Source organism: Octopus sinensis, linkage group LG14, assembly GCF_006345805.1.
Source record: "Octopus sinensis linkage group LG14, ASM634580v1, whole genome shotgun sequence".
NCBI classification, from domain to species: Eukaryota; Metazoa; Mollusca; class Cephalopoda; order Octopoda; family Octopodidae; genus Octopus; species Octopus sinensis.
Window position 1 is genome coordinate 18,879,587 of NC_043010.1, and position 72,089 is coordinate 18,951,675.

At 39.8% G+C, this 72,089-nt stretch overlaps 1 protein-coding gene across 3 annotated transcripts; it reads right to left on the reverse strand.

The window, feature by feature from the left end:
* Positions 1 to 2,510: 2,510 nt before the first annotated feature.
* LOC115219256 (pantothenate kinase 3-like) lies at positions 2,511 to 38,881 on the reverse strand. Of its 3 annotated transcripts, none has more exons than XM_036508713.1 (8): positions 37,792 to 38,881; positions 21,963 to 22,698; positions 19,060 to 19,412; positions 18,275 to 18,522; positions 11,510 to 11,686; positions 10,372 to 10,495; positions 8,787 to 8,912; positions 2,511 to 2,880 (listed from the first exon to the last, which is right to left on the reverse strand). In XM_036508713.1, exons 2-8 carry the CDS (start codon positions 22,000 to 22,002, stop codon positions 2,869 to 2,871), a joined length of 1,080 nt encoding a protein of 359 aa, XP_036364606.1. In that variant the 5' UTR covers positions 22,003 to 22,698; positions 37,792 to 38,881; the 3' UTR covers positions 2,511 to 2,868. The 3 variants fall into 3 exon arrangements, with proteins under 3 accessions (XP_036364606.1, XP_029645267.1, XP_036364605.1); XM_029789407.2 differs by lacking the exon at positions 2,511 to 2,880 and adding an exon at positions 6,549 to 7,967 and having other exon boundaries at positions 37,792 to 38,874; XM_036508712.1 differs by lacking the exons at positions 2,511 to 2,880; positions 37,792 to 38,881 and adding exons at positions 6,549 to 7,967; positions 24,470 to 24,477 and having other exon boundaries at positions 21,963 to 22,100.
* Positions 38,882 to 72,089: the final 33,208 nt, after the last annotated feature.

Consider the following 72,089-nt stretch of genomic DNA (forward strand, 5'->3'; position numbering starts at 1 on the left):
TGCAACATGAGGACCAGAGGCTTCAAGTGTTTCAGGTTGAAAGACAGAGTGTCGTGATATGGTCGGGGAGAAATGTATTCGCATGGATGATGGCTCACTTGCAGTTTGTGATTCTGCAGAGAAGGAGGCTTGGAAGTGCCACTATGAAAGGCTGCTAAAAGTAGGGAGTGCATGGGAGGAGAGCCTGTCTAATGTGGATCCAAATGGGCAGGGCTGGCTATTTGAATCAACTGTAGCTTAGGAGATGAAGCAGTTAAGGATATGAAGACAGGGAAAACCTCCGGTCCATCAGGTATTACTGTTGAGATGGTTAATATATCTGGTGGCGTGGGATATCACTTGTTCACCTGCAGAGTTAAGCAGACTGTCCACAAAGGAGTCATATCCAATGATACACACACACATAAATGATACCCACTCACATAAACATATGTCTAAGTAAATGTTTTCATTTTTGTATTTGGTTTAGAAGATTCTTGATGTGAACTGCATGTTCAAACGCAAACACATTAAATAAAATGGAATCCACAGGGACCAGTGGCAGTCTGCAGTGATTCTTTCATTTCCCATCAACTTTTCCGCCCCCAAAATGACTGTTTTCTCATTGCAATCTTTCTGTCGATTTTTCTACCCATGTAACCTAGCCATACCTGGTTGATTGTAGATAAGGCACAACCATGCAGGAATGGTAACTTCAAATCAAAAATGTGGTTAGGCCTTTGAGTCAAAAATTAAGAATTTTGGTTCAATGCAGCAATGTACATATATGTGTGTGTGGGAGTATGTATATGCATGCACACACATATATATTCATTTATTCATCATCTAACGTCCGCTTTCCATGCTGGCATGGGTTGGATGGTTTGACTGAAAACTGGTCAGCCAGGGAGCTGCACCAGGTTCCGATCTGAATTTGACAAGATTTCAACAGGTGGACGCCCTTCGTAACACCAACCATTCCAAGAGTGTAGTAGGTACTTTTTATGTGCCACTGACCTGACACCAGCTTTGGTCATGACTACAATCTCACTTGGCTTGACCAGTCTTACACAAGCATTGTGTATTGCCAAAAGTCTCGGTCACTTGTCACTGCCTCTGTGAGGCCCAACGCTTGAACGGTGCTTTATACATGCCACCGGCACACACACACACATATGCAGGCACATGCACACACACATTGCTTTAAAAACATTAAACAACAATGCAATTTATGACTAACCGCACTTGTATGAAGTTTAAGATGTTTAAGGGTTTTCTCACAAGAGCCAGAAATGAAATGAAAACTTGTATCTCAAAGAACTGGAACCCATAGCATTTCAGTTATAATATATCAAAGAATACTCAACACTTATCTATTTGAGTTCTGTAATTAATTCTTTGACTGGGAATCAACAAAGATTTCTAGAGCTGCTGTGCTAAAAGTGGAGCCTTGTATAAAAGCAGATAAGTATAACTGAAGATGGATAAAAACCAATTTGACTTCTTTTGGCCAAAAACAATTCTGTTAAGTATTATAGGAAGTGTAGGTTGGAGAAAAATGGAAAACTTTATAAGAAAATTGGCATAGCAAGTTCATTTTCTTGAAAGCAGGGAGCCTGGATGTTATAAAGCTAAAAGAGTTGGCTTCAGAACATGCAAAAATCTACTGGGTAACAAAGAAATTGTAAGATTTAAAGACAATCTTTGAAACAACTTAAAAAGAACCAGGTTTCATAAGGCGCCAAACAGCTTTCATCAAAGTAAATTGAACGCCTGATATATCTACACAAATCTGAAGTTGCAGGACTCTCCAATAAACCAAAAAATTCAAATAGCAGAGAGGTCAGCACTTACATAAGGTTTTTATCAGATAATATTCATAAGAAATCTAAGAATGTGGCTTATAGCTCCATTAATCTCGAAACCAAGGATCTAGCAATAAAGCCAAAGACAGATGATAGGTTAGAATGTCTGGTGTCCCAGTTCCTTTTATGTAATCATTAAGGGCCACAAGATAAATTTGAGAATAACTACGTGCAGATTGATCAATGTAGCAAAGCTAAAATTAGGGATCGTTAAAATTAGTGATCTTTGGCTGAAATAAAATATTAGAAAAAGATAAGAATTCATAAATCACAAGAGAATGTGATATTTCACTTTTTGGGAACAGTGAATCTCAAAGCATATAAAAGCTATACATAATAGCATGTAAATCATCATCAACATCATTTAACATCCAATTTCCATGCTGGCATGGGTTGGACGCTTTAACTGGAGCTGGCCAGCTGCATCGGACTCCAGTCATGTTTTGACATGGTTTCTAGGGTTGGATGTCAAAACCTTTTGGACAGAAAAGGTCAAAGGCTGTCCATGGGATTTGAACCCACATCTCCTGTAAACATGACAGATGTTCTACCGTTGAACCAAAGAAATCCTTTGAATGTCTATCCATTTCAGAAACTTTATTCTTACCAATGAGAATGGTGTTGACATTCTATAACTTAAGCAAGGAACAACTCCACTTCCTTCAATTTATGATGTCATTTCCTTGGCAACACCCAATGCTTTTATTTATATTCCTATACAGCAAGTTATTTAGAGCAAAGAACAAAAGAAGGTGAAAGTAATCCTTCATAGCATCGTAAAAACAGTGCTGTCTCCCTTGATTGCTCATCCAGGCAAGAATGTTAGTTAACTCGCAACATAGCGAGTGATTGTCTCTGATGCTAAAAACACTTGTAAAAATCAAATTCTATCTTTTAATTTCACCAATCATTGCTTTAAGGGAGGAGATTCACAACAGCAGGCTCCATTCTGCAGCCCACAATAATTTTACAATGGATTCTTTATGACAAACGAAAGCATTTCACCGTAACAACACCACCTACATTACCAGCCAAACTAAAGACTAGAGATGGAAATAAAACAAACATGTAAATGAAATGATACAAAACAAAAGTAGAAAAAAAAAATAAAACCAAAAATCCAACAAATTTCTCCCAAAAATTTAATTGAAATAATTTTTTACATCCGAAGGGAGATGAGAGGAGGGGACAGAGTAGGGGTTAGATGGAGAAGATACACCGCCAGAAATACATACACATATATATATAAATGCAAATACACATGTGTATACATACACACATCTACATATAAACACATAAGTGTGTGTATATATATATATATATATATATATATTAACATACACACACTCACATAGATCTATGTAAATACACAAGTATCTATGATTATATGTATACATATATATATTTATGAATCTGTATATAAGATTAACAATGAAAGCTCTGTTAACAGCAACAAAACACACACCCACACAATATACCCTAGCCACTAACGAACAATAGTCACCAATTGATGAACTTTGGAGACAACAGTTCAAATTCTTTAATTTGGTGAAGAGGAATTTAACACTGCCATGCACTCGTGCACCTTGATGTCCACATTTGGCAAAAATATGGCAACAGAATCACAGTGACCAACCACTTCATTTGATGACCAAATGTTCATGCTACTACACCAAACATTAGGGTCTAATAAGGGAATATAGAAAATAATTCTTGAGAAAGAATTATTTTGAACAGTTGTGTCTCGTCTCCAATGGTTAACACTTTAACATTCAGATTACTCTGGCAACTGTAATCCTTATTTATCCACACCATTTGGAATTAATCCTGGATTATCTTGTAACTTTAAGATTTTGATGTGAGTAAGGTTGGTGTGAAAGGTCAGCCTTGGCCAGAATGAACATAAAACAGGTAGGATATTTTGACCGAATATGGCCCTTTTAAATGCTAAAGGGTTAAAAGTGAAGCTGTTCGCTACAGACACAAACATATACATATGAATGTCATATATGTATATGTGTGTGTGTGTATGCAGGAATAAACTAATTGATGATAGTGATAACTTATGTAAGAAGACTATATTGACACCAGTGTATGACTAGTACAATATTTTATTGGCCCCAGAAGAATGAGAAACTAAGTCATTCCTGGAAGGATTTGCCCACACGAAGGACACACCAAAGTACAATGTGGCACATTGACCATCTAACATCAACTTTGCCATTCTGACTTCCTATTGAGAATAACCAAGATAAGAATATTGATTTCTAAGATCGGCACAAAATAACAAATGTAGCAGAAGGATTTATACAATTAAACTGATGGAAGTCCCTGATTCATGCTTCATTTTAGTGAAGTCTAGAGGAAGGAAAAATTAGGATGGCCATGGTAGGATTTAAAATCAGAAGGAAAAGAATTCTAAATACAGCAAGGAATTTTCTTGAATAGTCTAACAATTCTGCCATTCTACTGCATTAACAATATTTATATACATACATATATATATATATACACATATATATGAATTTATATAAATAAGGATAATTTAAAATATTTTAAATTAACAATCTTATCCTTATTTATATAAATTTAAATTTATTTTGTCACTGTATTTACTGCAGTGATGTTTTAACCATATCACACATGGAATTAAACGGCAGGCATTTTGAACAAGTCATGATGCATATGTGCATATATATGTATGTATACGTTCGTATATGTAAGTATTCGTATGTTGCATTCATATATATATATATGTATTTATGTTTCTTTCTGTGTGTATTCCACTGACGAGGCAAGGCATTCCTAAATGCAAAGTCAGAAATATGGGATCTGGAATTATCCAGTCATTTTTTTACTAGTTTCATCTTGTCTCTTTGTTTTCTCTCCGTGTTGCTATATGGACACTTAAGGTGGTTTTAGAGTCAGATCTTGGCTGCTATTTTCAGCACGGTGGTATCTCGTAGATACCCTAATTTATAATTATATGTATATATATATATATACACACACACATAATTATGTATACATATACACACACACATAAACATATACATACATATATATATACATATGCATATATATATATATAATATATATATATATATATATATATATATATATATACACACATATACATATATGACAAGCATACATACACACATACAAGCCTCCATTCTAGCATTACAACAATCTTAATAAACCTAACTTTCATTTTGCTAACATTGATCGTATGGCTCTCAGGTTTGGGTGTGTGTGTGTGTGTGTGAGTGTAGAGGGAGTTGGAGGAATGTTTCCAGCATTTGGAAAGAAAATTTTGGTTGAATGTTTGTCAGCAAACAGTAAGTCTTTGCACTTGTCCAGTGAACACAGGTATTGATTATTTAACAAATTGCACTTTCTCCTCAATGCCACAAAACCTTCATATATATGTATGTATATAAATATACATACATACATCTCAGCCCCACACGCACACGTCAAAGTCACTAGCCCTCATCTACATACTCTCTTATACACACGCACGCGCACTTTCATTTTTGGATCACCACTACTTTATTATCTCCCCTTCTTCCTAGCTCTCCTGTGTGACCCCTCTGTCCGGCATTCGCCTTGATAGATCGCTAGCAACTACACATTCTTTATTTTCTCTCCTTGTTTCTTTCTGTGGAAGAGCGTAGGCTCAAAATGTTAAAGACTTTTTCACTTCCTGAGCATTAAACCAATACATCTGTTTGTTGTCTACACTACCCATTATCGTCTTTTGTTTTTTTGTGATTTCTCCCTATACACACACACACGTCCACATGAAATACATAGTTTACATCCTTGGTTTCAAAGGATGGTATAAGCAACAACCATACTTCTTTATGTTCAAAGTTAAAGTGAACCACTCTCCACTACTCTGTTCTTTTTGGAAGCTTAGAGAAGAAATGTATGAATACCTTGGAACATTTGTGATAGACAATTAACCTAGATTACGTAATCACAGGCTCTGCCACCCAGAGAAATTGCATATCCTGAATCAGTCAACCGTATTCCTTGACCAGAAATTCAGAGCGATTTCTGTCACAAACGGACATTTAATCCTAAATCCTTTTCAACAGTCAAATCCAGAAAATAATGCCAGGAAAATCTCCTGAAGTTAACTCCCTTGACAACTGTAATCTAATCTCAAACAATTTGCAGACTTTATATTCTGTTGCACGTTTATATTCCAGTGATTCTTACCAGAAGTCTGCAACAATTTTGATCATGTGATCTGGCTGATCTAATGAGAACGAAGCTCACCAACAACCTATAACGAGCTGCCTTACAAGCCTAAAGTGGTGACTGCTTCACTTACAGCAGACATCTAAACAATTAGACATAGAACTTTGATGGTTATGAAAAGCCAAACAATGGCTGTGTAACTCAATGAAACAGTGATGCCAACCTCTGGCAGCTGCAGCAGACATGCCTTAAGAAACTGGAAGCCAAAAGCATCCTTCTTGGCATACTATCTGCCATATATTTGGGGTAAGTTGCCCCTTTAGGTTAGCTAAAGGCATTATGAATGTGTTCAATTCCAACAAACAGAAACAGGTGTATATGTGTCTATATACATGTTAAATAATAACCTTATGAAACTTGGTGTCAAGTCAATCTATTGTAGAGTTAGTTACCTCTTTTAGATTCAATTTGGGAAAGGCAAAATTTTTTAGAAAATGGTAAAGAACGAATACGTGTATGTGTGTGTGTGAGTTATTTAGTGAGTGACAAGTTCAAAAGAAGCTATGTCCAGCCACTAAGAATAAAATATTGAAAGAGGAGTCTCAGGGTGAATATAATTGTTTATTTCAACAAAATACGTATTTTGTTTTGCCTATGACTCATCAGGGGCAATAAGCAAAATAGAATATATATTTTGTTGGAACCAACAATTATGGATTATATATATATATATATATTAGAGGAAAAAGTACAACAAAAGCTAAGGCAGGAAGAGTATTTCAAGTCATTTAGAATATATAATTAGGGTAACGTGAATTTGAAGTCCTTACAGCTGTTTCTGGGATAACCCAAGTGATAGGCTAGCATGTCTGTACACTGGGTATTCTGTCAGAGATAAGGTGAGAATGTATGAAAGTTCTAGACAGAAATTCACAGTTTATAAGTAATAAAATAGAAGAATAAAGAGTTGAAGTAGATACAAGAATACAGATAGGAGAATAAACTTCACAGCACATCTCCACATCTTCTGCAAAACTTTATTCTCCTGTCTGTATTCTTGTATCTGCTTTTACTCTTTATTCTTCTATTTTATTCCTTATAAACTGTGAATTTCCCTGTCTAGAACTTTCTGATGATAGAATACCCAGTGCACAGACATGCTAGCCTATCACTTGGGATATCCCAGAAACAGCTGTAAGGACATCAAATTCACGTTACCCTAATAAAACATTCTAAATGACATGAGATACTCTTCCTGCCTTAGCTTTTGTTATCCTTTTTCCTCTAATATTATATATACCTGCTAATTCAGAAGCCTGATATGGCTCCCTAGTTCCAGCCTCAGCTGTGAACTTGGAACCTAACAGATGACCAATTTTAGCACTAAGCATACCTGTTTGTTTAGACCTCCAGGGAACTAAACCCCACATATTCTTTATATGTGTATATGTATATATATATATATATATATATATATATATATATATACTGGTCTCCCTATGTGTGAGTGTGTGTGTGTGTGTGTTTCTAACCAACAGGCCTTCATATATGCACAAATACATACATTCTCTCACTCTCTCTTCCTCTCTCTCTCGCAGACTCTGACACACAGACAGCATAGGAAGACTGCTAAAAGTAAAAAGAAAAGATTTTTCAGCATTATTTCGAGGTGATTGGTAAGCAGTATTGAGAAATGTTACATTTACAGAAGACGGCAGGTGTGGGAGTGGGGTGTGGGGTGGGGGCAATCATGTGGGACTCGGACACGCGTTATATGTACATTTGCATATTTGTGTGTGTATGCAATTGAGTGAATGTGTTTGCCTGTAAGTATAGTTTGTGGCAATGTTATCTGATAGAATCTCCCATATTCATAAGTTCCAGCAGACATCCCATGGCACCGAAATAACCCTGCAAGTAGAGAAAGAGAGATAAACTGAATACAGGTGTAAACACAAACACGCAAACACACACTGTCACACACATGTGCATAGGTTTATACAGGAACACACACAAAATCGGCACTTTGTTGGTTACTACGCTAAGTTTTCCAGTTAATCTGATCAACGGAACAACCAGCGAGTGAAATTAACATACAAGTGGCTGAGTATTCCACAGATGCATACTCTTAACATAGTTCTCAGGGAGATTCACAGAATGTGACAGGGCTGGCCCTTTCAATTACAAGTACAACGTGTTTTTGCCAGTTGAGTGGACTGGAGCAATGTGAAATAAAGTGCCTTGCTCAAGGGTGCAATGTGTTGCCAGGTATCGAATTCCCGACCTTGCAGCCGTGAACCAAACACCCAAACCACTAAGCCATGTGTGCCTTCACACACACACATACAACATTCTCACTTGCAAACATATGGACACACACAAATACATATTGCCTCTCATACACACACACACACACGCCCAAATACAGATGCGCACACACAAATAGATACACAAGCACAAATACACACACACACAAATACAGACACACACATGCGCAAATACAGACACACACACATACACATATATAGACAGACACATACAACTACAAACACATACACACAAATACAGACACACACACAAACACACCCGAATACAAGTTCTGTTACATTCCTCTCACACATACACATACTTACAGATACGTGTGCTTATTTACAGGCACGTATGAGAGAGAGAGAGAGAAAGAGAGAGAAGGGGAGGGTAGTGTGAGAAGGAGTAGAAGCAAATAATTACCTCATGCTCTAGAAATAACGCCTTGAGGGAACCTCCAGACCAATACTCCATAGCATATGCCAGCAGTTTCATAGATATTGTGTTTACTCGGAGGAAGTTACCCACAAATACAACACGTTCCATTTTCTGAAATGCAACAGAGCAGACACATTGATAATATATATATATACACATATACATACATACACATAAATACATACATATATGTACACACACACACATATATGCATGTGTGTGTGTGAACTTTTGTGATCTTTTACCTTTTACTTGTTTCAGTCATTGGGTTGTGGCCATGCTGGGGCACCACCTTAACCACAGTACTTGTTTTCGTAAGCCTGGTACTTATTCTATTGGTCTCTTTCGACAATCTGCTAAGTTATAGGGACAAACCATCACCAATTGTCAAGAGGTGGTGGTGAGGGACAAACACATACACACGACAGGCTTCTTTCAGTTTCCATTTGTGATATCCACACACAAAAGTTTGTTGGTGTGAGGCTATAGTAGAAGACACTTGCCCAAGGTGTCACACAGTGGGACTGAACCTGGAACCATGTGGTTGAGAAGCAAACTTCTTACCACACAGCCACGCTTGTGCCTATATCCATATATATAATGGGAGGGATGAGGCTCAATTACGAATGGAGTCAGAGGAGTGTCGCAGTGAGAGATGCCATGTCTTGGGCATTTTTACAAAGGTGATGGAATGCAGCCCATCAAAGTCTTTATACAGATTATTTTTTCCAATGAGAGAGAGAGAGAGAGAGGAGAATAGGTGGGTGAGTGGGGTGAGAATAATCAATGATTATTCAACTGGTATTTTACTTCATCATCATCATCATCGTTTAACGTCCGCTTTCCATGCTAGCATGGGTTGGACGATTTGACTGAGGACTGGTGAACCAGATGGCTGCACCATGTTCCAATCTTGATTTGGCAGAGTTTCTACAGCTGGATGCCCTTCCTAATGCCAACCACTCTGAGAGTGTAGTGGGTGCTTTTACGTGCCAATGGTGATGTGGTGGAGAAAGAGTGAAGCCGTAAAAGTGAAGAGACAGGCTTGGAAAGACTGGAAGGAAAAGCAGGGCAGTAGAGAAGGATAAGGGGGTTGCTTGAAGGGAAGCTAAACCAAAATGAGAAGTGGAATGTGAAAGGTTTGTTAATGTTCTACGATGTAAGGATCAAAGATGTGAGATCGTTCTGGATTGTAAAGCAGTGCACACGAGAAGGTTGTGACATTGTGCGTGAGAAGTGTAGAGGGATGGATAATGGGAGAGTTGTAACCATGCATATATATCTCAGGTCGTTTCTCATTGAGCAGATCTGTAACCAGACATTCCAGTCATGACCATCTTGTCTTTCTGTACACCTACAACTACTTTATTCAATGTATGCTTCCTTTTTCAAGACAGCTGGATGGTATCTAAAGGAGATTTGGCTGCTATTTCTAGCAAATCAAGTGACAACATAGGAGCTGTTACTGCAGCTTGTATGTTCTTGAGATAGCTATACAGAAAACCTCGTGATTCCAACATTTTAATAATTAAGAAAATAAAGTATAGTGGAACATATTTAAAAGGCTTACCTCTGTAACTGCACACATCCTTGCTATGGACCCAATGTTGTTGGTGATGGTCACTAAGGTTGCTTTGGCTAAGTCATGCCGTGAAGCAATGTCGCGCCGCTCCTTCAGGTTCATATGACCAAAACTTGAAGAAAGAGAAAGAAAACAGAGAAGTTGGTGGAGAGGGGGAGGTGACACAGGTTCACACACACACAACTAGATATATTTCTTTACTGCCCACAAGGGGCTACGCACAGAGGGGACAAACAAAGACTGGCAAACGGATTAAGTCGATTATATTGACCCCAGTGCTTAACTGGTACTTATTTAATCGACCCCGAAAGGATGAAAGGCAAAGTCGACCTGGGTGGAATTTGAACTCAGAACGTAACGGCAGACGAAATACAACTACGCATTTTGCCCGGCGTGCTAACGTTTCTGCCAGCTCGCCATCCATCCATTTGCACTGCTCTTTATTCCTGGGAGGGGTGTGGGGGTATCAGGTCCTCAGTCCCCTCCTCCTCTTTAGGGTCCTATCAGAAGCAATCATCATTAAACTGATTGATTCCTAAGCATAACCAATACAAACAATATTGGCTTCAAATTTTGGCACAAGGCCAGCAATTTCGGGGGAGGTGGAGGATGCAGTCAATTACATCGACCCCCAGTGCTCAACTGGTACTTCTGTTATTGACCCTGAAATGAGAAAAAAGCAGAGTCAACCTTGGCGGAATTTGAACTTAGAGTGTAAAGACGGATGAAATACTGCTGAGCATTTCTGCCCAGCATGCGACCGATTCTGCCGGCTGACTGCCTTTCTGAGACTATGGATATCATTCAACCATTTTGCTCTTTGTCTACCCTAGGGCTCTCCTGTTAACTGGCAGCCATCATAAACTAAATTCTTGATTTACAAACTATTGAAATATAGGTACCAGCAGGTCACATCTCTGACGGGCCAAAATGCAATATATCCACCCATCCAAAACATCACAACTATTTTATCACTCCTGTCAGCATCTTGAATTACTCCAACAACACCTCATCTCCAAACTGGCAGGACCATAGCTCACCTCTCCACCACACACACAACTCACCACTCCATCTTCACCACCAACGCCATCATGCCTCCCCCCCATTCATTCTACCTTCTACTCACCTGCTGGCCACTGCATCTCCAGACAGACAAAACTTGGTGTAATCACCACCATAAATGTCTTTTACCAGTCTGTCTACCTTGGTGCTGTCTCCTTGTGAGGCCATCTGTATTGCTTCTTCAAATGTTTCGCAGCCTGTTAGTAAACAGCAAAGACCCAGGAAGGTACCGCCACCTAAACTGTACGAGGGCACAGCAGACAAAAGAAGACAAGTTGTAAAAACAAAAAAAACATAATGGGACAACAAATGGTACATTAGTTTATATTGCTCAACACCTCAGTTTACCTTGAAAGATCAGACTCATTATCAAAAGCCTTCCAGTCATGACCATCCCATCTTTTTGCATATAAAGAACAACATTGTCCAGTATAGCCTTTTTAACCCTATAGAATTCAGATTATTCTGTTAAATATAATCCTTATATATTCACGTTGTTTTGAATTAATTGGGTATTATCTCTTAGTTTTGAGATGATGCGACTGTTTATTTTTAGAATGACATTGCAGGCTAAGTGTGAGAGACCTGATCTAGTCAGTTTGAACACAAAACAGGCAGAATATACCTAGGCTGGATATAGCCAGTTTGAATGCTAAAGGGTTAAGCTGGTAATGTGATATTTAAGGAAAATTTGGCTGCTATTTCTAACAGTACAAGGGTCAATTTGCTCGACTTGAAGTCAAGGCAGTGCCCCAGCATGGCCACAGTTTAATGATGGATACAAGTAAAAGAATAAGAGAAAAACCATTTAAGAATCTTCAGAAACAAAAAAAAAAAATGCCAAATGAAGGACAGTAAAACTGTTTGTTTGGAAAACTTAGTCTGATTAGAAAATGAAAGAAACCTTCCCTTGAGAGACACACAGACACTGGTCAGGGGCCGTGTTTAGTGATTAGGGTTCCCAACAAACACAGGTACATCTGTGAAGTTGTTTGACAATTAAATACCTCACTTAACACTGAGTGGGTTACTAGGTCACTGAGTTGCTGCATTCAAAAGGATCCCATCTTCAACTAGAACAGTACTTTCCAACCCCATTTTGAAGAGGGGCCTTAGACTCCTTCCATTCTGATTTTACTCTACTAGACCTCCAGCTGTGGAGGTCTGAGTAGAGTAAAATATTATATATTCTTTTAATTTTTTTACTTGTTTCAGTCATTTGACTGCGGCCATGCTGCAGCACCACCTTTAGTTGAACAAATTGACCCCAGGACTTATTCTTTGTAAGCTTTGTACTTATTCTAATGGTCTCTTTTGCTGAACTGCTAAATTACAGGAACGTAAACACATCAACATCAGTTGTCAAGCAATGATGGGACACACACAAACACACATTATAAATATATATATATATAATGTGTTTGTGTGTGATCACATGTCTTCCCTTCATTTGGACTTTCCTCTATTACTGAAGAAGAGCTTTACTCGAAACGTTAAATCCTCTTTTCTTTCCTGAGCGTCTGATAATACATTACTTATACCACATCCTTGTGTTGCTGTTTTTCCATGTTAAATATATATATATATATATATACACACACACACACATACATACATGTAAAAAGCACTATCCAAATGTGATCCATGCTAGGCCCACCTAACTGGCTCCTGTGCTGGTGGTATATAAAAAGCACCCACTACACTCTCGGAGTGGTTAGCGTTAAGAAGGGCATCCAGCTGTAGAAACACTCCCAGACCAGATTGGAACCTGGTGCAGCCACTGGCTTTCCAGACCTCAGTCAAACTGTCCAACCCATGCCAGCATGGAAAATGGACGTTTAACGATGATGATGATGATGACATATACATGACAGGCTTCTTTCAGTTTCCATCAACCAAATCCACTCACAAGGCTTGGTCAAGCTGAGGCTATAGTAGAAGACACATGCCCAAGGTGCCACACAGAAGGACTGATCCTGGAACCATGTGGTTGGTAAGCAAGCTTCTTACCACACAGCCACTCCTGTATTTCTATAATTAAATATTATGAGGAATTGTATTAAAAAAATTAAATTATTTTGTGTATTATAAAAAGTATAACCAGTTTATTGTACGTAAATTTTAACAACAAAATTTTATATGGACCCCGGTTGAGAACCATTGGTCTAGAATGTTCAAACGGTCCATCAAACGGACAGACAACAAACTCTCTTTGCTAGAAACTGTAGGAAAAGTTCAGGGTGTGTGTGGGGACTTCATAAATGTTGGTGGAATCAGGTGAGGCAAAGGGTGTAAACTTGGAAAGGGTCTCAAACATTTTGCTTCAGGAATTTTATTCCTCTTCACTGCAAAAATCCTACCATGACCACTACCAGTCTAAAGTAAATGTAAATGCAAAGAGAGAAAATACTCAGGGATATGCTCTGCATTAAAACCAAACAGTAAAATCAGCATTAACACAATATAGTGGAACAAGAAACATTAAGTAAATTAAATTAGATTTTTACTGGTGAAGGGTGAAATAATCATTTGCTTAACGAACAATTCTGGTTAAGAAAGGCAGAGGAAACAACTCCTGGATTTAATTCGTTAAAATTTATTGAATCACTTCTCCAAGAATGCTAAAAATGAGCTTAGTGTAGAAGAGGCAGAAATACAAAGAGAGAGAGGGGGAGAGGGGAGAGAGAGAGTGTATTAAAAACAATGTTGCAAATGAGGAGTTCAAATTCAGTGCAAAGCTGGAGAAGGTAAAAGGCCATTACGGTTCATCTTGCCAAGACCAGGTTTCCTTATTACGTCCCAGGTTTTGTGATTATATCCATCATGGACATTGAAATCACCAAGGAGGAGGATCTTACCTGCGTTTAGAACCAAAGTTATGACCGAGCTAAGAACTCAATAGAAAACTACTAGAAATTCACTGTTGCAATAAAGAAAGGGAGCAAAAACAGAAAGGACAGTTCCAAAATGGTTGCATGATAAAGGCACTGAAAAGTGCACGAGTCCCTAAAAAAAACCATGAGTTTGCTCTAGTAGGTTGCTTAACCCAACACAAACACACACACTGTCATCTCACCCAGGTTTCTGACAGTGCAACAATGTCAATATTATATTAAGCAAACCCTTTCACTCTTTTGCCAGTTCATTTTCCATGGTAACACTTGACACTTCCTAATCAACAAGTCTCCTGACATTCCAGGTTGCCACCTTTAATCTGTATTTCATGCCTGTTTCTTCTGCTGTTGTGAACAGGTCATCTGCAGCTTGCTAACCAGCTTGATGGTCAAATGAGCATTTGTTTAGGTCATCTTTTCCATGTCAGGTCACTCTCGAAAGCTACTGGTAACATGTAACCCAGTACAACCTATTGCATGGTCGGGTCATCAGTGTTAAACCAGCAAACTGAACAAGCCCTTGCTTAGGGGAGAGGATGATGTGACACGGTTTTCATCTGCTACTAATATATTTCTGTGATTTTTAACACTGTATACTCTATAAGGATGATTATCACGGTTAGGTCTCCAATGATGTATCTGCTTTAAGTATGATATACAGACTGCCATTTTAATCTAATACTGTTTCTGTTGCACATAATGAATTTTTATTCACCTTGCCAACTAATTGCAACATCAGTGACTTTTCAATTATTGTTTTACTGTATCAGTAACAGTAGATTTTGTTGCATAACATGCAGTTGTCAGAGAATCCTTGCTTCTGAGGAAACCCAAAGAGACAAAAATGGAGAACTTAGCAATGCCACTCCCATTGTCGGATGATTTTCATCTGCTTCTGATACATTTTTGTGTTTTTTAACACTGTATGGTTATAGAGATGCTATCTCAAGACAAATAATAATCATCATCATCGTTTAACGTCCGTTTTCCATGCTAGCATGGGTTGGACGGTTCAACTGGGGTCTGGGAAGCCAGGAGGTTGCACCAGGCTCCACTCTGATCTGGCAGTGTTTCTACAGCTGGATGCCCTTCCTAACGCCAACTACTCCTTGAGTGTAGTGGGTGCTTTTTACGTGTCGCCAGCAGAGGTGCCAGGGGAGGCTGGCAGTGGCCACAATCAGTTGGTGCTTTTTATGGGCCACCTGCATGGAAGCCAGTCAAGGCGGCGCTGGCATCGGTCACGTTTAGATGGTGCTTTTTACGTGAAACCGGCACAGGTATCACAACTACAATTTCCATTTGATTTTTATTTTGATGTTGGTGTTCTAAATTAAGCTTACAATGACGTGTCCACTTTAAGTATGATAAATTGCTATATGTACATATAATGTTAGTCAGATAAATGTGATTGAACAAAAGAGTTAAAATGGGCTGAGACAAAAAGAAAAAAAAGATATATGGATCATCAGATGCATTAACTTGGACAAGTAATGTGTATTGTTGACAAAGAAGTGTCAGGAGATCTGTGTGAACAGACACTTTGGAAGAGGAAGACCAAAGAAGTTATGGGCAGAAGTGTCGAAAGCCAAACTCAGGAGGTTTGCTAAATCTCCCAAAAGAAATGAGAAAGGAATGTAAGAAATGTTAAGAGGCTGTGTTGGAGAGGATTCATCTAACCCATGATAGCATGGAAAAGTGGGTGGGAAAAGGATGATGAAAAACTACACCCCCACACACATACATATATACATACGGGTATAATGTGTATACTTAAGATTTTATGATAAGAAACTATGCGTGACTCTAGAGCCATTTGTGTGGAATCTGGTCTGACCACTTAGATAAATGACAAGACACAAGACATTGATTTGATGTTTATAGTGACAAAAATATCAACACACACACACACAAATATTTGCCATAACTCTTTTAGCATTTTATTTAGGTTTTTTAAGAAAATCATTTTTACTTCATGACAAATTTCAATTAGTTAAATGAATGTCTGTTGGAGAGAGAGAGAGAGAGAGAGAGAGAGAGAGAGGGGGAGGAGAGAGGGGGGTGAGAGAGAGAGAGGAGGGGGAGGAGAGAGGGGGAGGGGGAGGAGAGAGGGGGGTGAGAGAGAGAGAGAGGGGATGTGCAAGTGTGTGTACATGTGTGTGTTGGCATAAAACTTGTATTAAGTAGCAGTTCTATGCCAAAACCGAGAATGGTCTAATCAGGGTTAGTTGAACCATTAAAGTGGTTCCATTAAAATATTGATTTAATTTAAATAAAACAACAGAAACGAAATCAAATATTCCGTCTTATTCTTTGAGAGCAACCTATCTGATAGTCTTCTGGTCTCAAGTAGGTTGGTATCATCATAAAACCAGAGAGGGGTGGGTGGCCTCAGGCGGACTTGGTATGCAGAAACCTTATATAGGTCTGTCAGCAGAAACCATTTACCCCGTTCTTGGGTGGTAGCCATATTTCGTTGACTAGTTCCACTTCCCTCTCTCAACTTAGGTCTTTATCTTGCAAGTTACTTGGCGACCCAGCTGGTGCTGGTGCCACATAAAAAGCAGCTGTACTGGCACCACATAAAAACATCCAGGTGAAAAAACATTGCCAAAACAGATGGCTGGAGCCAGCTCCTGTCAAACCATTGGTAGGGATATCATCATCATCATCATTGTTCGACCGTGATCGAGACAATGGAATTTACTATGTTATGCCAGACTTCACGGTCCATCATAGCATTACGGAGGTCCTGTTGCTGGATGCCTGTATCCCTGGAGATTACATCAGGGTAGGAGAGTGTGTGCCCTCTGGTATCGCGAGCAGATTGCTTCCAGAGGAGAATAGTAGAAATTACCTCGTTTTCAGCTCTACAACAATGTCCAACGAACTGGACTTTTCTACCATGCAAACCATGCATCTCCTGTTTGTCTTCATTTCTGATCTCTCTCTCTCTCACTCTCTTTCCCTGGCTGGGTAACCATGTACCTCCTCTACAACAAGACACCTGTTTATATCTCTCTGTCTCACTATAACCTTTCATCATCTGACACAATGCCCTCCAATACCTCCTCCCCTTTCAAAAGATTTTTTTTGCCTTGCAAGGTATTTGGTGACCCTGTCAGTGCAGGTGCCACTTAAAAAGCAACCAGTCCACATTGTAAAGTGGTTGGCATTTGGAAGGGCATCCAGTTGTAAAAACCTTGCCAAAACTGACTTCACCTATCTTTGTGCCACGTAAAAAGCACAAAGTCCACTCTGCTGAGTGGTTGGTGTTAGGAAGGGTATCCAGCTGTAAAAATCCTGCCAAAATAGTCACAGAAGTCTGGCACAGGCTTCTGCTTGGCCAGCTCCTGTCAAACCATTCCACCCATGCCAGCATGGAAGGCGGACGTTAAACGAGGATGATGAAACAATCATAACAAAGCAGGTTCTATGTAGTTGCTTGAACTTGTCAAAACAGTAACCAAATCCTTCTCCAGTCAGACCCTATTATCTAAAACAGTGGTTCTCAACCAGGGCCCGCATGGGCCTTTGGGGTCCATATGATATTTTGCTAAAATTCATCTGCAATAAATTAGTTATGCTTCTGAATTACATAAAATGTCTTAACAACCATTTTATACAATTTCTAATAATATTCAATTATAAGAATACCAGAGGAGGTTTTAGAACATCAAATGGCTATAGGGGTCCACTCAAGTAAAATAGAAATAGAGAGGGTCCATGGGTAAAAAAAAATGATTGAGAGTCACTGATCTAAAAAAAAGAATATTACATAAAGAAGAATAAAGAGGGTGTGGTTGGAATGCTTTCAATCATAGGTCTACTTACTGGATCAGGGATGACCCTGGGTTAAACAACAACCTTATCGCCCTACTCAAAAAGGAAGTAAAAAAAATGTAGAAATCTATCTCGAGTGAAAGAAGAGTACATACCTGGTCCCACTGACACGCTTGTAGTCATCAGGTGAACGAACAGCCAAAATGCTGACCCCAGATCCAATGTTTACGACCAAATATGGATATGGATCCCTAAAATCAAATGTGACCTTTTCACATTTCTCACAGTTGTCTGGATTTTTCCAGTAGTAGCATTCCGATTTGTTGTTGTTGCGGTCAATGTAATTAATACCCTTAATGAGGCAGTCGAGTTCGTCAAATTTGTGAAGTTTCAATTGAACATGCTGTGAGAAGAGAGAGAGACACGATGCGGTTACTGGATGTGTGTGTAGGCATATTCTTTTATTCTTTTACCTGTTTCAGTCATTTGACTGCGGCCATGCTGGAGCACCGCCTTTACTCGAGCAAATCGACCCCAGGACATATTCTTTGGAAGCCTAGTAGTTATTCAAGGCTTTGGTCGGCCCAAGGCTATAGTAGAAGACACTTGCCCAAGGTGTCACGCAGTAGAACTGAACCCGGAACCATGTAGTTGGTAAGCAAGCTTCTTACCACACAGCCACTCCTGCGCCTATGTATAATTTGTATATATGTCCAACCCATGCCAGCATGGACAACGGACATTAAAAGATGATGGCGTAAACATCCACACCCACATGAACCAACATCCTTCCCACATGCATGCAATCATAGTAACACATTGAAAGTTGTTGCAAATGATGATGATAATGAGGATGATGATGATGATGATGACACAAAAAAAAAGAGAATAAAAGACAAAACAAGACAACAAAGAACAAGAGAAGAATTTGAAACCTTACCTCTTTGAAATCTGACTCAAATTTAAAAGCGCCACCTCCAGTCGCACAAATTGCCTTTGCTAGTTTGGAGAAATTCTTAGAACGAGCCAGTTCAATGAACCGCATCATGTCATTGGTCGGGAATCGGATAAAATGGAGGCTGCCCCTTTTACCTCCAATGTGTTGGTCAGGCATCTCCAGGTGGACATCTCGAATGCCCGTCTGGCCATATGCAACATTGCCAGTCAAATATTTCCGTATTGTGCGCAGGGTCTCCAGCTGTTCCGTGTCACCTTGGTCCGACACATCTTTTGGCTCAAAGTAGACCAGCTTTGTTAGTGTCCCTCCAATATCCATGCCAAACCAAGGCATCGCTGTGAGACAGATGGAGAGAAGAGATAGACAGATGACAGGAAAAATAAAAAGGGACATATACATATAAAATTCTAACCAGCATGGAGAGGAAAAGATGGAGTGAAATCGAATATACTTCAGCACTGATGAAACAAGCCATCAGATGAACTTGGGAGATTTCAGGAAGCATGGAAGTTTCGAAGAATGTTGTGTCTCGACAGCTGACAACTGATGCGGGTAGTTTATTCCATGCTTCAGCAATTCTGAGAGTGAAAAATAGTTTCTGAAAGTCATGGGTGCTGTGTTGTTTTTTGAAAACATGTACACGAGTGTTTGTCATATGGAATTCAAAAAGGGGCCTAAGATTGTTGTTGGAAACATGGTGAATAATTTTGTTTATAATAAACTTTATTTTACATTTCTTGCCCACAATAGATTATGTCTGATCTTTAGCATACTGCTGTATGTCTTCTCAAATCCTGATCACAGGAAAAGTTGTTGATAAGAATTATCAACAACAACAAAACAGATGAATATGTACAGGTGTTGCAAAATAAGTTTTATAACCAATAAACATCAGTTTGGATGGCACTTTACTCAACCGAGTAAAATGTGTAAAATACGGCCTTGACTGTGATTACCAGCATGAACATCAGACTTCAAATAATAGTCAACCATTTAATGGTTTTAGTAAATTTATACAGAAAAAGGAAGAATTATACTGTCCAAGCATAAATAAAAGTCAACTTTATTATATTTAAATCCATTAAATATGTCAACTTCTGGTATGAATGTTTACACTTGGAATGTCTTTTTTCAACAAAAGAAATTCTAAAATATTCTGGAAACAGTTTACTCCTGTAATTTAAGCACCCTCTAAAGTTTATTATACTTTTTTGCGAAAAAAGTGCATAAATTACATGGGTTTTTACAGTCTTCAAATCATAGCCTAATTCAGCTTCTGTCTTCCCCTTCTCTTCTTTATTCCCTCTTAGAGTAATGGGAACTCTTTAGTTCTAAGAGTAACAAGGTGACCTCAGTAGTGCTGGTGCCACTGCACAGGGTAAAGTGGTCGGTGACAGAAAAGACATTCAAGCATAAAAGCCAAAACCAAGACATGGGAGTGAAACTGAGTAAAGATTGACTCAATATGTGACAGCCTCTCCAACCCAGAAAACTAAAGTAACGATGATGATATTAACATACACCAGACAGGAATAAATACTGGGGGTGATATCATGTGATCATGTGATTGACCAGATTATGGGACGTTGTTACACAAGACTGGTCACAATGTGCTTTGCATTGTTTTTTTTTTGGCTTTTGAATGAAGGCTAAGTGAGCAGGCCCACATTCCCCCTGATCAGAAGGGTAGGCCATTACAGGGTTACTCATGTTTGTTGGCTGAGTGTACTGGAGCAACATGAAATGGAGTGTTTTGCTCAAGAACACAATGTGCAGTCAGTCTGGGAATCAAAACAACAATCTCAGAATTGTGAGTACAACACACCTAACCCCTGAGCACAAACCTTCACACTGGAGTTAATATAATTGACTAAAACCATAAAAGTAGAACTCCAGATAGACAACAGTCTATTGGCTTTTATTGTTTAATTGATTAGTGAGGGAGGGCAGAGCAGCATCGCTGAAGGGCAGTGTCCTGGAAGGGCAATATCCTTGAAGAGTAGTGTCCCCGAACGGCAGCATCTCCAAACAGCAATGTCCCTGAAGAGCAGCGTCCTTGAAGGGCAGCATCTTCGAAGGGCAGCATTTTCAAAAAGCAGTGTCCCTAAAGGGTAGCATCCTTGAAGGGCAGTGTCCCTGAAGAGCAGCACCCTCAAAAAGCAGTGTCCCTGAAGAGCAATGTCCTCAAAGGGCAGTGTACCCAAAGGGCAATGTCCCTGAAGAGCAGTGTCCTCGAAGGGCAGCGTCCTTGAAAAGCAGTGTCCCCAAAGGGCTCCCTGAAGGGCAGTACCAATGAACTCAAGAAGGAAAGAATGGTGGAAGGCCTGGTCTAAATCCTTGCAGCAGAGTGAACTCTTGTTAAGCATGAACGAGTCAGAATAGAAACAGCTGGAACAAAACATTACAAACTTCTTGTCTGATGCCCTATCAATCTCACCAATCCATTTAAAAAAAAAAAATTTTTTATTGGTCCTGAAATTATGAAATGCAAAAATGAGCTCAAAAATGCAACATATGTTGGTTTCAAATTTTAGCACAAGGCCGCAATTTCGGGGAAGGGGTGGGGGTAGGTCACTTAAATCGACCCTAGAGTTCAACTGGTGCTTATTTTATCAACCCTGAAAGGATGAAAGGCTGTCGACCTTGATGGAATTTGAATTCAGAATGTAAAGACAGAAGAAGTGCCACTGAGCATTTTGCTCAGCATATAACAATTCCTGCCAGCTCATGGCCTGGAGCCAAAACAAAATATCACAAGCCATTTCGTCCTACCCACCAATGAGTTGGCCAATTCACTGCCAACAATACACAGAATAAAAGAAACAAAAATAAAAAAAAACGCAATAAAAAAGACAAAAATATAAAAAGAGAGAAACGGTACTTACGAGGTGTTCCATTGTGGCAACAATTTAATTCCTGGTTCATGGTATTTATTTCTTAAACACTGAGGTAGAATTGTCTTTTACAGATTGGAATTAGATCAAAATGTTTTCAACAAATCAATGTTATTGCTTGTGTGTGTGTGTGTGTATATGTGTGGATGCATGTGTGTGTGTGTGCATGGAGGTTTTCAGTGTGAATAGGTGTATACATGTGCTATATATGTGTTGAGTGTTGTTTATAAGAAATGAATCGTCTGTCTTTGTTTTAGAAACTTCCGTAGTTCCTTTGGAAGGTGGCTGCTTAGATTCTGTTTTAAGCAATCATTAGATCAACCATTTACTTATTCTAACTTTTGCAAATGATTATTAATATTATTAGAAACTGATTACAAATATGTTTAAAAAAAAAAAAGAAATCCCTAAAGTAAACAAAGACAAAGAAACTATATGCAGGAAATCCAGTAACAAGCAGGATAAGCAAACAGGGGACACACGCACAGCTTTAATTAAGCTGCTGTGTTTTAATTAATTAATTAGTTTAGCAGTCAGAGCAATGAGCTTTACTTTTGATTTTTCAGTGTGTTGTCTTGAAAAGATTTACTGATAGTTGTTCCCATTTATCAACGATTACAACAAAAAGATGATGACACTAATAATGATGATGATGATAATTGTTTTGGTTCTTTGATCTGTAAGTTTGGGTTGTCTTCAGGTGAGGTATGACTGTAAATGTATCCATCTAGAAAATAGATTGGGAAAAAAAAAAAGAAATTCGTTATCAGATTTTCTCAACAGTTGTTCTCGTTAAAAGCATGACAAGAATATCATGGAGTTTATTTGAAAGCATATCTTGCTAATTAGAATAATTAATTGTGTTAATCAGAACAAATCTTTAAAGAAAAGGGAGGAGAAAGAAGAGCAACTTTTAGTTTGTCTAAATAACCGTGATTGATTGTTGTAAGAAAATCTGTACGTGTATGTATATATTCATTTATGTACGTGTATGTATGTATATATGCATTTATGTATGTGTGTGTCTGTATTCACTTATGTGCAGTGTAATCAAAACAGGAGATTGGAAAATTTCTTGGTACTATTTATCCACCATTTTCCAATCTCCTGTTTTGATATTATAACTTTGCAGAAAATATTTCCTAGTATTTTCAACTCTTATGCATATTTCACACAAAAAGAATATCTACAAATAAATTTGGAAATACTGGAATTAGGATATTTGCTTCAAAAGGACACAGTTTGGATTTTAACCCTTCTATAGAATGTTGTGTGAGTGTGTGTGTGCATGCATGCATGCGTGTGGAGGCGCAATGGCCCAGCGGTTAGGGCAGTGGACTTGTGGTTGTAGGATCGTGGTTTCGATTCCCTGACTGGACGTTGTGAGTGTTTATTGAGTGAAAACACCTAAAAGCTCCATGAAACTCCAGCAGGGTGTAGTGACGAACCCTGCTGTACTCTTTCACCACAACTTTCTCTCACTCTTCCTTCCTGTTTCTGATGTACCTGTATTTCAAAGGTCCAGCCCTGTCACACTGAATCTCCCTAGAACTACGTTAAGGGTACATGTGTCTGTAGAGTGCTCAGCCACTTGCACATTAATTTCACAAGTAGGCTGTTCCATTGATCGCATCAACTGGAACCCTCGTTGTCATAACCGACGGAGCGCCATGATATATATATATATACCAAAAACAAATAGGGGGATAGTAAATAACATACAAGATAAACTCTTGACTTATTGAAAATTTTCCATTTCCAGAGAAGGCTGACTAATTGACTGTCAGCAATTGGAGCAGTCTCCAAATGAGAAAGATTGATAATCTCAAGAATAAAGGATTATCCAAAACTGATAAACCATTAAGGAGAAGACGATCTGATTGTCTGCAGACAAGAGAATAGCTGTGGACATGTGTTTCTGTCTTGATAGGTGTCATCAGCTTAGCAGTACGCCTAATTGTTTTCAGCAGACTAGACATAGACACATAAAAAAATACTAAAAACAAACACATTTATGGCCAAGGTGCATAACTGAAATTAAAATGGGCAAACAGAAATAGGTGAGTGGCCATTGGCATTTCACTTTTTCCTGCCCACTCACCCAGTCCAAACTTCTGTATCACCTGACTTATTCTCACCATCCCCAATATCCCTCAATGGCATGTCTCCACACATCTTCACCACCATCTCTCTCACTATTGCTCTCTTTGTCTTGCTCTCCCAACTGGAGTATCCATGTATCTACCCTACAGCAAGTCACCTATCCTGTCTCAATACTTACTCCCCCACACCCAGCTGAGGAGTTCTGTCCTGCAACTTGCTTGGTGATCGTGCTGGTGCCATGCAAAAGGTGCACAACACACTTTGGGAAATGGTCAGGCATCCAGTTGTAGAAACCATACTGAAATGTAGTTTCTGGCCATGCCACCTCCTGTCAAATCATTTGACCAAAACAAACATGGAAAAATGGATGTTAAATGATGATGATGAAGGGTCAACGTAAAATCCAGCTTTTTTCACAGAGATCCCATAGATTGAGGTTCTGAGCACACAGGTTTTATAGATTTCTGTTTTGTTTTGCAGCTGAGTATTTTGTTCTACTCAGTCTCTTTTTCCGGTTTTCCAAATGTTGTGGCTGTTGACCCTACTTCTGATTTCTTCATCTAAAGATACCAATGACATCACAGTAGAATGGCAAAAAAGGTGGGTGGGTGGTGACAAGAAAGACCCCAATAACCTCTGTGCAACCCAAACAAGCATGGAAAAATATGTTAAAACGATGAAGATAATGATGATGAAGGGAAAGGAACATGGAAGTGCTACGAAGGAAAGTTATTAAATGTTGAGAATCCGAGCGTGATTGTTGCCAGAGTGGTTAACTGGCTTCCGTGCCGGTGGCATGTAAGAGGCACCATTCGAGCGGGATCATTACCAACATCGCCTTACTGGCACCTGTGCTGTTGGCATGTGTAAAAAGATTTGAGCAAGATCGTTGCCAGTACCACCTGACTGGCCGTGCCGGTGGCACGTAAAAAGCACCCACTACACTCTCAGAGTGGTTGGTGTTAGGAAGGGCATCCAGCTGTAGAAACTCTGCCAGATCAAGACTGGAGCCTGGTGCAGCCATCTGGTTTGCCAGCCTTCAGTCAAACCGTCCAACCCATGCTAGCATGGAAAGCGGACGTTAAACGATGATGTATGAGAGAAAGGTCTTCTCAACATGTACCCATCAGTGAGAGGGATCAGCCATTCTATTATGCAACAACATAATAGATAAAGCAGTTAAGAATATGAAAGAAAAGCCCAAAAAAGCCTTTGGATCATCAGGAATTACTGCTGAGATGCTTAAAATATCAAGTGGTGGTGGACAGTCAACTGCATAGCCAATCAGTTTATGCAGGAAGATGTCCTAGCCAATGACCAGCACAGCAGTAGCATAGTCCACTGTTATAAGAGCAAAGGAGTGTCTCAGATAAAGATCATAACAGAGTATGGAAGTGATGGACCTTTAGGAGAATTATTTAGTTAAAATTAAACCATTGTATAAAGCATTTCTCCGTGATCTGGTGGTTATTGAGGAAGCTAGGAATAGGTGAATGACTTGTCCAAGCCACGAAGAGAGGTCTATCAATGAGTAAGGTGAGAGCGAGCAGGGGTTATCTCAGGGTTCAGTTTGTAGCCCTTGTAGTCCATCAGGCCACAAGAGAAAAGTTTAAGAGTGGATCATCATCATCATTTAATGTCCCTTGTCCATGCTGGCATGGGTTGGACAGTTTGACCAGGGCTGGCAACCATAAGTTTATGTATGCATCTGTATGTATGAGTATTCTTCACGTGTGTGCATGCATGTAAGTGTGTATGAGTGTGTATATATACTATTTGTGTACATGTGTGTAGAAAAGCATGGAAATATTTGACTGAACACAAAAATAATCCTCAATACAAAATTGTTTCACCTAAAATTTCGGTTCAAAACAAAACCAAATTTGTCATATTTTCTCTTGAACTTATCTCTTCTTTCTTCTCATCTGACCACCAATCCTATACATCACCAAAAACATTTCGTCCCATTGTATGTATGTGTGTGTGTGTGTGTGTGTGTACACACATTACAGGTCAAAAGTTCCTGAACCTAAAATTTTGGCTCTATGTTTTATATCTATAAATATATGTCTATATATATATATATATATATAATATATATATATATATTATATATATATATATATATCTGTGTGTGTGTATATGCGTCTGTGTTTGTCCCCCCCTCCACTTGACAATCTATGTTGATTTGCTTACATCCTGGTAACTTAACAGTTTGACAAAAGAGAAAGTGACCAACAAAACAAGTATCAGAGCTTTAAAACACTAAGCATTGGGCTCTACTTGTTTGATTAAAAGAGCTTTTGAGGCGGTGCCCCAGCATGGCCACAGTCTGATGACTGTGTAAGTATGTATCTATTTATCTATCTTTACACACACACACACACACATAAATACATACATGTGTGTGTGTGTGTGTGTGTGTGTATATATATATATATATATAGATATCTTAGAAAAACCCCACCTTTTATCAATTCAATAATGAAAAATTAAATTATACCATTTAGAAAAATTACATCTTATAGAAAGATTAAATATAAGATAAAACATACAACGATGATTAAGTAATGTGCAAAATAAATTATTATTACTATATATATATATATATACATAGACATGTGTACCATGTCTATGTATATGTGTGTATGTATCTATGTGTATATAACTATTTGTTTTACATCTATTTTCCTATGCTGGTACAGGTTAGATGGGTATTTTTTAGGCCCCTTTGTTGAAGTAGAACCCTGAATGTCAAGGCTAAGAAGCCTCTATTACCAAGGTTTTGCCAATTCCCCACCATGTGTCAGTCCTTCATTTATTGACCAACAAAGGGTAAAACATTAAGATGACCTTGGTTAGATTGGAACTCAGAACACAGAGAACTGGATTGAATATAGCAAATCATTTTAGCTGACAGTCTATAAGTTTATCAATTTTAAATTATACACAAACAAATACACAGATACATTTATACACACATCTACACACATGACTATATACATACATGCACACATCTATACACAGGGATATAGACATAGACAAATACAAACATATGCACATATATACACATTGGGCGGTGAAGGTGCATGGCTCAGTGGTTAGAGTGTCGAGCTTATGACTGTGAGGTTGTGAGTTTGAATCCCAGACCGGGCTGCATGTTGTGTTTTTGACCAAGACACTTTATTTCATGTTGCTCCAGTTCACTCAGCTGTAGAAATGAGTTGCGACGTTACAGGTTCCCCTTTGCCTTTCCCTTGGATAACATCAGTGGCGTGGAGAGGGGGGCTGGTATGCATGGGTGACTGCTGGTCTTCCATAAACAACCTTACCCAGACCTGTGCCTCGGAGGGTAACTTTCTAGGTGCAATCCCATGGTCATTCATGACCGAAGGGGGTCTCTGGGTGGTGGACATCATCTATGGCCTTATTTCACCTTTGAAATCATCATCATCATTGTTTAACGTCCGCTTTCCATGCTAGCATGGGTTGGACGATTTTGACTGAGGGCTGGCGAACCAGACGGCCGCACCAGGCTCCAATCTTGATTTGGTAGAGTTTCTACAGCTGGATGCCCTTCCTAACGCCAACCACTCCGAGAGTGTAGTGGGTGCTTTTTACGTGCCACCGGCACAGGGGCCAACACTATTGTACTGGTCTGATATTTAAAGGTGTTCAGTTGTTCAACTGCTTGTCTTTAGGAAGAAATACAAAAGGAACCTCTACTGAAACTTTCAAAATACCATTGGATAAACTCCTAACGACAATATAGGAATAACCAACTGACCATTCCAGCATATACTCAGGGAAGATCAGCAGCTACAAACTTAACCATAGATCAACTTCCAACCATAAAGCAACAACAAAACAGAGAAAGTAAATTAAGGTGGTGCTCCAGCATGGCTACATTCCTATAATTGAAACTGTTAAAAAAATAAAAAAAGATTGGGTGACTGTGGGGAATGAGCTCTGTAGCAAAGATGTAGGTCAGGTGGCTGGTTTGAAAAGCACTTTCTCTCACCAGTCTTGGAGGCCTTGGGAAAAAAAAAAAATCATTGCCCGGGGTGGGGGTGGGGTGGCTTCTTGTTCTGTCTGATTAATCTAGCAAATGTCAGAGCAACTTAGTGTTTAGTTAGCTCAGTTAATATTTAAAACACACACACAAAAAATAAAATAAAAATAAAATAGATATAAATGTGCCAAAAAAAAAAAAAGGCATAATAAAAATAAATTGCATGGTAGTTAACTTAGAGAAGTGCAAGAGATCCTGGTGACAGCTGCCATTTGCTGACCTCTTCAGCTATCCACTGCTTTTACCCTAAACCATGATTGAGGTCACAAGTCAAGTTTTATTGTCACTTTTCTGCTTTTTCAAGTGACACACATTGACTTTTATATAATCTGGTGCAGAAACGTTGCTGTCGGATCATCATCATCATCATCATCATCTAGAGACTACATTCTATGGTGGCAGGAGTTGAATGGTCCAACAAATCAGAAGGTTAGTTTCTATGGCTGGGTGCCATTCCTAAGGCCGACTGATTTAAAAGTGAGCACTGGGTGCCTTTTTCTTTCTTTTTCTTTTTTGGTAGCACTGGTTTATGGCACATGTCGTGAGGCAAGAGCATCGTAGAGAGACAGGAGCAGGGGTCTCGCTGACAAAAAGACACCTGGATACAAGGAGATGGTGGTGGTGGTGATGAGGTGTTTGGAAGACCCTCAAAGTACAAGAGAGGAACGGGGATGGGAACAGGTGAGAAGCAGGTAAGTTTGGGAGAGTGTAAGGTGAGCAACAAAGGGTTAGAGGGAGGGGGGCATGGTCAGTGGTGAATATCAGATTTGGTGGTGGTGGTGGGGGGAATGTGAAGGAAATAGGTGTAGGGTCAGGGAGGAGGACACGGTAAATGGGTAGAACAAAAAGTTGGGTGAAGAAGAGCATGTAATAAAAAGCATACAGGGGAGGAATAGGGGAGGAGGTGAAATGATGTAAAGTGGAGGGATGGGCAGTGACAAGGGGGAAGAAATCAAGAGGGTGTAGCAGTGAATGTATATAGGGTGACAAACAAGGGTGTGGAGCATTACATAAAAGTATTTCCATCATAAATATTTGAGTCTAAATAATATAGTTCTATATATGGCATAGTGGTTAAGAGCGCGGGCTACTAACCCCAAGATTCCGAGTTCGATTCTAGGCAGTGACCTGAATAATAATAATTTGTTCATTTATTGGCCACAAGGGCTAACAAAAATCAATTAAAACATAAAGGGACAAAACATAGGACGAAAGTTACAAAGGGTTTTGTCTGTTTGAAAAAGTCCGTGTACAAAAGCAGGATAACAATGAAATGTAAGAAACAATTAAAACTCCCAATAGGGGGAGGCGCTTCGAAAGGTTACTGGTGGAATAATAACAACATCGAAACATACCTTAGAAATGAGAACCCAGGTTCGAAATTTCCCCAAGACAGCTGATGAAGGTTGGAAGGTATATCAGCCGAAATGTTGTGTTAACAACAAACAAGATGAGGACAAATATCTGTAAAATGTAAATAATGTAGTCTAAATAATATTTTGATAGCTTCTATCACTGACTTGTCTCAGCCATTAGGTTGAAACAGCTGTTGGACTTATTGTAAAACTCTTATATTCCTGATATCGTTTCTTTTCTGTGTAAGTCGGACCTTTTTGTATGTAAACATACATTTTTTGCATTAAATATATTTAATATTCTTTGTATATCAACTTGCCTAACTTGCTTCTCATTGCATTTACTTCACACATAACATATATGTATATACACACACACACGACAGGCTTCTTTCTGTTTCCATCTACCAAATCCACTCACAAGGCTTTGGTTGACCCGAGGCTATAGTAGAAGACACTTGCCTAAGGTGCCACACAGTGGAACAGAACCCAGAACCATGTGGATGGGAAGCAAGCTTCTTACCACACAGCCATGCCTACAGTTTTTATAATTGCATACCAATTATAAAAATTGCGATTATTCAGAAAAAAAATGTTATGAAGCTTTAAAAATTGAAATGTTTTGTAATTTAAGCCTATCAAATGCAGCCATTCTTGACATTCCATTCAGCAAACAATGTTATTTGTTTATGTTCCCATAGAAACCAAGTGAAACCATTTTGGGGTTAGGGTTGGAGTTACAGTTAGGGTTTAGGTTACTGCTAAGGTTTAGGGTGAAGGGTTTGTAATATCTTATAAAATTTCCTTGTTTTCTTTCGTTAAACATTTCCATTTTGAAATATTTTGTAACATTTTTATTATTAATTTCTGAAATTAAGGCAGTGAGTGGGCAGGATTGTTGCTCTGCCGGATGATGAAATGCTGAGCAGCATTCCTTCTGGCTTTGCACTCTGAGTTCAAAAACTGCTGAGGCTGACTTTGTCTTTCATCCTTTTGTTGTCATTTAACATCCGTTTTTCATGCTGGCATGGGTTGAATGGTTTGACTAAAGAACTGGCAAGCTGGGAGGCTCCAATCTGATCTGGCAACTTTTCTACAGCTGGATGCCCTTCCTAACGCCAACCACTCTGAGAGTGTAGTGGGTGCTTTTTACGTTCCACCATTACAGGAGCCAGTCAGGCAGCACTGGCATCAGCCATGCTCGAATGGAGCTTTTTATGTGCCTCCGGCATGGGTGCCAATCAGGCAGTACTGGCAAGTACCAGATAAACACTGGGGGTCGAAGTAATCAACTACCCCCATCCCCAAAATTTTAGGTCCTTTCAGACGAAAGGGTTACTAATGCCTGAAAAACAACTAAGTTGTGATTGTTATAGCAGATGTGTAAAACTGTATCTGTTAAATCTGTGTAGAAGTTCCCAATAAGCTGAGGCTCTGTGCATAAACTGGAAAAGATCTGACAGGAATGGTTATTTTGGGAGGGTGGGGAAAGAAGTGATTTTTTAAATTTGCAAGGTTAGAAAAAATTATTTTTCAGAATCCTAATTTCAGCATTTTTCTCTATAGTTTGGAACTTTCTAGTCTGTTGAACGGCAACAGAGAGATGCTCATCATATTGTTTGCTGTTTTGTTATTCCTCAGGCATCCAAACATCCCACAAATGGACAGAAGGGATCAAAACTGCCAAGGCATTGAGATTGGGTAGATGTGGGGATTTGAAAAGGTAAGAAGAGAACGGTTGAGAAAAGTTTTGAAAGATTGAAATTTTGAAAAAAACCTTTTTTTTTTTCCATAATTGCAGTCTCTATTTTTAGATGTGGTATTAATAAAAAAAAAAAGACAGTTTTAAACAAAATGTTTGGGAGTGGAGGAGAAATGAAATTTTAAAAAAAGCTGTTTTTTTGGAAGCAAAATTATAATCTCTGATGTTGAAAACATATAAACCCGAAAAATAAAATGAGGAACAATAGGAAGGGTGGGGTGGTGGTGCATATTCAACACATCCACCAGTATTTTAGTATCATCATCATCCCCCCACCCCATCTAAGTACTCACGAGGCTCAATGTTGCTTAACTTCGGTGATCGGACGAGAACCGGTGCTTTCAAAATGATATCGCCAAGTTATTTTGTATATATATAAGTATTTTTTTATCATGTATAAGTATTTTAACATACATAAGTATTTTAGTATGTGTAAACATTTGTTATCAAGCATAAGCAATTTATCATTTATAAGTGTTTAAGAATGTCTAAGCACTTTATTATGATCCAATATAAATATTTTATCAGGTCTTTCGACCTCAACTATTAATGTTGTAACAGAAGTGTCATCGTGACATACCGTATACCAGTTTCCTCCATCTGTTGCAGTTGTGTACCAGAGATCGAATCTCTACTAAGAATTTTCCTGCTTATTCTTTGATGTTTGTCCATATTATGCCTGCTTTTCTTTACCCCTTCTACGGTTCCGAGAAGAATGGTCTCTGCAAAGTCACTGAATCTTGCAGTTATGGCCCTACTGTCTCAGCTTTAAGAAGAAGTCCTTCATGGCAACCATTGGGATGGTGTGTGGTTTTTACAAACCTATTTATTCATGACGTGGTCCCAATATGAAATACTTAAAATGTTGCAGAAACAAACCCATCCACAATGCCTTTTACTTTCTCTGAATCTCTCTTCTGAGGTCCCTGGCTCTCAAACAGACAGCAAGATGAAAAGTACCGGCAGTACACACAGCAGCCTGATTCTAGTGATGCTCTTATCTCTCCATATTGATTAGAGTTTAGGGGGTGCAATCATTGTCTGTGTAGTCCTTGTGAGGATTTCAGGCCTTCATCCTTTACCATTGATAACTGCTGCAACATCTCCAGTTACCGTCTTTGTACACAGAGATGGCTGCTGAGGTGCTACTACTGATATTTGAGCTGGGTTGAGCTGGCTTCATTCATCCTCAATGTTGCATCTCTCACAAACATCGACCAGGCCTGGCGATTTGAGGCTAATGACCGCGTGATCTCCAACCACTCCTTATTCCAGCGGTGAACGCCGTAGATATGGGGGCCTAGGTTGGGTTCCAGATCAGCCAGATTTTTCGTTGACCTACTGATATTTGGAATAAGTCTGGGTTTTTTCAGGTCATACTTGGTGAAATCTCATTTTGTTTTGGATAGAATGGCTTTAAAAAAGATGCAGGCAATCTTCATTTGGTGCAGGAATGTTGATTCACCAAGATTGGTGAATATAAGCAAGCTAAACTTGGGATTCATAAAAATAATAAATAAACATGGAACCTAAAATAAATTTCCATGCTCACAATATTTCATTCATTTCATTCTCCCCCAACTGCCACTCCCTTAAATTACACTAAATCAGTGGTTTTGAACCAGGGTCCATATATGACCCTTGAAGGTCCTTATAAGATTTTGTTGTTAAAATTTATCTGCAAGAGACTGCTTTTACTTCAAAAATACACAAAATATTTTAACAATTTTTTTTATACAATTCTTAAAAATATTTAACCCTTTCATTACTGTATTTGTTTTGAGATGCTCTGTGTTTCTTTTAATTAATTTTAAATATAACAAAGAATTTAGTAAAATAACTTAGTTATCATTCAGCTAGGGTTAGGAACATAAATTGTGAATAAGGTTTGGTGGAAGATTTTAATTCAAAACTTATGAAAATAAGACATTTGTACTACAGAGACAGAGGTGGTTTCAGCTAGGTTGGTAATGAAAGGGTTAATTCTAAAAACAAGATTTTTTAAAACACTGAATATATATTAGGGTCCACTGAGTAAAATAGAAATCGAAGGGGTCCATGGGCAAAAAGGGGTCGAGAACACTTGCTCTCAACAAACTATTTTTCAAATCAATAACCTTTTCCCATTGTCCCTTGCAGTGACTGATGTGAAGCAATTTTCTTGATATTTCTTTCAGGAGTTAAGACAGCCAGCTGCAGAATTGTTAGGTGCAGGCATGGATGTGGTAAAAATCTTGCTACCTTCCCAACCTTATGGTTCTGGGTTCAGTCCCACTGTGTGGCACCTTGGGCAAGTGTCTTCTACTAAAGCCTCGGGCCAACTAAAGCCTTGCAAGTGGATTTGGTGGGCGGAAACTGAAAGAACCCTGTCATGTATGTATGTATATATGTACGTACGTGTTTTTTTAATCTGTTTTTCCCCCTACCATCGCTTGACAACCGATGTTGTTATGTTTATGCCCCTGTAAATTAGCAGTTCGGCAAAAGAGACCGATAGAATAAGTACTAGGCTTACAAAGAATAAGGCGGTGCTCCAGCATGGCCGCAGTCAAATGACTGAAACCAATAAAAGTGTAAAAGAACACCGGGCAAAATGCTTAGCAGCACTTCATCCGTTTTTGTGTTCTGAATTCAAATTCTGCTGAGGTCAACTTTGATTTTCATCTTGTTGGGGTTGAAAAAGCAAGTACCAGTTGTGTACTAGGGTCAATGTAATTGACCTAACCTCTTCTCCGAAATGGCTGGCCTTGTGCCAAAATTTGAAACCAATATTTGTGTCAGGAGCTAAAAAAAAAAAGAATGTCAGGTGATTTAACAATCTTTCTATATGAAAAACTGTGTCTCCATGCAAAATAGGAATACAAGCTGAAACGTACATTCACTTCTTTATCATTATCATTTAACATACGTTTTTTATGTTGGCATGGGTCAGATGGCTTGACAGCAGCTGGTAAGGCCTGGAGGGTGGGGGTTGCAACAGGGTTCACTCTGTTCTGGCATACTTTCTATGGCTGGATGCCCTCCCTAACACCAACCACTTTACAGTGTATTGGATGCATTTTATGTAGCATAATCACTGTGCTTTTTATGTGGCACCAATACCAATGCTTTTCATGTGGAACCATCACCACTATCAATTCTGCTGTGGTAAGATAAATATTTTATCATGCTTTCATCATCATTTAATGTCCACTTTTCCATGCTTGTTTGGGCCAGAGGGAATCTATTGAGGCACATTCTCTACTGTTGGATACCCTTCTTGTCTCCAACCCTCACCTGCTTCAAAGCAAGGTAAACGTCGATGCTCATTTACGACCATCACATGACATCAAGATAAAGGTACACACACACATGTACAATGGGCTTCTTTCAGTTTCCATCTATAAAATCCATTCACAAAGCTTTGGCTGGCTCAGGGCTACAGTTGACATTTGCCCAAGGTGCTGAACAGTAGAACTGAACTTGAAATCATATGGTTGGGAAGCAAGCCTCTTCCTCACACAGCCACATCATATATAAGAATTTTATCACAGTTTTGATTCCTTATTAAACCTGACTGGTTTCAGAAAGGTGGCACATTCTGACCATGAGCAAGTAACTTCACTTTATGTTGCTCTACACCACTTGCCAGAAAATGTGTCCCAGTGCCAACAGCTGATATGGATTGCTGTCACTGTGCTCTTACTGTATGAACCACAGTAGAAACCTGTAGCAATTCAGGCAGATTTGTGTAGATAGAAGTACAGTCTACCTGGCTGTACTTAGGCACCACATGCTACTTACTGTCTGCTTTGGTGTAAACAAGTACCATGAGTTGGGGACAATCCACCAAACTGTAAGCAGGTGCTGGGTACAGTCTAGCTAGCTGTAAACAAGTACCCCATGTAAGGTACAGACTGCCTGGTCAACCTGTCTGTACTGCACCATTTATTCATCTCCAAAAAAGCAGCACCTCTATAAAACAAAACATATCATGGGGTCCACTTTATGGTAACCAAATTTCTGAAATGCTCATTTCTAACACAATTCGTGTTAATTTAACGCTAGGTAAGACACTTTTTAACAGTACATCTGTTATGCTGTGTTTGCAGGGTGGATTCAAAGCGAATGCTTTGGGAGACTGTGTCCAACCTTTTAAATTAAGGTGAGGGGATTTAAGGCTGCTTTCGAGACAACGGTGTTCAGGGAGCTAGGCAAATAACAATTAGGAAACACCCGCTACCTTTACGATAGGAGATGCTCAGGATCTTTTCGGTTTGAACGGCAGTTTTTTCTAGCGGTGTCATATGAAATTGTCACCCATAATTATGACCCTAGTATCGATCTATTGCATTTCAATCTGTTTTAGGGTTAGGTTTAGTTAGGGGTGGGGGGAAGGGTATTTTTTTTTCTTCACAAATGTAAAAAAACCCAATCTGTTTCTTAAACGAGGGACATATTCATACGGCACAGAATGCTTTTTACCTCAATAGACGCCAGTGATTGGTTGAAATTGCAGAAATTGAAGAAAAAACAACAGATATCTTACAAACTATAGAATTTTCTCAATAAAGCCAAGAGAAAAAGATGTTTTATAAACACATTCTACCAGTATACGAAGTTTAAAATATTTTAGTTACCTAGAAATTATGTTAAAAACTGCCGTTCAAACCGAAAAGATCCGATGCTCACAAAATAGGGGCAAGAGTGCGTTGTATTAGTTCCTTGTGCTTCTATCCCAATGTTTACAAAAACTAATCTTGTGGAATATTGCGAACTGAAATCTAAGGTTGCCGAAGAAATGACAGAAAAAAAATGGGGGGCGTCAAAATGATTTGGGGCATGTTAATTATTTCCATAAATGCTTCCATAGGAGCGGGAGTACATAGGTACCAGGGGGAACACGTAGGTCACAGAGGACAAGTACGCACCTTTCTCATTGAAAGCATGCTTTGCATACATTACACTTTACTGAATAGGCACCTGATATATATAATATATACACACGCACATAGTGGGCAGACAAAGTTTTGTACACCCTCCACTAAACACTATTCAGTAAACAAACGCTATATGAACACACAGACATACACTATACTATATATATAGACGCCCTATATAAATAAATAAATGTATGTATATACACACACATACACACAAGGCATACACTTACACCCCTCCCTAAGCAAGCATCAACAAATACACGAGAACTGCCCTTACATACAATCGTTTTAACCAACACCCACAAAATAACGGGTGTCTCTTCAGTTGACCCGCTAGAAATAGCAGCTAAATGCCTCTCAAATCAAGTGTCACAGTTTAAAAAAAAAAGAAAAGAAAAAAGGGGAGCCAAATAAACAATGTAACCTCAGGTACACTACGTCTGAATTTAACAAAAAAAGAACGTGATAGTCGTGGTTATAATGCGTCTGGTCATGGGACTGTCCTAGTAGGGATCACATGGGACTAAGCAAGTATAAACGAACGAGGCTAGAATGTCTGGGAGACGATGTCACAGATTTCTATAAAGAATGTGGCGGTGGTGGTGGTCAATAGGATTGTCCAAAAAATAGTAACGGTTTTCAAAGGTCATTTCCCGTTTCGTGAGAAAAAGAAAATGAATAATAAACTAAACCCTTTATAATGAACGAAAAGTAAAGCTGTCCCCAGTGATAGACACTCGATGGCAGGGGGAAATTAACTCGCATTGATGTTTACTAATTTTTAAATAGCCTCTCTTTATATATCTATTATATGTAGCATCAACAGACGTGTGTGTAACAGATGTGTATACAAGTTTAACAGACAAGTATATATAAAACACTATCGGGGTATATATATATATATATATATATATATATATATATATATATATATATATAACAGTAACAGTCGTGTTTATAACAAAATCAACTAAAATATGTAACATCCAACAGACTGTATATAGCATTCATTGTGTGTGTATGTGTGTATATATACTGTTAACAGAGAATACGTATATAACAGCGCAAAATATTGGCGCAAGGCCAGACATTTTAGGAGAAGAGAAGAAATGAATGAAATGTGTCAGTACTTGACCGGTTCTTTAATTTATTGATCCCAAAGTAATGAAAGACAAAGTCGACACCGACGGGATCTGAATTCGGAATATAAAGCGACGATTAACAGTAATAACAATAACTATTTCATACGTAAAACAGGGGGGAGGAGTTGGTTTATTACATCGATATTAGTACTTGATTGGTGCCTTTTTTTTTATCAACCCAAGAACGATGAAAGACAAAGTTAAAGATTTCTTACATAACATCTGTAATAGTAATAGTAATTTATGTGAGAGTAATTTTAAATAGTAACAGATGACTAGGTACACTCGGGGCAGACAGGTGCCGACAATTTGTAGCGAAGCTCAGTTTTGTTAATACAGATTGATACCAGTATATTACTGATAGCTTCTTCAATAATAAATAGGAATAACTAAAACAACAATAATAAAGGCAAACACATCTTACAAGATTAGAACATAATAATAATGATAATAATTAATAATACCTTTCAGCTTGTATTTAGCGAGGCAGGACAAAGTTGAATTTGGAGTGAGGAAAAAATAGAAGAGACCTGGAAAGAATTACAAAGAAACGAGAAGAATAAATGGTCGGTCGGTGTGTTTGTTGATGTAGACAGGTCCAGTAGTGGCAGTTGTTGATTAATCCTCTCATATCAGCTTTTATCAGTCTTGTGATCAAAAGACAACCGTGACCATCCCGTTTTATATTGTTGGTCATAACGATGATGATGATGATGATGATGTACAGATAATCATCATGTCGATGATGATGGTGGTGATGATGATAATGCAGTTATAGCAGAGTTATTATTATTCTTATTATTATTATTGTTGCTCTAGTTGTTGTTAAGCTCCAGATACATGATTAAACAAACCCTTCTCAAACACCCCACATACAACAACAACCATTATCACTACAGCTATCACCCATGTTCTCCTCGCCGTCGCAGGTTCAAAGTTCACATGTCGAGTCATTCTTTTTTCGTTTGTAGTGGTGGTGGTGGTGGGAGTGAGGTGGGGGTCCATGGTTGATGTTGTGGCTTTGTCTGTTTTCCCCCCTCTTTTCTTTCCGGTGATAACAGCGGGGGTGGGGGGAAGGAGAGGGAAGGTGCTGTTGCCCTTCACATTCTCCTCTTTATTTCCACAGTTCTTCTTATGGTTTCACTGCGTGGGTTGTGATGGCGGTGGTAGCGGCGGCGGCGGCGGTGGTGGTGATGACATTGTCGCGGTCTTGGTTAAGTTCTAAATGGACTTGAACAACAATGACAACAACAACAACAGCAGCAGAACAAGAAAATGTGAAGAAATAAACAAGGGGGGAGGGAAGAAAAAAATTAAACAAGGACAGAGAGATTAATGAAACAAGAATAATAACAACAATAACAGCGATATTAACAAGGTAAATGAAGAGGTAGATTATAATGACGATGATGATGATGATGGGGATGCTGCTGCTGCTGTTGATGATGTTATTGAAGCGAAACGATGTTAAAGAATACCACAAACACGACGACGTATTGCAACAAAGCACTGGTAGATGGGCGGTGATGGCTCAAAAACGTCCCCGCTCTAATAAGCACCCTACCTTGTTCAGCGTGCACAAAGCCAAACTAAAATGTAATGAAATGCGTAAAAATAAGACAAGCTAGTGTGTTAAGAAGGATAGGTGAGGTCTGATGGTTTTAGAAGGGCCATTTCTTTGGAAGAATAAAAGAAACGTGTTGGAAGGCTATTTATGACCAGGAAGAAAACACTTTCCATTTCTTCCAAGCATCATCTTATTCCGAAAACGCTAACGGAAATTCATATTTCACGGAAAACGAACTTTCGATTTTTTAACATTTATTTCTAGTCGAAAACAAATATGCTAGTGTCCACTTCACTGTTAAGTGTTCATGCAGCCAGAGTTACTGCGTAATTTTCCTACCTGCTGGCAACTTATTGCCATTTTCTAAGCTGTTTTCACGGCTATCCCGCGTTCGAAATTTACTTTATTTTCTTTAAAATATCAACCCACTCGACGCTTGTTTGTTTATAACACATGTTTTCATATATGTGGGGTCGATTTGCTCGACTAAAGGTGGTGCTCCAGCATGGCTACAGCCAAATGACTGAAACAAGTAATAGATAGATAGATAGATAGATAGATAGATAGATAGATAGATAGATAGATAGATAGATATACATCGTCTAAGAATCTTAAGTCAGGAAAAAATGCAATGCACTCACATATGTCAGTAGAGTGGGTATATTAATCGAAGTTTACAGTATGATATATCCATTACGGCTGATTTTGCCAATTGGTTTTGCATTAGGGGTTCAACATAGTGTTAAATAACAATCCGATTATGTAACTCTGCGTAGGGTTACATAACTGTACCGTTACCTAACACTCCGTTGAACCCCTAATGCGAATTCGTAAGATCAGCCGCAACAGATATACAATACTGTAAACTTCGATTACTATATATATATATATATATATATATATATAGCGTGTATGAGTGTACGAATGAGTGAGTGTACGTGCTAAAGAGTGTGCGTGAGTGAATGAGTGCTTGTTTTCCAGTAGACAGATAAATGGACTGGCTGTCATAGCCAAGATGTTTGCGACCAGCGGTCAAAGATAACAAAAGTAATAAATGAAGATAATAAAATTAAAATTAGGGAATGGGTCTGTATTTGTATGTGTATATATGTGTGTATGTGTAGGTATGCATAGGTACACATATGTATATATATATATATATATATATATATATTATATATATATATATATATATGTATGTATATGTATGTGTGTGTATATATGTGTGTATGTGTATGTATATATATATGTGTATATAGGGACTAGTGTGCTGTGTGTGCATGTGTGTGTGTGGATATGTGTGTGTATGCGTGTATGTGAGTATGTGTGTGTAGGTGTATATATATTTTTCTGTGTGTATATGTATGTGTGGTCGTGTGTGTATATATACATGTGTGTATACGTGTATGCATGTGAGTGTGTGTATGTATACATATATGTGTATGTGTAGATATGTATATGTATGTGTAAGTGTATATATATGTATATATGTGTGTGTGTATGTATGTGTGTATGTATATGTATATATGTTTGTATGTGTGTGTATATATGTATACATATGTGCATAGGTATAAGTGAGAATCTCCTTATTTACCTAAAACTCTATTCCCTTTTTTATATATATATTTTTATATATTTTTAAAAAATTTTTTAAATATTTTTTTATATATTTTTTTTTATTTATTCTTCTATCTAATTTAACACTGACTCCTTGACCACTCCCCCAAGTATGATATTTTGCGCTATGCCTACCCCCAAAAAGTCCCACACCAACACCCCTTTAAACCTGCCTAAATGTATAAATGCCAATACAATTCTTGTTAACTAGCTTCCTGAAGATTTCTCTTGAATGAAACAGTTCTAGTCCTGTAGAAGCTCCTTCTATATAATAAATTAATTTTACTCTGCAATGTATTGAGTACCTTATTTACTGTGGTTAACCCCGAATCAACCCGGGACCTACATATATATATATATATATATACAAAATGAGAAAATGGAGAAATATATCTAAATCAATCATCACAACCCCTATCTCATTTTATATATATATATATATACATATATATATATAGTAATCGAAGTTTTTATATATATATATATATATATATATATATACATACATATATATATAGTAATCGAAGTTTTTATATATATATATATATATATATATTATATATATATATATATTATATATATATATATATATATATGTATATATATATATATAATATATATATATATATATATATACATATATATACAGACGGAGAATGAACATACTACCACCATGTTCTTAATGATGAAATTAACCTCTTTGTCTATATATCTACCCTCTTTGTAATGTTGGCAAATGAAATAAGTATAAGAATGTGCATTGTCCGTTTAATTGAAAAATTCTATATGTGGCTGAAGATTGCTCGACATTTTAAAACTGCTGTAATACTTAGTGTTTAATAAAATGAAGTAGCATGAAACAATTGTACTACGCTACCTTGGATATCCTTGTTGCTTATTTTGATTATAATCACCCCATTTGATTTATATGGATAATAACATACAAAATTCTGGTGCCTTTAACTTAAGTACCATATTCATCTGAATCTATCTATATATATATGTATATATATGGAGAGAGAGGAAGAGAGAAAGTTTGTATAAGATACACAGATCTCGATAGATAAGCATATACTTGTATTACTTTAATCAATAGAAGTTACAAAGTGACCTATGGGCCAAGAGTTTTGTGCAAGGCACGATAAGTTTGATAAATGCTATACTCGAATCTTTCGGTTATTGAATCACTGTGGTGTTTGCCGATGTAATTACTAATAATTATAATTCCTTCAAAGTTTGGCAGAAAGCCAGCAATTGTTTGGGGAGGGGGGTCTGTAGATTACGTCGATTATGCTTCATATTTTATCGAACCTGAAAGATGACAGGTAAAGTCGGCCTCGGTGGAATTCGAACTAAGAACGTAATGGAATTTTTTGGGTATTAGTCACCATTACACGTATTTCATTTGCTAATAGGAATCACAAAGATTTACATTTTAGATAGACATGAAAGCAATTTTCTATTAGAAATTCGTCAGACAGAGAGATTAAATCATACGGCAATTTCTTACATGTCTATCCAACATGTAAATCTTTGTAACTCCTATTAGCAAATATAACATGTGTAATGGTGAATAAATGATAACAAAAAATTTCTATATTCCTGTTTTGTTATATAAATACAATAACTCCGCAAATAACATTTCCATAATTTGAAAATTTTATTATACATTGGGTCATCCTATAAATAATGCTGTTTTTTCAATTGCATGAGCTAAAAGACGGACGGGGATGAGATAAACTGCCTGCATCAACCTGCTATAAAAGCAGTCTGTAATTTTACCTTGTCTTATTCTTAGTGCATATTTTGAAGAGTGCAGTTCAATTTTAACAGTTATTTTTTCAAAGTTATAATGGAAGTGACAAAAGAGCATATTCGGTACATTTTGCTTTATGAGTTCAATAAAGGCAACAACGCAATGGAAAGTGCGAGGAATATTAATGCAGTATATGAGGATTGGACAATAAGCGTAAGCCAGAGTCAATGGTGCCTCCAGAAATTCTGAGCCAGAATCTACAGCCTAGAAGATGAGCCTCGTCTGCGAAGATCTGTAGAGCTCGACAAGGATGTCCTGCAAACCCTGGTGGAAAAAAATTCCCTTTTTAACTGTTGAGGAACTAGCAGAGAAGCTTCGATTTGATCATTCAACCATTCATCAGCACCAGCACTAGAAAAAGAAAAACGACCATCTTTGGTTTCAAGACGAAAGGTGTTCTTCCATCAGAATAATGCTCGGCCACATACAATGAGCATGACATTCCAAAGACTGGAATTATTTTGCTCGCATATCCTTCTTGGTAACTGTTAACTTCTACCTGGGCATAGCCTCAACAGAATTTCTAACCGTAAATTTCAATAGATCTATTCGACTTTAACGACAACTATTTCTCTTGCTTTTCTTCTTTTATTTGTTTCTATCATTTGACTGTGGCCACACTAGAACACCATTCATTTAACTTCAGATCACAGATTACTCAACTGATAACAAAAAAATAATAAAGATGATATCTAGGTACATTGGCCATAAGATTTCTTCAAAATAAGTTATCTAACTGACAAATCAATGTACATTTTCACATACATGTGTAAACCGTCCTAAATTAATATCTAGAAAATTCCGTCCTTGAATTTCTTTGACCTATTTTCTCAATTCCTATGCTACAGATTTTCTGTTGTCTTATAAATATGATTCTCCCTTGGTAAATAGGAAAACACATTTGTTTACAGCTAATTCTTGTTGTTATATTTATATATAACGACCTTTTAAATTTCATACCTATGTATGTATGTATGTATGTATGTATGTATGTATGTATGTATGTATGTATGTATGTATGTGCATGTGTGTATGCATGTATCTGTGCGCATGCACGTGCACACTTTTTATAATACTTTTATTTTTATTTTTATGCGTATCATTGAAGTCGAGCTACTCAGTGGGGGAAAATTTCTCTTCCAGCATCCTTCTGTCATGACTCATCCATCATCATCAGTTTCTTTTTCTTTTCTTATCCTACACTACAATTTGCTACTGCTCTTGAGCCTCAATTTGCTCCCCATCTTCGCATAAGGATGGAATGGCCCTACTGGGTGGGGTTGAGACTTTCGGTTTTATAAACCGAAGATGAATTAGATCTTCTTCGCCAATTCCGGTGATTCGATTGGTGATGCTGATGGAAAAATAGACCGCGAGATACAGCATCAGTTCGTGAGATACAGCAGCAGACCGTGAGAGACACCAGCAGACCGTGGGACACACCAGCAGACCGTGAGATACAGCAGCAGTCCATGATACACACCATCAGACCGTGAGACACACCAGTAGAACGTGAGATGCAGCAGCAGTTCGTGAGATACAGTAGTAGTCCGTGAGATAAACCAGCAGACCGTGATATACACCAACAGACCGTGAGATACAGCAGCAGTCCGTGAGATAAACCAGCAGACCGTGATATACACCAACAGACCGTGAGATACAGCAGCAGTCCGTGAGACACACCAGTAGATACACCTTAAAAATATCTGAGCACAACAACAATCCTTCGCTTCTCTGTTGGTGGCGACGCATAAAATCGTATATGCCGTGTCAATACTAATTTGTATGCATATGTCCATGTACATAACCGTGAAAGGAAGAAAAAGAGTGAGAGAGAGAGACAGAGACAGAGACAGAGAGAGAGAAAGAGGGTGAGAAAGAGAAATCGAGTATTTATTAAATGATTATATGAATGTGTATATGAGTGACAAAATGGATGTCGATATACGCGTGTTTTTTCTGTATGCAGCTATGTGTGTGAATGTGAATGTATAATTCCCACTTCATCCAATGACTTCAGTTATCCACATCAAATAATATATAAACAGCTGGCTAAGAAGATTTACAGGCTATTGAGTTATTACCCTTCTCACATTTACTTCTATCCACTGCATATTGGAGTGAATTCTGATGAAATCGGGACAAATAAACCGAACCTGAGTCACCGCAAAATCCCCATTAATCGTCACCGCACTGGACCAAATGCTCAGCGGCATTTCTTCCTGTTCTTTACGTTCTGGATTCAAATTCCGCCGAGGCCGACTTTGCCTTTCATCCTTTTTGGGGGTCGATAAAATAAAATACTAGCTGAGCACTAGGGTTCGATGTAAAAGATTTATGCCCTCCACTAAAACTGCTGGACTTGTGCCAAAATATTAAGCTGTTATCAAAAATCTCCGGACCTTAAGTCAAATTCTGGAATATAACTAGGTTCATCCTACCTTTCTCTCTAAGTGTAAAGAAAAAATAGGGAAAAGATTTCACCAGTTGATAGATTATTTTTAAAAGAAATAAATTGTAAGTGACAAATAGCATCCACAACTTTAAACACATGATAGCAACCAGACCATCTACGTCCATGTTTGAGACGAGTATAGGAAGAAAGAATCATGCCTACTGAACCGCGCCAGAAATGATTCGCGAAGCAAAAGTCAGCTCCACTGGCATCAACGGGAAGATTGAAAGCAAGAAATATATGGAAACGCTTGAAGGAAGCTTTATGCAACACTGTGCGAAGCACACTGTTTCAAAGATAGAGAGAAGAGCTTACCAACGGTTGTATCAGTAACTCAAGGAGAACAACAACATCAAATGGAAGATTACAGAACGAACCAATCCTCATGTAATACTACACGAAAAGGCTCAAACGTGTAGTTCAATACTAGCTTAAACCGAGCCATTATTTTTCAAGATCCAGTTTAAATTTGGAATTCACACCTCTGAGACACTTGGTGTGGGTACTTGAGTACAGCAACGAAGGTAGTTGGGTACTCCTTTCTTAAATGTCTTTAAAAACTAAACTGCCACTCCGTAGACGATGAGTGTTCCAGTTGATTCGCTCAACGGAAGCGCTTGCTCGTGAAGTTGACGTACAGTGTTCCCAGTCAATTTAATCACCGTCACAGGTGGACAGTCGAAATAAATAAATAGGCAAAATCCTTTCACCTTTATAATATTCTCTAACCAATCCTCCGAGGTCGACTTTGCCTTTCATCCTTTCGGGGTCGACGAACTGAGTACCAGTTGCGTACTGGGGTCGATCTAATCGACTGGCCCGCTCCCCCAAAATTTCGGGCCTTGTGCCTAGAGTAGAAAAGGATATTCATCGCGTACAGTGTCCCTACTCAATTTAATCACCGTCGCAGGTGATAATATAATATTCTCTAACCAAGTAATTATACACAATTACAACATATCTATATATATAAAACTGTAGTTGTGTGTCTGTCCCCTTCGATTTAGATTCCTAACTACTCCCACATTTTGCGGTGCAGTTTAACCAAATTCGGGTATCTTATAGTCGTGATTCATATCGAGCCCGTCTGAGTATTAGCGCGCGTCTACGATGAGTCTACGATTTTTAAAATAATTTAACATCATTTTTTATTCCATTTTAATGCATAATTTTTCGTGTGTCGATGGCGGCGGAGTTGGCGTCCATGGTCACACCTGCACCTGTTTGCTTCTCCCCCTTCTTCTCTCCCTCGTGAAGCTGTGGGGAAGGGAGTGTAAGGAAATCAACGTCGTAAAGCGTTGTCAAGGAGACCAGCGTTCTTTTAGAACAACGACTTCATGGCTTGAAGACACCAAAACAGAAATGGCTAAGAAAGCCCGAATTGGCATCTATAAGGGAAGTAACTCTCTAAAAATGCTTATATAGTTATTTCCCTTACAAACCCGAGCAACGCCGGGCGATACTGCTAGTCTTTATATATAAAAGTGAAGTTGTGTGTCTGTCTCCTACGATTTAGATTCCTAACTACTCCCACATTTTGCGGTGCAGTTTAACCAAAACCGGGTATCTTATAGTCGTGATTCATATCGAGCCCTTCTGGGTATTAGCGCGCGTCTACGATGAGTCTACGATTAAAAAAAAAATTTACCATCATTTTTACCCATTTTTAATGCAATTTTTGCTATTATATAAGGGAAGTAACTCTCTAAAAATGCTTATATAGTTGAGCAACGCCGGGCGATACTGCTAGTAAATAATAAATTTTAAAAATGTGAAAAAACCACTAAAAATTATTCTCTAATGCCAATATACGACCATATAGATTAAAAACGTATGGAAGACCCTACATCCAAAAAAAACTATGTACATACAACGAAAAATTCGTGTGTGTGTGCATGTGTGTTCAAGCATTCACGTATACGTGCGACGTAATATGAACCATAATGCGCAAATAAATTTGAGAACAATTTTTCCACTGCGTGCAGTATCATACAACTACACCACTACAACAACTATGAAGGAAAATTCCAGCCTCTCCCTGCAGTAACCAAACCGTCACGTGATGCATGTGTGACCTTTGTTACTGTTCAGGTATATGCTCTCGTGTGTGCGTGAAAAAGACCGTCTGCCCACATGTGCATAACTGTGAATGTAGCTTCGTAACAAGTCATCTCCGGTGCAAGGGAAACAACTCTGCAATCAAACATCTTGAATTAACTTCCTTCTATCTGCAAATACCTGTGATTTTTATTTCAAACTTTAAAATATAAATCACTTCAAAATTTGAAGTATGTGCTACACTCTTTATCGAACCAGAATACAACGAAAATACAGAAATATTCAAGCAAGCAATGGCAATTAATCCAAGGAGTTGCAATTTCAGATTTATGCTAATACTAGCAGTATCGCCCGGCGTTGCTCGGGTTTATTTCGACCCTTTAGAATTGGCATTTTTGAAAAGTAAAACTTTTGCATTATGTAACTTGTTATTCTCTTTAAGTGAACATTTTTCTGGTTGAAATACACCCATAAATGGCGACACAGCAGTCAGAAAATCGTAAAAAATAAGGATTTTCGTAGAAAAAAAGCACCTTTTTGATGTAAATAATTTTTGGTGTTATCATGGTCCGATTTTAATTTTTTCTTCTACGGAAGGAAGAGCAAGCCTTCTTCTATCATACTCTCAATTTTGGTCAATTTGCGCCGCAGGGTCTCGGAGGAGATAGTGTTAGCTGAAGGCTACCAAACCTGCCCCCCACACAGACAACTTCAGCTTTATATATAGAGAGATGAGGAAATTGTCTGTCATCGTTCACATCGTAGCCTTTGTGTTGTACCTACACACACGCGCGCGCGCATATACGATGGGCTTCTTCGAGTTTCCATCTACCATATTCATTCACAAGGCTGAGGCTATCGTAGAGGACACATGCCCAAGGTTCCACGCAGTGGGACTGAACCCGAGATCATGTGGATGGGGTGCAAACCTCCCACTGTACAGTCACGCATGTGCCAATATATATTGGCTATACGTCTATTCTACTTATTCCTTCGTTTCACGAAACTTTCTCGCTAACGCTCTTTGACCAATGTCCATAAAATGATACTCACTGTCGCCCGCTGTCTACAATCTTAGAATTTTCAGATTTTTTCTGCTGCTGTCACAGTTTTCAAGGTTTTGAATTTTATTCCAGTCGAGAGCCGTAGATACATTGGTGCCCGTTCCCATAGTAACAAACCCAGACATTGTCTGCTTAAAATCGCTACAGCCACTTCGTGTAATTTCTTCACTTATTTTCTTTGACGAGTTTTTAAATTTTCGCTACAAAAATGTATTAATTGTTTACCCGAACCGAACTATTATTACAGTATAACGTACAATTTGTTTCTTTTTTGGCATTTTTCGCAAAAAATATCTCTCTGTGAATTTTTCCTTCTCAAATTGTTCGAACGTTTTACATTATTTTATCAGACAGAAACACTTATGGGTCTTTTCTGTTGCTGTCACAGTTCTTGACATTTTAAATTAAGTGAAACTTTTCAAATTTGGTATATTCACGTAATTTTCCTCGGTGATTTTGATTTCGTTATTGACTTGTTCCAGGAAAAAAAAATTAGAAAAATATTCACGGAAATTTGTCATTAATGATTTTTCCTTTCCATATCACCTGTTCTAACGTTTCACATGACTTTATTCTTTTAAACTTATTAAAACTTAGAAATTTCTTACAACTTTCGTCGTCATATTACGTTTTCATTTTGTTAAATAAAAGTTTGTCGACGATAATGTCGTTATAGACAGCTATCCCGTAGAAAATGCCCGCTTCCGAATCTTGTTTCATGATTAGGTAAAGATGATCAAACTTAAAACCTCTGTTACATTTTGCTAAAAATTTTCTGTAACAAGTGAAGGATCTTTTCCTTTTGAACTGCACTTTGTAACATAATTTCTAGGTAACTAAAAAGTTTTAAACTTCGCATACTGGTAGAATGTGTTTATAAAGCATCTTTTTCTCTTGGCTTTATTGAGAAAATTCTATAGTTTGTAAGATATTTCGTCTGAAATTTCTTGCATTTCGGCAATTTCAACCAATCACTGACGTCTATTGAGGTAAAAAAACATTTTGTGCCGTATGAATATGTCCCTCGTTAAAGAAACAGATTGGGTTTATTTACATTTGTGAAGAAAAAAGATACCCTTCCCCCACCCCCAACTAAATCTAAAATATCTGTTTCTATCTGTAATTACTACTACACAATGATGAGAACACAAACACAAACTATACAAGGAAAATCTACGGCATCTATCTTTACTTTGCATGCTTTAAGATGTTATCACCTGCCCGTCGAGGCAAGGTATTTCCTTTACAACTTTAATCACTCTTCTTTCATCCTTACATAATCGACTTCAACGAAGAACCAATCCTTACAAACTGATTGCGACTCCGACATTCCATACTATTATTCACAAAAATAAATCTTCCACCGTTACAAATATGATCCGGGTTCTTACTAAAAAACCGTAGTCTTAGCTATATATATAAGTGTAAGAATTAGCACTTCCTTCTCAAAGCTTGGATTCGAAATCAGACCCAAGAATCATTGGTCGTAAAATACCAATGCACAAAAAGGCGCGAAATCAGAATCTCTTTGTTCTGACAAAAAATGATGGATCGTCTCCCTTCGACCTCTGACCCGAGCAGGTCAGGCGAAGTTTAACAGGACGACCAGCGACCTACTGTACGCAATAACACTCTTGCGGTATATCTATTTTTCTGGCTATTTGAGATGTTATAAATAGAACGGAGAAATAGGTATCTGGAGAGAAGCCGAACCAACGTTTAAGAGAACGACACGCATTTATGAGGACGACGAAAGAATAATCAGAAAGGTGACTCTGTCATGCATGATTTACACACACACACACACACACACCATCAAACATATTCTGCTTTAATGTGTGTCCTGTATTATGCATTCCTTTAATATGTATTATTTGCAACCACTATTTAATATGCATTTTGTACAAGCGATGTGTAACATTGCTTACAAATTGATGTAGTGATAATAAATCTTTAATTTATTACAAAGCACTTATGTATTTATTAATACATCCACGCATCCACTACATTTGGTGACCCCGTAAAACGAATCGCGCCTTCCCTGGAACCAGCTTCATCAACCGCGTCGAAGAATTACAGTTTGCACATCACCAGCAACGAAGCAACTGAAAATTCCGACAAAAACAATGAATCTCCCGGAACAAAACCCAGCGGCCAACATCGACATGGCATTCCAAGCGGCGATCTCGTTAAAAATTCCACCATTCTGGACCCACGACCCGACATTGTGGTTTCACCATATAGAGGCACAGTTTGCCTCTCACAGAATATCGAGCGATGCGGCTCGACTTTCTCACGTTATCAGTTCTCTGTCACCAGAAATAACGAACGTGATACGCGACCTTATCATGGCACCACCCGGTTCTGTTTCATATGAAGTTTTTAAAACCACGTTAATAAACAGAACCTCAGAATCCCAACAAAAAAGACTTCACCAGCTTCTGATATCGGAAGAATTGGGTGACAAAACGCCGTCCCAGCTTCTTCGGAGAATGAAACAGCTTCTCGGAGATGAGACGCTCCCAGAAAAAATCTTCAAGCAACTTTTTCTCCAGCGTCTGCCCTCCAATACCCAGGTTGTTCTCGCGTCCACCAGAGAAAACACATCCCTTGAAGAACTGGCGGAGCTAGCTGACAAAATAGCCGAAGTACCGCACAGATATCCAACGGTATCGACGGTGACGCCAGCCGCTCCCAGTACCAATCCTTTCCGTGCACAAACCAGTTCTTCAGAGATTTCGGATTTGCGTGCATTAATGACGCAGCAAGCTGCGCAAATACAAATTCTCACAGCCCAAATACAAGCCCTAAAGTTTAGTCCCCAGCGTCGAAGCACCAGCCGATCTCGACGAGATGGCAGACGGTCTCGAAGCCCCAGTGCTACCCGAAACTCACATGACACGTGTTGGTACCACCGAACATTCGGAACACGGGCACAAAAATGTACGGTACCGTGCTCGTTTTCCTCACCCAGTTCGGGAAACGGCACAGCCAGGAATTGAACGCGACGGAAATTCCTGGTTCGCACCCACACAGTCGCCTGTTTTTCGTTTGCGATCGTGTAACAGGCACGCGTTTCCTGGTTGACACAGGTGCGGAAGTCAGCATCATCCCAGTCTCCAACACTTCTGGAAAAAGAAAAGAGACATCAGTCTGTCTTCAGGCAGTCAACCATTCACCCATTCCAACCTACGGTGAACAGTCCCTAACATTAAACATAGGACTACGCCGCACATTTCAGTGGGTATTCGTCGTCGCTAAACTGCCGACCCCTATCTTAGGAGCCGATTTCCTGCATCATTTCGGTCTCCTGGTAGACATAAAGAACAGACGACTTGTCGACACCACCACCAAGCTTACTGTGCGCGGTATAGCCGCTCGAATGGACACAGTCAGCCCAACTGTAATGCTTACGACAACGACTCGTCACAGTTCCATCCTGAATGATTATCCAGATGTCGCCCGGCCAGTTTTTCATAACCAGCCGATAAAGCACGACGTTACCCACCACATCAAAACCAGCGGTCCACCTGTTGCTGCAAGGCCCAGAAGGTTACCACCTGATCGTCTCCAGGCCGTCAAGCGGGAATTCCAGCACATGCTCGACCTCGGAATCATCCGCGTTTCCAGCAGCAACTGGTCCTCGCCGATACACTGCGTCCCAAAAAAATCATCGACCGATTGGCGGGTTTGCGGCGATTATCGATCACTGAATAAAAGCACTATCAGTGATGCCTATCCGGTGCCTTTTCTTCAGGACTTTTCGAGCTCGCTGCATGGAGCTCGCATCTTTTCAAAAATCGACCTGGTGCGAGCATACAACCAAATCCCAGTCGAACCTGCAGACATCTCAAAGACAGCAGTGACTACACCTTTCGGAATGTTTGAATTCCTGCGTATGCCTTTCGGTTTACGAAACGCGGCACAGACATTCCAAAGGTTTATCGACATGGTGACTAGAGGTTTGCCTTTCGTCTATGCCTACATAGACGACATACTCGTGGCCAGTAACTCGGACGAAGAGCATAATCAACACCTTCACCTGCTATTCGGACGACTACGTCAATTTGGAATTGTTATCAACCCTACCAAATGTTTGTTCGGAGTTGCTTCCCTTCATTTTCTCGGCCATATAGTCGATAAAAATGGAATTCGTCCCCTTCCCGAGAAAGTCAAGGCCATCGTGGATTTTCCACCACCCACATCTCTCCGCAAATTAAGGGAATATCTCGGTCTAGCGAATTTCTATCGACGGTTCGTGCCCCACCTCGCTGAAATAGCGCAACCGCTCACGGATTTGCTACGTCAGCGAACCTGCAAAAACGCAGATATAGCTCTGACCGAAGATCAACTCGTTTCTTTCGCTGCCCTGAAAAAAGCGTTATCTAGCGCTACCATGTTGGTTTATCCAAAACCAGACGCCCCACGATGTTTACTCGTTGATGCATCCGATTCCGGAATCGGAGGTGTGCTACAACAGCTTGTTGACGGTATATGGCAACCGTTGTCTTTCTTTTCTAAGCGGTTAAAACCCGCGGAAACCAAATACAGCACATTCAGTCGGGAATTATTGGCGGCATACCTGGCCGTTAAGCATTTCCGTCATATGCTAGAAGGTACCAATTTTGCCATATATACCGACCACAAGCCATTAGTATACGCATTTAACACCAAACCGGATCGCCATTCGCCGAGAGAAATTCGTCACCTCGACTTCATATCGCAGTACACGACGGATATACGCCACATCAAAGGGACGACCAACGTGGCAGCCGATGCACTTTCACGTGCGCAGATCAATGCTATCCACACCACGTCTACAATTGATCTGGCACGTATAGCAGCTGACCAGGAGAATGACGAAGAACTTCTAAAGCTCCGGAATTCGTCATCTCTGAAATTTCAGCATGTTCCACTACCATCATCCACAGCCCATATATGGTGTGATATTTCCACTGGTTACCAACGCCCTTATGTACCACAGAAATATCGTCGAGAAGTTTTCTCCGCTCTACATTCTCTGTCACATCCTGGTATTCGCTCCACTCAAAAGCTAATATCGACCCGTTTTGTGTGGACCAGTATCAACAAGGATATCAGAGAATGGACCAAGTGCTGTGTTGCGTGCCAAAAAGCGAAAATCCACCGGCACATAAAATCACCAATCGGTTCATTTTCGCAGCCCGATGCACGATTTCAGCACGTTCACATTGATATCGTTGGACCCCTGCCACCTTCGCAGAACTATTCATATTTGCTAACTTGCGTAGATAGGTTCTCGCGATGGCCCGAAGCCTGGCCCCTATCTGATATATCAGCAGAAACGGTCGCTAAAACGCTGATATCACAATGGGTTTCGCGTTTTGGCACACCCGCAACAATTACCACCGACAGAGGACGTCAGTTCGATTCCCACCTTTTCACCGAGCTGACTCGTCTCCTCGGGTGTAAACACACCCGCACTACAGCTTACCACCCTGCAGCAAATGGCATGGTGGAACGCTTTCACCGCCAACTCAAGGCATCTATAAAAGCAGCTCCAGACAGTTCTCACTGGTTGGAACATCTCCCTCTCATCCTCCTTGGAATTCGATCCACGATTAAGGAAGAACTGGGATATACTCCGGCCGAACTCGTTTATGGCACAACACTCACCTTACCTGGGCAGATGATCGAACCTGTTTCACAAAACTTCCCTGACCCACAACAATATGTGCACCGATTACGAACATCCATGTCGCAAGTATCACCCTCAGGCCCCAGACAACAGAACGTCGTTTCACGTGTCCCAAAAGATATCAACACATGGACTCATGTCTTCGTGAGGAATGATGGGATACCCTCTCAACTTCGACCACCATATTCCGGGCCCTACAAGGTCATCAAAAGAGAACCCAAGTATTTCGTCCTCGATATTGGAGGTAAACGAAATACGGTCTCGATTGATCGTTTAAAAAAAGCTTTCATCGAGGAGGACTTACATTCAGTCCCCTCTTTTCCTCAAACAGACTCGGCAACTCCAGCGAACACCACAGATGCTGCACAACCCCGACACACCAAATCAGGAAGAACAGTTCGATGGCCAGCAAGGTTTGTGCAAGTTTTTCGGGTAAGTTCTGAACTCCTAACGTATCCATCTTCCTAATGAACACATAACTGCATCACCCACCCAGAGAAATCAAAGAACATTTGTGTACGTAAAGAAAAAAAAAATGAAAACAAAAACTGTCTGTATGAACTTTTACGGAACATTTCAAAATCGAACTTTGCCGATGAACATTTCTTTCATTTTTGCATGTACATATTTTTTGTTTTCTCTTCAAAATGTTTGCTTTCTCATAAATATATTTTTTTGCTAACTGTATATCCACACACATTTACAAATCTTGTTCTCATGCGTGCTATCACTCGATTTTTTTTTTCGCCACTGAAAGATACCTTGTCTCTATTAGACCTCTAGTAGGTCGAGTAATCAATAGACGCACATCTCTTTCAACGCGCCAACATAATTCTGCCTGGGCACATATACATATTGCCCACCATATAGCACATACAAATTGTAAACCTTTCATCCATATTTTTATCGTTCAATGTGTAAAAAAAATTTTTTTCTACATGCACACAATCAAAAAAAAAAAAAATAATAAAAATAATAATAATAATACATTTCCAATATCGTTCGATCTCTGTGGCTTTCTCACTAGAAGGGGGGTAGTGTAAGAATTAGCACTTCCTTCTCAAAGCTTGGATTCGAAATCAGACCCAAGAATCATTGGTCGTAAAATACCAATGCACAAAAAGGCGCGAAATCAGAATCTCTTTGTTCTGACAAAAAATGATGGATCGTCTCCCTTCGACCTCTGACCCGAGCAGGTCAGGCGAAGTTTAACAGGACGACCAGCGACCTACTGTACGCAATAACACTCTTGCGGTATATCTATTTTTCTGGCTATTTGAGATGTTATAAATAGAACGGAGAAATAGGTATCTGGAGAGAAGCCGAACCAACGTTTAAGAGAACGACACGCATTTATGAGGACGACGAAAGAATAATCAGAAAGGTGACTCTGTCATGCATGATTTACACACACACACACACACACACCATCAAACATATTCTGCTTTAATGTGTGTCCTGTATTATGCATTCCTTTAATATGTATTATTTGCAACCACTATTTAATATGCATTTTGTACAAGCGATGTGTAACATTGCTTACAAATTGATGTAGTGATAATAAATCTTTAATTTATTACAAAGCACTTATGTATTTATTAATACATCCACGCATCCACTACATAAGAAAGAATAGAATGGAGTGGGCATGGTTGGAACTCCTTTGATCATAGACCTGCTGGATGATCACTGCTGGCTTGGGGTTAAAAAAGAAGCAAAAACATTAAGACAGCTACTTTGAGTTCGAACCTGCGACCCTTGAATGCTGTATTACACTTCAAAACTCATCAATATTCTTTTAAAATACGCATTATTTTATGGCCAGGGAGTTAGCTTTGCAACTGCGTGGTTTCTGGTTCAATACCAATGCATGGCGTCCTGAGACAGTGTTTTCCACAATAACCTTGGATCGACCAAAGTCTTGAAAGAGGAAGAAAACTTGTCGGTGGAAACATTACTGTTTTTGGTAGGATTGTTGTTGAACACCAGCAGTTGGCCTATGGGTGCCTTTAAGGGAGCCCAGTCTGTTGTCAGGTTCCTGGTTTGAGGATATCGTGACCTCCATCACCACCACTGTCTCAGCGGTCTTTGGCACAAGATAAAGGATACCAGCCTTCTAAAAAAAAGCATGGGATATTAGAGCCATAAACCGTAGCGGTATGTTGGATCACTGCTAAATGTAAAGGGAGAAGTCAGCTTGGTGCCAGTCCAAAAGTCTTCAGGTTATACTTCGTAGAATATTGCCGAAGATTACATGTTCCAAGAGGTAGTGATTGGAGTAAAATAGTTCACCCCAAAATCGAACTTACATTTAGTAAAGTGAAATGTTAAAAATTAATATCGATATATTCGGTTTATAATATGTGATCGATAAATTCACGGCTGAACAAGAATTCAGACCTAAAATATGATTTTATTCCACAGCTTTATCTGATAAAACGGTACAGAGACGTTCGAGTAGACGTGGAAAAGCTTTATCAGGAAGCGGGCTGCATGAGACATGGCTCGTCATCAGATAATAATAATAATAATAATAATAATAATAATGAAATTATTGTATAAAGTGCTCAGGTGCACCACAACTTGTCAGAAAGTGCATATAAAGTATATGCAGTAATGTACAAATGTCTGGAAAGCGAATAATGTATGAGTCAGATACATGCTTGTATGTGTATGGAGGGGAGAAAATCAGGTGTAGTGTTGGCGAATCTCAGAAAGCATGGAAGTTTTGAAGGATGCAGTGCTCCGACAACTAACAACTGATGCCGGCAGTCTGTTCCATGCTTCAGCAACTCTTAGCGTGAAAAAATGTTTCCGAAAGTCATGGGAGCTGTGCTGTTTTCTGACTTTGTAACTATGTCCACGGCTGTTAGACGGGTGGAGTTTGAAAAGGTGCTCAGAGTTATTGTTTGTAAGATGGTTAATAATTTTATGGGTGTCTATCAAGTCAGCTGCCAGGCGTCGTTCCCATGCCCAGGGAAGTAAGACGTTCAGAATATGGCAAATGCCTGATGGAGGGTATTCTTTTGGTTGCGCGTCGCTGAACGGCTTCCAGACGATTAATATCCTGGGCAAGATAGGGGTTCCAGACCGGTGATGCAAATTCCAGGTGAAGTCTTACCATAGCTATATAAAGCCGCAGATAGATAGCCGGAGAGCGGCTCACAAAGGACTTGGTGAGTGATGCGAAGACACCCTCAGCCTTCTTGGCAATTTTAGCGATGTGTTTTGTCCAACGCAAATCGCTGTCGACAATAACACCCAGGTCACGTTCACACGAAGACTTTTTGAGATTAGTGTTGTGGAGGGAGTAAGTGGACGCTGGGTTTCTCCTCCCAAAATGCACCGCGCTACTGAAAACAGTGAAGGTAATTTTTCGTTAGGCCCGCAATTTGCTCATGAATGGGTTGGAGGAACTTAGAAGATATATTAGTCTTCCAGCTTTAGAGACTTCGCAGTGAACGACGCTGCCATCACCAGCCTCGTTACTCATTCATTATAGTCACTGTAGAGTTACCTCCCTTATTAGATTTCTAATTTTGTCAAGGAATCTTGTAGCAAGTTCTCACCCACCTCAGTTGTAGTTTCTTCATTGACCGGTGTCCTTTTTTTTTGTTGTCTGGAAGATATATTGCGGACGCATTAGAGTAGCCGGTAATTGTTCAGTTTAGTATTATTAAAAAAGTAAATAAAAATTAAGGCGGATGTAACTAGTAAGGGGACATAAATACTGGATATTAATTTAGTTTGGAATTGATCAGAACGGCACGTGGAAGATCAGTGGGACCGCAATTCACTGTTCCTGAAATTGAAATCCTCAACCGTGAATCAATCTTGGATTATCACCCAATTAGTCGAATCACGAGACAAGATTCGGATCTTTTCGGTTTGAACGGCAGTTTTTTCTAGTGGTGTCATATGAAATTGTCACCCATAATTATGACTCTAGTATCGATCTATTGCATTTCAATCTGTTTTAGGGTTAGGGTTAGGGGTGGGGGGAAGGGTATCTTTTTTTCTCCAGAAATGTAAATAAACCTAATCTGTTTCTTAAACGAGGGACATATTCATACGGCACAGAATGTTTTTTTTTACCTCAATAGACGTCAGTGATTGGTTGAAATTGCAGAAATTGAAGAAAAAACAACAAATATCTTACAAACAATAGAATTTTCTCAATAAAGCCAAGAGAAAAAGTTGTTTTATAAACACATTCTACCAGTATACGAAGTTTAAAATTCTTTAGTTATCTAGAAATTATGTTAAAAACTGCTGTTCAAACCGAAAAGATCCCAAGATTCTTCAGTGGTTGGCACGTCGTCAGCTAATTATGATTTTATACACGTGCTAAAATTGTAATTCGCTATATTACTATAGACTTATTTGTCTTTTTTACTAATTATCTCTCCCTTAATTTTTATTTACTTTTTTAATATCCCCAAACTGAACACTTACCCTGTTGTTGTGGAGCACTGTTGGCGAGTTCGAGCTATACTTATACTTTTGGCGTCACAGTGGGACATTTTCCTCAGCAAATCGCCTTTGCTACCCAGAGGGGTGTTATTAAAAAGAAACCAGTTTCTATTCACAAGTGGTGCCCGTTGGCCCCGACCACAGTGACACACCATTTCTAACTTATTTCGCTATTAATTCCAGAGCTGCCGCCAATAACGCGGAGGCTCTTCATTAATGGGCAGATTTCATTCCTGCGTTGTCTCTGATCAGACCATTGCCTTCCATGGTCCCTGTCCGCCTCTTTTCTTTATCAAATTAGGATGAAGGTACTGTATTTGAGGAATGATTACTGTAAGGAAGAATGGCTGATGTAGTGAATATCTGTGGTTGTTCTTTGTGGCAACACTTTTATCTTTGCAGTGGAGACGAGACTATTTTTTTCTTTTACTTAAAAGGTTTTTTTAAACCAGATTTTTACAAATTATATACATATATATTTGGCGTTTGTTAAGGAAAAATTATTAAGTGGGTTTTTCTGCCCCTGGTTATATCAAGCAGACATTCCCAGTATGCCCATCTGATATAATCTACATTATTAAATGTGTCCTATTTTCTAAATACAGTGAGGTGCTAATGGAAGGAAATTTAGCTATTGTCTTGTAGAGCTAACAATTACACATAAAAAAAATAACCTTCATCATTATCTCATGATATAGGTGTCATTGTTTGAAATTAATATTCCAGTATGCTGGATGGATGTGTAATGTCAGTGTGCATGCTCGACAGAGCGTTAGTACCCTGAGAGAAATGTTGGACCTAAGGAGCATCAGCTGTGGTGTGCAAGAGAGACGATTGCGCTGGTATGGTCATGTGGCGAGAATGGATGAAGATAGGTGTGTGTGAAAAAGTGCCAATCCCTAGCAGTGGAGGGAACCCGTGGAAGAGGTAGACCCAGGAAAACTTGGGACGAGGTGGTGAAGCACGATCTTCGAACTTTAGGTCTCACTGAGGAAATGACCTGCGACCGAAACCTTTGAAAATATGCTGTGTGTGAAAAGACCAGGCAGGACAAGTGAGTCCAGCCCACTTATGCATGCCTTTCCTCCCTTGGACACACAAAGACCTGTTGAGGCAAGCGAAGTCAATATCGAACCTCATCCGACGACAGGCACCTATGCCAACCCCCCTGTTGTCGCAAGTGAAATCGAAATCGGAATCGAAATTGAACCAATCCTATGACTGGCACCCGGCAGATGCCAGGATCCCTGGACTGGAGATACGTAAAAAGCACTATCCGAATCATGGCTGATGCCAGCGCCGCTTCGACTGGCTTCCGTGTCAGTGACACGTAAAAAGCACCATCCGAATCGTGGCCGAAGCCAGTGCCGCCTTGACTGGCTTCTGTGCAGGTGGCATGTAAAATGCACCAATCCGACCGTGGCCGATGCCAGCCTCGCCTGGCTCCAGTGCAGGTGGCACGTAAAAAGCACCCACTACACTCACGGAATGGTTGGCGTTATGAAGGGCATCCAGCTGTAGAAACATTGCCAGATAAGACCGGAGCCTGGTGCAGCCTCCTGGCTTCCCAGATCCCCGGTCGAACCGTCCAACCCATGCTAGCATGGTGAACGGACGTTAAATGATGATGATTTATAGAATTTAATTAACACTAACTTCAAACACAGTATAATATGTCCGAATCCCAACCTCTCTGATAAATATTGACGGCTTACTTGCATTTGATGAGGCTGAAAGGAGAGAGACTTGGAGACACCACTATGAAAGGTTGCTGAATGAAGAGAATGAATGGGTCAAAGAGTGTCTGCTGAATTGCGACCCAACAGAGGGACTGGCTATCCAAATTGACAGTACCTTGGTAGATAAAGCAATTGAGGGTATGAAGACAAGGAAAGCCCCTGACCCATCAGGAATTGCCACAGAGATGCTTAAAATATCTGGTGGTGTCAGCTATATTCTAGTCACCCATATAGTCAACCAGGTGATATATGAAGGAGTCATACCCAATGACTGGTGTAGCTGCACCATAGTCAACTGCTACAAAGGTAAAGGTAACACTTAAGATACAAATAATTACAGAGGTATCAAGTTATTGGATCAGGTAATGAAAGTCATGGAGAGGGTCATAGCCCAACTAATTAGGGAGAGAGTCAGTCTAGATGAGATGCAGTTTGGGTTTGTACCAAGGAAAAGTACTACTGATGCTATATTTCTGGTAAGACAGCTGCAGGAGAAATACCTAGCCAAAGATAAACCTCTGTACCTAGCTTTTGTTGACATAGAGAAAGCCTTTGACAGGGTCCCCTGATCCCTTATTTGATTGGTCAATGAGGAAACTAGGGATAGATGAATATTTAGTGAGAGCTGTACAAGTCATGTACAGGGATGCTGTCAGTAAGGTGAGGGTTGGCAACAAGTATCAGTCCTCAGCCCCCTCTTATTCATTATAGTCCTTTAGGCAATAACAAAGAAATTCAAGATAGGATGCTCCTGGGAGCTTCTCTGTGCTGATGACCTTGCTCTAATTGCTGAGTCACTATCAGAACTAAAGGTTTATATATTATAAACAGATAGACAGATTGATAGATAGGTTTATGTGTAAATGTGTGCATGTGTATGTGAGGATATCTAGGAATATTGAGTTGTACATATGGAGGAGGATAGCCGTGTAAAAAAATGCCGACCTCTGTGGAAGGAACCTGTGGAAGAGGTAGATCCAGGAAGATATGGGACAAGGTGGTGAAGCATGATCTTTGAATTTTGGCTTTCATGGAGGCAATGGCAAGTGATCGTGACCTTTGGCAATTTGCTGTGCTTGAGAAGACTCAAGAAGCCAATTTAAATCATAGTCTTGGCTGGTGCAGGTGACTTGTAACAGGCACTTGTGCCGTTGACATAAAGGGCACCTGTGCCAGTGACATGTAAAGGGCATCCACTACACTCTTGGAGAGGTTGGCATTAGGAAGGGCATGCTGCTGTAGAAACCAGGCCAAATCAGACTGGAACCTGGTGCAGCTCTCTAGCTTACCAGTTCCAGTCAAACCACCTAACCTGTGTCGGCATGGGAAAGTGGATGCTAGATGATGATGACAATGATGATGATGATGATGATATATGAGAACCAAAAGAAAGAAAACGCAATAAAAGTAAACATAAATGTCCTGAAGCCGAAAGACAGAGAAGACATGGTCCAGTTGAGGTGGGCATGGCCTTGAACACTGGCAGTGGTAAACGAGAAAGAAGGTGTGACTGGGACATGTTTGTGACTAATAAGTTATGAATTTGATTTTCATTGAGGACTGAAAAATAAACAGGAAAGCAAACATACATTGCACTGGTCAACAAGTATTTTTCATCAAGCATTTGTCAAGGTGGACTTTGTGCAGTTTTTAATTACAATTATACAATTAGTTTTTTGATATCATGTACAGTTTTAAATTTTGGTTTTAGCTCATGGATTATATAGAAATTCCAATTAATGACATATATGCATGTATTTCCTTTACATCATGAAAACATGCCTTTAAAATAAACTACATTATTCATTCCTGCATAGTTCAGATGTAATATTTCATCATCTTAAATCAAGTTTTGTCTGATGAAATAGGTATTCCAACATCTCAGTCAGAATCGGTCTGATGAAATATTTCATCGTCTCAAATTCAATATAAGTATAACCGTTTGTATCTATTTCCTTGTTTTACAGTGTTAGCAATGTTAAGACAGTGTAGAAATTGTCCTGGTGTGTTTTGCGATTACGTCTGTGGACAATTTATTGTGAAAGCTCAAAAACGTACAATAACACCAGAGATCAAGAAGATTTATCAGCTATACTTTGACTGTCCTCTTGGAGATCAGGACAAGTTATGGGCCCCACATTTTATCTGCTCAGCTTCTTCAAATGGCTTACATGACTCACAATAGAAGTTTGTGAATTCCAGTTCCACCATATGATGGTATCGAAACTTCAGATGATGATGCTGACAGTCACAATAGTGCTGCTGAGGAAAATTATGTGGCTGATGATGATGGCTTTGAACCTCAGAAATTTTCCCAAGCTGAAATGAATAACTCTGTCAGAGACCTATCTTTCTCAAAAGACAAAGCAGAGCTGTTGGAATCAAGACTGAACGAGAAATATCTGTTAGAACACATTGTTTGTATAACTTATTTTTGGCAGAAAAATGTGGTTCTACAAACATGTTTTTCTGTTGAAGACACGCTTTGCTTTTGCAGTAACATAGATGGATTTTTTAATATTTACCACAATTTCATGATTCTGCAGAGTGGTGTTTGTTTATTGTCTCTTCAAAACGAAGTTTAAAAGCTGTACTTCTCCATAATGGTAATTTGAAGCCCTGCATTCATCTTCATGAATCATATGAGAATTTGGAACTTTTACTTCACAACATTGCCTATGGAATATATGTGAAGATTTAAAAGTCATTGGAATGTTAATGGGAATGCAGTCAGAATTCACAAAATGATGTTTTTTCTTGTGTCTATGGGATGGTTGGGCAACTGACAGACATTATTCGGAATCAAACTGGCAGACAAAAACATCATACCAGCCAGGACTGTCTAGCGTCAAGAACACACCTCTTTTAGATCCATGTAATGTCTTATTGCCTCATCATCATCATCATCATCATCATTTAGCGTCCGTTTTCCATGCTAGCATGGGTTGGACGGTTCAACTGGGGTCTGTGAAGCTGGAAGGCTTCATCAGGCCCAGTCAGATCTGGCAGTGTTTCTACGGCTGGATGCCCTTCCTAACGCAAACCACTCCGTGAGTGTAGTGGGTGCTTTTTACGTGCCACCCGCACAGGTGCCAGACAAAGCTGGCAAACGGCCACGAACGGATGGTGCTTTTACGTGTCACCGGCACGGGGGCCAGGCGAGGGTGGCAACGGACACGAACGGATGGTGCTTTTACGTGCCACCGACACGGAGGCTAGACGGGGCGGCGCCAGCAATGACCACGATCGGATGGTTCGCTTAACCACAGCTATAAAGTTTGTAAAGACACTCGGGACAAGAAATGCCTGAGGGTTTGAGTACATTGTAGAAAAGTTTCCAAAAATCACACAGGCGAAGTTGAAAGAGGGTATCTTTGTCAGATCCCAAATTAGAGAAGTACTCAAAGATGTCAACTTCAAGATAACATTGGATGAATTGGAACTGCCTGCCTGGAATGCTTTCAATTGGATCTGTGAGAATTTCTTGGGCAAGAAGGCAATGGACTGCAAGGGTGGCATCAAGAATCTTCTGAAATGTTACTCAGCAATGGGTTGTAGGCATGTTACTGAAAGTTCTTGGACTCCCATGTGGATTTCTTCTCAGATAACCTTGGAGCAGTGTCTGACAAACATGGTGAAAGATTTCACCTGGACGTTGGTGCTATGGAGAAATGGTACCAAGGCTTCTGGAATGACAGTATGCTGGCTGACTATTCAAATTCTGCCGAGGTCGACTTTGCCTTTCATCCTTCCGGGATCAATAAATTAAGTACCAGTTGCATACTGAGGTCGATCAAATCGACTGGCTCCCCACTCCCCAAATATTTTGAGCCTTGTGCTTAGAGTAGAGAAGTATGCTGGCTGACTATTGCAGGACACTTTATCTTGATCAACCAGATCAGGAACAGCACAGAAAAACCAATTCACAATGTTTCTAACACTGTTGTTCTAACTTTATTTTGTCTGACCCATTTTATTTGTGTTTTCACTCTTTGTACAATCATTGTGATGATTTGTAACTCAATAAACTAATTTAATTTCTAAAATAATATGTCATTATTTATTACGTTAATGATTTCATATATATAAATATGTAAATATTTTACATGTATCAACTGGAAAAATGATACATGCTGCATTCAAATGGAGTGAAATTTTGAAATCAGTATGAGAAATTAGTCCAGAAATGTTGGTTTGCATTCATAATGAGTCTAATACATTTAATTTTGTTGACCAGTGTTATTAGTGTCATAGCTTATGAATGTAATACTTTACTGACTGGCTCCCGTGTCAGTGGCATGTAAAAAGCAGCATCTGAACGGGGTCGATGCCAGTGCCCTGTAACTGGCTCCCATGCCAGTGGCATGTAAAATGCACCCACTACACTCTCAGAGTGGTTGGCATTAGGAAGGGCATCAAGCTGTAGAAACCTTGCCAGGTCAGATTGGAGCCTGGTGCAGCCTCCTGGCTTGCCCGTCCACAGTCAAACCGTCCAACCCATGCCAGCATGGAAAGCGGATGTTAAACGATGATGATGATGATGATGATAGGTTTGGTTGTATAAACAGGATAACTAGAGCTCAAAACCTGAGTAGAAATATCTACTTTTGAATTTTTAAACTCGTTAAGAGTCATACACGAAACGTTTGGCTCTTGAGTCACTTTCTAACATCTGCCAATGAAAAATACCAGCAAACATGTAAAACTTGCTCTCTTACGTGAATTGGAGGACCACATTCCATTTGTGCCAAAAATGGATCGACACAAGCGAAGCATTGCCCTTCAAATCACCTACAAAGGCATAAACTGTGACCAACATCTGACTCGGATTGTCACGACTTGTCCAACCCATACAAACACGAAGAGCAGACATAAAAATGATGATGATGATGATGATGTTGATTATGTTCAGGTGTTTGTAAGTTTATCCACCTGTATCAACACACCCATTTTCTCATTAATTGATTTTCTATTTAGTTTGAGACAAAAACAACGGCGACAACAACAATAACATCGTCAACGAGAACAAAGGCATCTTTCAACAATCACCTACTACCGCAACCGAGTGTTCGCTGGCTCTATTGTTTAGCTTGGCTGTTCTAGAAACGTCCAAGAAGAAAGACAGAACTGTGAAATAAAGGGAGCGTTAATATGTGTTTGTATGTTTGAGTGTGTGTGTATAAATGTGTGAATGCGTATCTCTTTGAATGCGTTTCTCCATGTGTTTATTTACGTATATTTGTACATAAACACACATGCACGCATGTATATATTGAGTTATCCCTTGCGCTTTTCTCTCTCTTTTTCTGTCTGTTTGTCTGTCACACACACACACACACACACACACACACAACACACACACACACACATACATGTATATCTATCTATCTATCTATCTATCTATCTATCTATCTATCTATCTATCTATCTATCTATCTATCTATCTATCTAATCTATCTATCTATCTATCTATCTATCTATCCATCTATAGCTTCTTTTATGTTTCAGTCATGTGACTGTGGCTGTGCTGAGACACTGTCTTAAAAGGCTTTTAGTCAACCTCAGGACTTATTCTTTGTAAGCTTAATACTTATTCTATTGGTGTTTTTTGCTGAACTGCTAAGTTACAGTGGCATAAACACACCAACATCGGTTGTCAAGCGATGGCTTTGGGACAAACACAGACACAAAGACATACACACATAAATGTATATATATATATATATATATATATATTTGCTTTCTTTGTTTAACGTCCGTTTTCCATGCTGGCATGGGTTGGACGGTTTGACCGAGGAGTGCCAAGCCAGGAGCCCGCAACAGGCTCCAATCTGATCTGGCAATGTTTCTGCAGCTGGATGCCCTTCCTAATGCCAGCCACTCTGAGAGTGTAGTGGGTGCTTTTTACGTGCCACTGGCACAGGGGTCAGAGGGGGCTGGCATCGACCATGATTGGATGGTGCTTTTTATGTGTCACCAGCACGGGAGCTAGTCAGGCAGCACTGGCATCAGCGACATTCAGATGGTGCTTTTTATATGCCACTGGCATAAGGGCCAGTCGGTGGGGGGGTATCGACCACGTTCAGATGGTGCTTTTTACGTGCCACCGGTACGGGGAGCCAACCAGGTGGCCCTGGCAGTGACCCATGCATGAATGGTGCTTATTGCATACCACCAGCACTGGGAATGGCCACAGCTACAATTTCCATTTGATTGTGATTTGATTTTGATTTTACTTCACTCAATAGGTCACCTCCAGCATGGCATGTCACCCAACAATTCAAAGGTACTTTTTAAATGGGCTGATTATGCGACACTATGATCTCACTTTCTTTGCTGGGTCTTCTCAATCGCAGCATATCTCCAAAGGTCTCAGTCTCTTGTCATTGCATCTGTGAGGCCCACATTCGAAGGTCATGCTTCATCACCTCATCCCATGTCTTCCTGGGTCTCCCTCTACTCCAGATTCCTTCTACTGTTTGGGAGTGGCACTTCTTCACGCAGCTTTCCTATCCATATGCAGCACATGACCATACCAGTGCAGTCGTCTCTCTTGCACACCACATCTGATGCTTCTTATATCCAACATTTCTCTCAGTGTGCACACTAACATTACACATCCAGCGGATCATACTGGCATCATTTCTATCGAGCTTACACATACGTCTTCAGCAGTCATGGCCCATGTTTCACTGCCATGTAGCATGGCAGTTCACACACATGCATCATACCATCTACCTTTCACTCTGAGTGAGAGGCCCTTTGTCACCAGTAGAGGTAGGAGCTTTCTGAACTTTGCCCAGGCTTTTCTTATTCTAGTGGCAATGCTCTCTGAGCATCCACCCCCACTACAGACTTGGTCACCTAGGTAGTGGAAGCTATCAACTACTTCTAGTTTCTCCACCTGGCATGTGATGGAATTTGTTTTCTGAGCATCTATGGTGTTTATTGCCCCTGTGCATCTGCCGCACACAAAAGCTATCTTCCTGGTTAACCTTCTTTTGATGTTGCTGCACCTCTTATACATCCATAGCTTATACTAAGTACATCTTATGGAGTTTCTACCTACACCTTTCTACAAATCAAGTAGGGCCATCTACCTGAAGGGGTTTGTGATGTGTTTGCCTTCCTAGTTACTGGGACTTTGGTTTTTGCAACATTGACTTTGAGGCCTTTCGATTCTAAATCTTGCTTCCACACCTGAAATTTCTTCTCTAGTTCTGGTAGTGATTCCACAATAAGAGCAAGGTCATCGGTATAGAGGAGCTTCCAAGGGCAGCCTGTCTTGAATTCCTCTGTTATTGCCTGGAGGACCATGATGGACAGGCTTTTTTCAATTTCTTTTTACCAAATCCACTTACAAGCCTTTGGTCAGCCTGAGGCTTTAGTAGAAGATACTTTCCAAGGTACCATGCAGTGGGACTGAACCTGGGACCATGTGGTTGGGAAGCAAGCTTCTTACTACACGGCCACGTCTGTTCATATATCTCATCATCATTTAATGTTTGTTTTCCATAGAGTCATGGTTGGATGGTTTGACAAGAGCCAACAAGCTCTACCAGGCTTCAATCGTCTGTTTTGGTATGGTGGTTTTTCTACGGTTGGATGTCCTTCCTAATGCCATCCACTTTACAGAATGTGGACTGGGTGCTTTTTGCCCGACACCAGTACAGGTGCACTTTATGTGGCACCAGCAGGGTCACCAAGTAGGTTGTAAGACCAAGACCTGTCGGCTGAGAGAGGGAACTGAGGGATGTGGCTGTGAGCCAGGTGAGTTAGAGGGACTGAGACAGTTGTCTTATAGAAGGGATACTTGACTACCCCAGGGGGACAGAGAAGGGAGACGAAGAGAAGAGAGAGTTAGAGAAGGACAGAGAAACAGTCAGAGTGAGAGAGAGAGAAATATATGGTGTTGGAGATGTATAGGAGCTGATCTATAGGGAACAGTAGGGGTTACTGTAAGTAAGACAAAGGGGCTCTTTACTTGACGGATTTGGTCAAACAAACCAGCCAGGGTTCTTTTTTGCTAAAGTCTGGTTCTTTTTCTAATGGTTTCTTCTTAGTCTCTTATTGGTCTTTACATCACCATCACCACCACCACCACCACCACCATCATCATCATCATCATCATCATAGATGCAATCAATGGAATACATTGAATATTCCAAAATTATGTTTGGCATACAACACTCAGCTCACACACATTAGGTAGACCTCTTTTCTGTACCTCTCCCACTGTAGCTCTTGGCTGATACCTCACCAATCCGACCACCACCACCACCACCAATATCACCACCAACACAACCATTAGCACCACCAACACCACAAGTGCCACTAGCAGCACAAGCAGCATAAGCCGCATGAGCACCACCAGCAGCATCAGCACCACCACCACCACCACTATCACCACCAGCACTACAAGCACCACAGGCACCACTAGCACCACCACCACCACCACCACTAGCGCTACCAACACCACAAGCACCACTAGCATCTCCAACACCACTCGCACCACCAACACCACCGCCAACACCACAAGCACCACCAACACCAACACAACCAGTAGCGCCACCACCACCGCTACCACCACCAGCACCAACACCACCAGCACCACAAACAGCAGCAGCACCCCCACCACCAGCACCACCAGCACCACCACTGCTGCCACTTGCATTCCCCCCAAACCTTCCTCATCCTACCTCCTAACGCAGAGCGACAAGCTGACACCATTTAATGGTAAACGATCTTGACACTGAATAGGAATGACAATGTTGACTCCTGCGCCCTCACCTCCACCCACACACACATTTGTTGGGTGTTGTGAAATAGAAAGGACTCAAGGAGATCTGAGACGCTATGGTGATCCACAAATGAAACACTATCACCTGACTTTACCTGGTTACATGACTATCTCAGGTTTAAATGAGCAACAACAGCAGTGGAGGCGCAATGGCCCAGTGGTTAGGGCAGTGGACTCGCGGTTGGAGGATCGCGGTTTCGATTCCCAGACCGGTCGTTGTGTGTGTTTATTGAGCGAAAACACCTAAAGCTCCATGAGGCTCCGGCGGGGGGGTGGGGGGTGGCGACCCCTGTTGTACTCTTTCGCCCCAACTTTCTCTCACTCTTTCTTCCTGTTTCTTGTCCCCGATTTCCTAAGCAACCGCTGAGCCTGGATGCGCATTCATCCATCTGTCGACGCTCTCGGTGTCGGGGGTTGAACTGCTTTCTCTTCTGCGGGTCTTACGAATAGCAAAGGACCACGTTTCGGACTTCTCCCACCTTGCAAGCTCTGGGACGAAGACCGTTCGCTCAACAGCAACAGCAACAGCAGCAACAATGATAATGATTTCAAATTTTGACACAAGGCCAGCAGTGTCAGGAGAGGAGGTATGTCATTCGTATTGACCCCAGTGCTCAACTGGTACTTATTTGGTCAACCCCGAAAGGGAGAAAGGTCAGATCAACCTTGAAGGAGTTTAAACTCAGAACAAAATGTTGCTGAGCATTTCACCCATCATGCCAACAATTCCACCGGTTACCAACAAAAACAATAACAACAATAATAATCCTTTCTTTATTGGCTGCAAGGGCTGAAAACAAAACAACTAGGGACAATACAAAACTGGGGACACTTGGGGTTTAACACAAAATCAAGGAAACAATAAAATTTCTCCAAAAGCAGGGAGTACCTCACAGAGACAACTGAGGAACACCACACATTCTGGTTATCTCGACCGCCATTTGCATCTCAGCAGGTGCAAATGGCAGTTGGGTGGTGGAGGTGAAAGACAAGTAGTAGTAGTAGTAGTAGTGATGGTGTGCTGGTGGTGGTGGCGGCGGTGATGGTGATGGTGGCGGCGGCGGCGGTGGTGGTGGTGGTCAGGGTGGTGGTCAGAGTGGTGGGGTAACAGCCAAGAGCTACAGTGGGAGAGGTACAGAAAAGAGGTCTACCTAACGTATGTGAGCTGTGTGTTGTATGCCAAACATAATTCTGGAAGATTCAATGTATTCCATTGATTGCATCTATGATGATGATGATGAAGATGATGAAAATGATGATGCTGACAGTGGTGGTGATGTAAAGACCAATAAGAGACTAAGGCGAGACCGATAGAAGAAGAATCAGACTTTAGCAGAAGAGAACCTTGGTTGATTTGAACCTTGTTTGACCTTCTCAACTCCTCTGGTCTACAAATAAAAGTTCAGAGAAGGCCCATTGACACGGGTCATTCTCGCCACATACACCCAACTTTCAATAAATTTACTGGGGAGAAGAACTCCCTTCTCTACACTTACTTTCCTTTTCAAGTGGAACTTGAGAAAGTTGAGGGATCAGTTGAAGAGGAAAGTATCTGTCTTCAGTCCTTCCAATCTCGCCCACCACACTACTTCCTTCGCCATAGTCCCCAGACAGAGGAAAACTGTCTTTAATTTCCTGGCCACAGTAAAGTGGCAGGCAATCTTCATGATGGACTCGGCTGATAACTGGATCCGTCCTACATGCGATAACAGTCGTTTGACAAAACTCCACAAGTCAGTCATGCATGGAAACAACAACAATAATAATCTGTTCATCAGTGCCTAAAAAGCCCCTCCCTGCTTCCTCTGTAATTATAATCATCATCATCATAATCATCGTTCAACGTCTGTTTTCCATGCTGGCATGGGTTGGACAGCTTGACTGGGGACTGGCAAGCCAGGAGGCCACATCAGGCTCCAATTTGATCTGGCAAGGTTTCTACAGCTGGATGTCTTTCCTAATGCCAACCACTCTGAGAGTGTAGTGGGTGCTTTTTACATGCCACTGGTACGGGAGCCAGTCAGGTGGCACTGGCGTCGACCACATTCAGATATGGCTTGTTATGTGCTACCAGCACAGGATCCAGTCAGGGTAGGAGTGCTGGCAACAACCATGTTCAGATGGTGCTTTTTATGTGTTACCAGTGCATGGAGCAAGTCAGGTGGCACTGGCAACGACCATGTCACACAGTAAAATGTTACAAGCAGTAAAAGTTTGCAAAATACCACTTGCTTTACACAGGCCCTTGGAGGATAAGTTTGGTAAGGAGAACAAGGCTGTTTTGGGGGCCGTGGGTGAGGTAGTCTTAAAAATGAAAGGGCTATGAGCCATTTTCTCATTTGTTTTTTGGAAAGGTCTGGCAGATGTACACACACACACACACACACACTAGTAAGCACATAAATGTAAAACAAGATGGTAAAAAATTGTACTCAAATACCAAAGGTAGAGTCATATGCATTTATTAAAGCTGAAAAATTCTTCACAAACTGTTACTCAGTTGCATGTTACCATTTGTTGGACAGTTTTAATAAAAGTATACACAGGCAGAGGCATGGCTGTGTGAAAAGAAGCTTGCTTCCCAGCCCCAGGGTTCTGGGTTTTGTCCCACTGCATGACACCTTTGGCAAGTGTCTTCTACTATAACTTCGATACGGCCAAAGCCTTTTGAGTGGATTTGGCAGACAGAAACTGAAAGAAGCCCATCATATATATATATATATATATATATATATGTGTGTGGTGTGTGTGTGTGTGTCTGTATTTGTCCCGCCCAACATCGCCTGACAACTGATGCTGGTGTGCTTATGTCCCCCATAACTTAGCGGTTTGACAGGAGAGACCGATAGAATAAGTACTGGGCTTACAAAGAATAGGTCCTGGTGTCGATTTGCTTGACTAATGGCGGTGCCCCAGCATGGCCACAGTTAGAAACAAGTAAAAGAATAAAAAAAATAAAGGAATACTCATGTTTTGAGTTCTATATTTCCTGTTTGCATCACCAAACCTCTCTCTCTCTCTCTCTCTCTCTCTCTCTCTCTCTACACACACACACAATGTTGACCGGCTGGACTTTTCCCTATCCATCAAGTTGTTCTTGCTGTCCAGTAATAATGTAAATAAAAAAAAAACAATATTTAGCCAGGAACAAAACTGGGTCACACACTAAATATGTGTTTGATATTTGTCTTTGGCTCTTTGGCACATGTCATATAGAATGCTAATTAATTTGGTCATAAAAATTTATGTTAATGTATGGCCATAGAAAATGTAATTATTAATTAATTATACAATTAACATTTTATTAACATTAATTATATGTAACATTGAAATTTCCATATAGATTAATAGGCACTGATGTATGGTAAATAAATATCTGTAAACTGAATAAAATTGGTCATCTGTTAGTTCTTTGTAGAACTGGATAATCATGTCATCAATATACATGTCTGACAGAACAGTTATTTCATGTATGTATATCATCATCATCGTTTAA

What these genes read in the sequence shown, in the direction of transcription:
- LOC115219256 (XM_029789407.2), bottom strand. Translation starts at nt 22,002, where the DNA reads ATGAACCAGGAATTAAATTGTTGCCACAATGGAACACCTC. An exon ending in GGATGTGTGCAGTTACAGAG is followed by an intron (nt 8,913 to 10,371) that starts GTAAGCCTTTTA and finishes GTTGCATTTCAG; the next exon opens with AAAATGGAACGTGTTGTATT. An exon ending in CGTTATTTCTAGAGCATGAG is followed by an intron (nt 7,968 to 8,786) that starts GTAATTATTTGC and finishes CTCTACTTGCAG; the next exon opens with GGTTATTTCGGTGCCATGGG.